General features: G+C 34.6%; 2 protein-coding genes across 2 annotated transcripts; both read right to left on the reverse strand.

Annotated features, from left to right (window-relative positions):
- Positions 1-36,866: 36,866 nt before the first annotated feature.
- Positions 36,867-37,385, reverse strand: LOC112524905 (histone-lysine N-methyltransferase, H3 lysine-79 specific-like). The gene has a single exon (XM_025134848.1). It carries the CDS (start codon positions 37,383-37,385, stop codon positions 36,867-36,869), a length of 519 nt encoding a protein of 172 aa, XP_024990616.1.
- An 8,625-nt stretch (positions 37,386-46,010) lies between these two features.
- LOC112525747 lies at positions 46,011-55,296 on the reverse strand. The gene is made up of 6 exons (XM_025135996.1): positions 55,085-55,296; positions 54,318-54,865; positions 53,215-53,550; positions 49,872-50,246; positions 47,436-47,653; positions 46,011-46,593 (listed from the first exon to the last, which is right to left on the reverse strand). The coding sequence occupies exons 1-6, from the start codon at positions 55,225-55,227 to the stop codon at positions 46,348-46,350; spliced, it is 1,866 nt and encodes a 621-aa protein (XP_024991764.1). The 5' UTR covers positions 55,228-55,296; the 3' UTR covers positions 46,011-46,347.
- Positions 55,297-66,563: the final 11,267 nt, after the last annotated feature.

Consider the following 66,563-nt stretch of genomic DNA (forward strand, 5'->3'; position numbering starts at 1 on the left):
GATATTGAAGGCTATCCTCTTTACATTATACTTGAAGATCCGAAGATTGGTGTGATCTACGATGCTGAAGGTCGGATAAAGAAGTTTATGAGATTCAGTGAGCTGAACAAGTACAGTGATGGTACTGAAGGATGGTGCATCGGGCGCTAGAGAAAATCAAAGCTGATAATGATAAAGCCGCGGAATCAGAGAGAATGAGTCCGAAGGAGAGGTATCTTCTGATTAATGCTCTGAACCTGCTTGATGATAAGTTGCAATAACGGAGTGCTTTAAGGAGGCTTGAGACACTACTTGGGCTTAGAAAGTCAAGATTCACAATGTCTCGAACTTGAATCCAAAGGGGGATATTGTTGGGTTCAAGATTGTGCTTATAAAGATTGTATTCAAGTTCTCTTATTTGTAATTGTTTTGTAATAGTTAGCTTTGTTAATTTCCTAGTATAAATAGATTTTAGCTGGTGAATTGTAATTAGTTCATGCTAATCACTTTGTAATTCTCTAAAGAAATATCATTCTCAAGCTTGGTGAAAAATCTCTCTCTACTCTCAAATTGTATTCTTGAAGATTTATCTGATTGTGTATGATAATTGGGAATCACATTATCATCATCTAAAAGGCCAAGAGCATAACATGCACATCTGAAAGTAGGAAATATATTTCCATTTACTGTACGGATGTCTTCAAATGATTTAGGACCTTTCACTTTATTTAAAAGAATTCTTAAATAATATGCTTCTCCTAGAGTAGGAGAAACTAAATGAATTATTCCAATTGAGAACCCTTTTTTTCCTTCGATCCCAACACCGCTCTTCCAATTTTCCACACAAACTCTGTAAGAAATTCAACATAAGTGAGTTTTTGTGCTTCTTGATAGATTTCATTACACTTCATCCATGCTAAGAACATTGAAGATGCCACAAATGGTCTGTTTATAACATTTTCAACACCAAAAATGACTTGTTATTGTTCAGGAAGATGGAAAAGAAGTATCAAAACAAAAGGAGTCCTATAATGAACATCGTACCCAAAAATATTCCATGAAGCTTCACATGCAGGTACATATCTACAGTCATAATATTATTTTATTTCATCAACAAAATTATTAGTAATCTCATCATTACTGCTTTCTACAACAGCAACAATAGCTCTATCAGGACCTTGATATATTTAAACAAATATTTGATAGAAGAAGCCTGATTGCACTACTCAATATTAATGTGCACTTGATATATTTTCAAGAGATGTTTGTTATATGCAACGACATTTCTATTATCTAGTTTAACACCTGACTTTTCGACAAAACGTCTATTATTTCATTTGCGATATAAAGGATAACCATTAACATCAATAGAAGTGCGTTTAGAGAATCTTTTCGGATAGTTTTTTGATCACTTTCTATCAATCATGCAGGGATAGTTAATGTTCTCTTCACCACAAGGACCGTGTATCATGAACTCTTTTACAAGTGATTACAAATCTGGATCGTTATTTTTGTCTGGGATCTCAGCTGAGATAATAGAATGAATTTGTTCAACAGTAGGTAGCTTGAAATCAGAGTGCATAAATAGACATATATGACTATGAGGAAAGCCATGCTTCTGAAATTCAACTGTATAAACAACTACAAAAAAGTGGGAATTTTAATTAATAAAGATAAACTCTTAGTATGAAACTTTTGTTAAAACTATTATCATAAATGCAACCTACCTACCTAAACTATACCAAATAATGCACTGTCTTTCACCTCTTTAATAAGTGAATCAAGCTTGATCTTACATAAACGACAAATGATATCAAGCCTGTCTTCTGGATTTAGCATGGTGTCTTTAAGAAACCTTTTAATTTCTGTCCATTAAGGATTACATGTCATGGTTAAGAATAAGTCTGGATGTTCATACCACTTACAAAGAGACATTGAATCTAAATAATTTTGCATCATGTACCGAGCACCACTGGTAAAAGAAGAAGGTAATATAACACGTTGTCCAATGTTTGATGTGATAATTGGGTTCTGGTTATCACCCGAGGTATTTATTATGTGAATATACGATTAACTGATTAAATGAATACATGCTTACATGAGTTTAATATGTGAGTACGTGTATTATCATGCATGGAAACATATGCATGATTATAATATATGAGTGCATATGTTTATATGATTTATATATGCACGTAGTATTGTATGCATGTGTGTGCATGAATTTATTTACATGCATGGGGTATGTATGTAGAATGCATGCATGTGTAAGGGGTTGTGTAACTGCCTTTTCTAATAAGGAAAGGTATAAATAGATGGGTTTGGGGGATGGCAAAGCTTCTTGCCTCTTTTGGAAAAATTTGAGGGGAGAGCATTCTGTGGAATCTTGCATAATTTAAGAAGCTGAAGATTTGATTCATATTTTCATCATCTTCAAACTCTGAGTATTTGTATAAGGTGAGTGTTTTCAAAACATCCTTTGTATACGATTTTGACACTAATTTTATCCTTGGTATAATGATGTTTGAAAATATTGCATGCTATTCATAAACACATTTATCAGCCGATTTATAAACATCACCGGACACAGTGTTGATCGGATTAGAGGTATCCGGTCACTGTGTTGTCCGAATTAGGGAGTATCCGGACATAGTGTTGTCCGGATTGGACGTTTATACATTTTGGTTGAAGGTTGCTTGGACACAGTGTTGACCGGATTTGAAAGTGTCCGGTCTATGTGTTGTCCGAATTAGTGTGAATCCAGTTATAGTACCATCCACAAAAAGGTATATCCGGTCACAGTGTTGTCCGGAATGGAGAGTACCTAGACACAGTGTTGACAGGATTGTGTGTTATGTTTAATTGTCAAAGGATATCCAGATTGAGTATTGATCGGATAGAACATGTCCGGTCACTTGACAAATATGGATCTTGAAATCGGACACTTTACTGTCCAAAGAAAAGTATATTCGGCCGAAGGGATGTCCGGAATAAGAGTTATGATTTATTATTTTAAATTGTATTATCTTTGTTGTCCGGATAGGGGTGCATCCGGATAAAATGTGTGTTACATCAAAGTGTTGTCCGGATATGGAATCCGGCCAAGCTTGTCCGGACATGTGTTGACCGGATTGCTTGTCCAGATACACATTATCCTTAGAAACTTATGTGTTGGAATTGAATTTGATATATTGGGATTTTCATAATTTAACAATTATTTGAGTATTAAATTTGTTATTGTGAAAAGGGGTGTTTTATATCCTTTAAAATGAAAAGATAATGTTTCTACCAAGCGTGGTGACGTAAGTCTGTTTTGATATGAATATGTATTTTTGGGAAATGTTTCTATCAAGCGTAGTGACGTAAGTCTGTTTTGGTATGAAACTGTATTTTTGGGAAATGTTCCTACAAGTGTGGTTGATGTAAGTCTGTTTTGGTATGAAACTGTATTTTTTGAGAAATGTTTCTTCCAGACGTGGTGACTTTTGTCTGTTCTAGAATAAAACTTGTTTTAAGAGATAGTTCCCCCAGACGTGGTGACATTTGTCTGTTCTGGCTTGGAACTGGGTGATGGGTACTTCCAGACGTGGTGACTTTTGTCTGTTCTAGCAAGGAACCCTTTTTTAAAGAAGGAATAAGGGTGGCATATCAAGAATAAGTGTACCATGGAATAAGGGAGGCATTGTCAGATGTGGATATTATTATAGCTCTTGTTATTATCACTAATTAAATACAATAGCTCTAAATCAACATTTTTTTGTGACTTCATGAATTAGAGATATTGTTCTCTTTAGAAATAATGATTTAGATGTTATTGAGAAGGGAAAAATGGTTTGTCATCAGAGGCTTTTGTTGCCTAAGTTTTCTAATCAAGTTTTGAATGAGGAGTTAGAGTTCAAAGTTAATATCTAAGTCTAGGAAAAAATCAAGTGTAACTCTGATGGAGAAGAGATCAGACTTATGATCTATTGGTGGAAAATAACTCTGATAATAACTATGAAGCACAAAAGTTAAGACTTCTCTTCTAAGTCTTTAAAACAACACTGAAAATGATTGACAACACAAATTTAATAGTTCTGACTTGGGATTAATTCATTCAGACTTACAAGTCTGATTAACTTTTAAGAGCAAGAATTGGTAGTTGTCTTCTGTTGAAAGTAACTCTGAACTATAACTCTGAATAAGAAGAGGTCAGAGTTGTCTTCCAAGTCGGGAAAACAACTCATGAATAATTCCAAAGAGCAAGAGTTCAGAGTTGTGATGTGGAACTTTGAATAAGAACATTTAAGATATCAAATTTTCGAGTTTGAAGGAGATGACTTAGAGATCAGACTATTGGTTATTTAAGCCTGTTAAAAAGTCTCTACATATTAGACTTGCAAGAGTAAATAATAGAAATCCTGAAATGAGACATATGTTTGGAAAAGAAGATTGCACATTTCAAGTTTCTTCATTGATCATTATCAGAATAAAGGGACAACCATAATTGACACTTTTAGGTGTTGGAGAAACTCTGAATATCAAGAATTTAGAGTTGTCTTCTTTGGTTGGGTAATAAGTCTGAATAATACTTTATATTACAAACCTCTCATTTCAAACTGCTTAATAGAAATTTGCTTATTGATTAAGAAATCTCAATAATACTTCAGAGTTAGTTTTTGAACTCTGAAAATATCAACGTAGAGTTCAAACTTTTGGTTATTTAAGTCTGTGAAATAGTCTGTAGATTTCAGACTGCCAAGTCTGAAGAAAAGAAATCTAGAAATGAGACTTATATTTTTGGAAAAGAAAAGTGGATAGTTCTCGCTTCTATATTGGTCATTATGAAAACAAAGGAACAACCATGATTTATACTTTTAAGTCTGGCAAAAACCCCGAAGACCAATATTTTACAGTTGTCTTCTAAGTTTGGAAAATATGTTTAAGGATACTTCATAATACAAACTTCACATTTTAAACTGCTTAATAGAAATTTCCTTAATTCATTAAGAAATCTGAATAAGTGTCCGGAGTTAAATTTTCAACTCTAAAGATAATAGATGTCTAAATTTGAAGAAGATGACTTAGGGGCTGTTTGACAATTGCTGAATGGTTTGGTGTAGAATGATTAAGTGGCCAGAATGATTAAGAGGCTCTCATGATATAGTGCAAAATGAAATATAATTGTTTGGTAATTGTGTACAATGAAATTAGGGCTCTTAATGGTTAAGGGAGATCCATGATACAAAATCATTCAGAGGGTTTTAGAACCATTAAGAGGCAGACTTTTTTTTGCCAAACAAGATTCACCTCTAACGATTCAGAGGTTGCCTCTTAATGGAACTATTAAGAGGTAAACAAACAACCCCTTAGAGTTCATAACTTCAGTTATTTAAGTCTGTTGAAAAAGTCTGTAGAGTTCAGACTTCCAAGTCTGAAAAATAGGAACTCATATTTAAGACTTATATGTTTGGAAAACAAGATTGCATAGTTAAAACTTGTACATTGATCATTGTGAGTCCCACTCTGATCAATCTTCAAGATATCTTCAATGAATCCATGATAGTTTATGATTTAGCCTTGAAGAACATGATACGGTCCTATGCGAGTCCAAAGCATAAATGGTAAAAAGTATGTACTGGTCATAGTCGATGACTATTCTAGATATACCTGGGTTCATTTTCTGCGGTCAAAGAATGAAGCGGCCGAGACAATAATTTCTTTCTTGAAGACAGTCCAATACAATCTGCAACTACCAGTTCAGAAAATCAAAACTGACAACGGAACTGAATTCAAAAACAACACACTTGGCTCATTCCTTGAATCCATTGGTATTTCACATACATTTTCTGTAGCAAGAACACCGCAACAGAATGGTGTCGTTGAGCGAAAGAACAGAACGTTGGTGGAAGCGGCACGAACATTACTTACCTACTAAAAACTTCCATTATTTTTATGGGTTGAACCAGTAGCAACTGCTTGTTTTACCCAGAACCGCTCACTCGTTCATAAAAGGTTTGGTAAAACTCCGTATGAAATAATAAATAAAAGAATACCTAATATCAAATTCTTCCGAGTTTTTGGTTGCAGGTGCTTTATTCTAAATGACAAAGAGGACAGAGGAAAGTTCGCTGCTAAAGCTGATGAAGCGGTCTTTGTTGGCTACTCTAAGACATATGCTGCGTATAGGGTCTACAATAAAAGAACCAAAATCATCAATGAAAGTGTGAACATATCCTTTGATGAAGTCATTGATGTGGCTTCTAAACAATTCAGTTCAGGACCCGGGCTGATAATTAATACTATGCGGAAAGCTGATCAACCTGAGTCGTCTAATTCTGGTAAAGCTGATTTAGATTCATTATTTGAGAACTTTTATCAAGAATATTTTGAAAATAAATCTAATCAGTCTAATGTTTTGTCTAGGGATATTCCAACTGAACAATAGTTATCTGGTCCATCTCCCGATGTGCCAGTAACTGAGACAGAAGAAGAAACGGAAGTGGTGGATGAAGAAATAGAAATGGAAAATCCTAACAATCCGGTTCAGCGTGAAAAGGGTGAAAATTCTGAAGTGCAAGAGGTTTCGGTCGAACAAGACGAAAATATTCTACCTCAACCAGATATTCAACCTATTCCAGTTTCTAATATTGAAACTTCACCTGAACCTATTTCTATAAACTCCCCGAGTACTTACACTGATCAAAACTCAGATCAAAGCTCCTATATTCCCCTACCAGATAGCAAGAAGTAGACCAGAAATCACCCAATACATCAAGTCATTGGTGATCTATCAGCACCCATTCTAACACGGTCTGTGACAGCTAATGAGTGTTTATATTCCACGTTCTTGAGTAATATTGAGCCGGCTAAGGTATCCAAAGCCTTAGCTGATCCGGATTGGATACTAGCCATGCAAGAGGAGTTGAACCAGTTCGAAGCACTCAAAGTCTAGAGATTGATACCACGTCCCAACAACAAGACGATTATCGGTACAAAATGGGTATTAAAAAATAAAAAGGACGAAGATGGTGTTGTGGTCAGAAATAAGGCTCGGCTTGTTGCTAAAGGATACAATCAACAAGAAGGCATTGACTACGACGAACCTTTTGCCCGGTTGCAAGGATTGAAGCAATATGGATGTTTCTAGCGTACGCGGCACACAAGAATTTCACAGTGTACCAGATGGACGTCAAGACAGCATTTATGTATGGTCTTCTCAAGGAGGACATCTATGTTTCACAACCGGAGGGTTTTGTTGATCAGTCAAAGTCGGATCATGTCTACATCCTTGACCGAGCTCTTTATGGTCTTAAACAAGCTCCGAGAGCCTGGTATGACATHTTATCARADTTTYTGGTAAAGTCAGGCTTCTCGAAAGGTAATATTGACACAACCCTTTTCATTAAAAAGGAAAAGTTTGATATTATTTTGATACAAATTTAAGTAGACGACATAATATTTGGTCTACAAACCCAAAATACTACAAAAAAAATTTCTGCATTAATGGTTTCGCGTTTTAAAATGAGCATGATGGGTGAGATGAACTTCTTTTTAGGTCTTCAAGTAAAACAATTATCTTCGGGTATTTTTATTTGTCAAACAAAATATATTTTAGATATCCTGAAGAAATTTAATATGGAAAATTGTTCATTTATCAAAATACCTATGGCTCATGGAACGAAAATACATGCTGATCCTTCTAGAAAAGTTGTAGATTAGAAAACATATTGAGGCATGATAGGTTCTTTAATGTATTTGACGTCTTGTAGACCTGATATTATGTTTTCAACATATCTTTGTGCCAGATATCAGTCTAATCCAAAGGAGTCCCATCTAAGTGCCGTTAAGCGCATTTTTCGATTTCTCAAAGGGACTGCTAATCTTGGACTCTGGTATCCCAAGGGTACTAGTTTTAAACTAACAGTTTATTCAGATGCAGACTATGCAGGCTGTATGTTCGACAGGAAAAGTACATCAGGACATCTACAGTTTTTGGGAGACAAGTTAGTCAGCTGGGCATCAAAGAAATAGAACTGCGTATCCATTTCTACTGCCGAAGCAGAATACGTAGCTGTTGTAAGCTATTGTTCTCAAGTTTTATGGATGCAGACACAGCTCAGAGACTACGGGATCTATTTTAATAAAATTCCTATTTACTGTGATTCCAAAAGTGTTATTGCTATTTCTTGTAATCCTGTTCAACACACAAAAACCAAACATATAGATATCCAGTATCATAATATTAAAGATCATGTAGAAAAAAAACCATTGAATTGTATTTTGTAAATACAGAATTTTAATTAGCTGACTTATTTACGAAAGCTTTAGATGAAAAACGCTTTAGCTTTCTTGTATCTAAGTTAGGAATGTTAAATTTGAAAATTTGAATTTTTATTAAAAAGAGTTCAATATATTGAATTGTTTTTAATTCAAATTCATTTGGTCAAATATCTGTATTTCTTAAATACAAGTCAGTGTTTCAATTTTTTTATCTGATTTTAAATTTCTTGATCGTGGGAATCTATATTTGAGGGGGAGTGTGGATTTTTATCTGTTTTTTTGATTATTTGATCATATTTTCAGGGGAGTGAGTTTATCTGTTGTGGACTAACAGTTTATATTTTTCTTACAGCTATTTTAAACATTATCTAATTTTTGAAAGATGTAGAGTTTAAAAATATAAGTGTTTGGCCGATTTAGTCTAATCCGGATAACACTTGTCCGATTTATTGCAAATCCGGACAACACTTGTCCGATTTAGACTAATCCGAACAAAAAGTTATATGATAAACTTTTATCCGGATAAGATTAGATATGTTTACAAGGGATTGAGCGGATTTGTAAATCGCCTAGTTGATATGATCGGATTCCTAAATTGCTTGTCTCGTTTGTTTTTCCAAGACCTTAAATCGTTCGTTTGTTGAGAGATTTAATCCTTCATTTGAGCGATTTAGTATTCTTTATTGAGCGATTTATCTCTAAATCGATTGACTCTTGAGCGATTTATTCTTAAACCGGATGAGTCTTGACCGGTGTTCTTCTAAATCGCCTATACCTTGAGCGATTTATTGTCCGGATTAACACTTAGTTATTTCATATTCCATAAATCGGACACCTCTTGACCGATTTATTTCTAATCCGGATAAGCCTTGAGCGGTTTAGAATTTGAACGGGTTTTGACTTTGACTATAAATAATCGACTCAATTTTACTTTTCATTTTTTACTCTTGTTACACTGTTCATCGTCTCCGGTCATTCCTCCCTGGTTAATCGCTCAAAGACTTCGATCTTCACTCTGTTTCATCCCGCTTCTTCTTAAGGTTTTCATTTGTTTAATCCCTAATCGTATATCATTCATTTGACTATGACGTTCATTTTGGACTCTATCGATCTTATGGAAATTGTTGACTGGTTGGACTTAATAAACTTTTGTTAGGACTGAGAAATCAGTATTAATTGTATTCGTCTTGAAAGGTTTAATATTGTCTATAATTGTAAAAAGTCAGCGTGTTTGACTTTTCTTAGAGGTTTGACTTTGACTTGTCTTTGTAGTTTGTAATTAGTGGATATAGAGCTTATTGTAAGATTACGTATACATAATAGAGAGTTGACTGAGCTTTACAAGTTTGACTTTTTCTCTCAAAAATCATATGAATGTTCTTACATGATTAATCTAAATCTGCCATGATTGTGATAAAGAAATGAAGAATTGATCAGAGATTTTGGACACACAACTTTTAATCATGAATCGAATAAATTTGAATCTGAATCGAATCTCAATCTGTTTAATACTAAAAAGGAACTAATCATAATAAATCGACTCTAATTCATAATGTTTTTGGAGTTAAATGTGTAATTTTGTTTGTTTTTTGTTTAGTTTTTAGATTAGGTTTATTTTTTCATCGTTTTTAGAGTTTTTGGTTTTGACCGGATTTCTCACTGGAGAAGGTGACCGGAGATCATTCCGATAAACCTTAATCTGATTGATGTTGTCCGGATTATGGGTTTTAGACTTAGAATTTTTTTTTCTTAGTTGACCGGATTAGAAATCCGGTTAACATTTTGTTTTGGTCTTAATTTTTTTTAGTTTTATTTTTTCTAATTCATTTTTTTTGAAATTTAGATTTTTTTTATGTGTTAATTTTTTTAATGTTTAGTATAGTTTATTTTTTTTAGTTAAATTTTATTTAGTGTTAGTTAAATTTTTTTTAATAATAAATTTTTTTAGTAATTTTTTTTAAATCAATTTTCTTTTGTTTACAATTTTTTTTAAGTCTTAATTTTTTTTTTTTTAGTATTTGAATTGTTTGAATAATATCAGTTCTAATATTTTCAGATATTTTACAGGTCAATGGAGGACATACAATATCAGTCTGACGAGGAATCTCATATTCCCTCTGCCAGATCTGACAACATTCAAAACCCTCCTCAACCCATAAATGAACCCATACCTTCCGAAACTCTTTTCCCTCAATGCCAATATCTTGACATAAAACCCAATAACCATTCCTTCAGTTTCGATATGCCAGTCGAATACCAAATCATACCAGAAATCCTGAGAGGACACTCCATTGCTTACTCCCTTTCAGCCAATACACATGTTCCTATGGTGTATTTACAACAATTTTGGAGTACCCTAACACTGGCTAAAGACGGTGACACCTTTTATTTCAAAGGAGTAGTGGATGAATATGTCAGCCGTCTGACATTAAAAAGATTAAGAAGGATTCTACGTCTTCCTGGACTAGGTTCCACAGGATATGAGCAATTTGTAACAGATAACCAACTATGCCGCGACATCAAACGTTTAGGATACTCGCAAGAGTTGACTAACCCGTCTCAGTTCAAATGGCGTTTCTTACCATCAATCTGGCATTTGCTTTTCTCTATCCTGAACAGATGTCTGACTTCAAAGACTGCGGGAATAGACACTTGTAGCAGTTCATTCCTAAAATTCTTTAATGGGATAGTCTTCTCTCGCAACTATGACTATGCCCTTGCTATATGGAATGAACTAGTGGAGCTCGTGAACGCAAAGAGATTTCCTTCGAAAGCCAGAAAATTTGTGCATTTTCAGATATTTCTGCAACTATTCATAAAGGCGATGATGAATTCAAATGAAGATATCCCAGCCAGATCCAATAGTGAAATGGGGCCGACATTCGTCATGTCTAGAATTTGGTAGCATACTGAAGTTGAAGACTTGGATTCTATCATGGAGATTCCTCCAGAGCTTTTTGCCTATGCTGATTAGAGGGCTCAATGTGTGATAGATTATAGGAGAGTTATAGATCCTATAGTTCAACCAGAACTGGTTGAACTTACCTTGGGATCATCCCATGCCTCAGTTGAGAGAGAGGTGTTAGTTGTAGAAGAGAGAGTTCAGGAATACGGGTTACCTGAACAGGGCAATGTGATGAGGGAAAATGTAATAGAGAGGGGTGAAAAGGAGCGGGAAGACTCTGATTAGCACAGTACTTCATCTGATAGTACTTCCACAACTTCATCAAGTTCGAAAGATACTAAATCCGACAATAAGGCAGCTCTGGGTAATAATGATGGTGATGATGATAATGCTAATGATGATGACGATGCTGATAACCATGCTCAACCGATTCCTTCACAGAATATTCCAGTAGGAGCATTGGTTGACGATATAAATGAGATCTTTCCAGAATTTGATGCTCAACAGATTTGTCCAAGTCCGCGTTCATTATTGTTCGATGTTGATGAATATGGAGCTACATATGACGAATATGATCGTATTTTACAAGGTGTTTCAATAGGAGAAGGAGATGAGGGAGAAGCAGTCGAAAATGATGAGAGGATGAGTGAAAGGGACGAAGAAGAATATGGTGACGGTGTGAGTGGAGCACAAAATGAAAATCAAGCTCCTTTCCTAGCGGATACACATAGCCGGGCACCCACATCTACTATCGACATTCATTTGTTGAATGTTGGTATTGAACAAGACATAGCTAGCCCAGCTATGCATTTGCACACCCAACCTGACCACTCAATTGGTTCTCAACAATCAGTTGTTTCACTTCAACACGGGGATGTAGCACATTTGCTATCTACTTCTCATTTGGAGAATATAGTTATTAAAACAAGTAGGCCGCTACCCCAGCCTACGACTTCGATTCTATGCACCACGAGTCTAGAGTCGATACACATAGGTACACATCAGTCTCGAGCATCTGTTGCTCTAATTGCAGTTCTTAGTAAACTAGCCGGAACGATCAGAGTGGTGTCGATTGACATTCCACAAGGACCGGTCGGAAGTCCTACCAGTGCTATCACTATGCCAACACTGAACGTAGGCACAACAGTTTACTCAGCTGTTGTCTCAACTGGTAATCTAAGTGATCCAGGTGTTAGTTTACCGAACTTTGTGTCAAGGGAGTATCTGGACGGCGCCCTAAAGGCTGTTGAAGACAACATGGATGCACAGATTGCTAGTCTTAAAAGACTATTGAAGGGGAAAGAGCAAGTTGAAGAAGAGCAACCATATGCGTTATCACCACCGCCTGTACCTGAGCTTCCGAGGGTACAAGAGCAATCGGTGGACGAACTCAAATCGTTGTTGTATGCTAAGTTGATGGCATCCCAAAATCCCGATGCAGAAGATGCAGATTTGGTTGGGCTCTTGAGACAACAGATTGATGAAAACCCTCCCATTCAAGTCTCAGAGTTTTTGGCCTTTCAAGATGTGGTTGCTTCTAGCTTCACCAAAGTTAGTAATTTAATCACATCAAACACCCAAGATCTTAAAAGCTCAATGGATGCCCTCTTTGAACGGGTATCTATTCTAGAAGAGATGTGCAGAGCTCAGGCCACCTCACACAAAAGAAGGCATGATGACCCAGAGGATCCATATCATCATGAGAGGGAGAGGAAAAGACAAAGGGTGGGTGAGACGTCTGTTCAAGTTCCGAGTGTTGAAAGTGAGCCAGCTGCTCAAGATGTGAATGTTGAAGGTTCTGCCCCAGAATCTACAAGGGAAATAATCATCAAGGCAATTGTTGTAGAAGATGAGGAAGAGATGGAGACAAGTCCTACGATCAAGCCAATGGTTGAAAAGTCAGCGGACTCCACAGTAGGAACAAGGTTGTTATTGGACTTGTCTGCCAATGTTGGGTTCAATGACGTGTTTTCTACTGTACTGGGTGGAGAACAAGATTTTGGAGAAGATATTGAAAATATTGACGAGTCATCCGGGCTATACTTTGACTTTGAAGCTGATATCAATGAGGAAGATCCAGTATTCCCGTTTCAGGGTGATCGTCAGACAGTGTCGGAATCCTCCACTGCAGCTGTAGCTGGTGCATATGATATTCCTGCTTCTAGAGAGCCTTTTGATCCAACAGAGATTTTTACAAGGAATTATGTGCCATTCGTTATTCGAGCAAATGTTCCAGGGTATGACAGAGTTAGGATCCAAGAGCCGTATCTTGAAGAAATCTACTTTGGCATCTTCCTCCGACTTCGTAAAGCTCTTAGTGGTGATAAAATTCTTGGTATTCACCGGGAAACTAAAGATTATCTCTTAGAGTACAAGCACTTTCTAAAAGCCAAGCGTTTGCCTATCAACGAAGTACGGACCAAACATCGAGTTGTGTCAATCAAAAACATAGATGCTCAAAGACTTCTCAGAGTCTGGTATCCGGTCTTCACTGTGACACGACAAGATGGGAAAGTCTGTAGATTTAGTGAAGCTGATTTCTCAAACTTATATTTAAAAGACTTGGAGTATATGTACTATGAGATTCGAAATATGACAAACAGGAAAGATGAAGCTCTTGTTGCTCTCAGTGCAATTATGAGCATAACTCTGAATCACAAGAATTCTGACTTCTTATAAGTTAGAAATGAAACTCTGAACTTTAACTCTAAAAAGGAGTTCAGAGTTGTATTCTAAGTCTGTGAAGTAATTATGAAAATAAGTCTAGTTGAACAATTCAGAATAATGTTGTAAGTCTGGAAAATAACCAATACCTGATGTAGTTCAGACCTTACATGTCAGACTTCATTTGAATTCTTACATTCATACTTAGAAGTCTGAAGGACATTTCAGAGTTAAATTCAGATTTACAACTCTGATTTTCCCAAACTTTTATACTTTTATGTCTTATAAGTCCGGAAGACAACTCTGAATTTTAAATGAGAAAAATGAGTTCATACTTGTCCTCAGGTATGCAAAACAAAACTCTGAACATTAACTCTGAAGCACAAGAATTCAGAGTTATGTTGTCAGGTTGGAAAATAACTCTGGAATTAACTCAGAATAAAAGGAATTCAGAGTTGTCTTCTAAGTCTGGAAAGTATCTATGAGCATAACTCTGAATCACAAGAATTTTGATTTCTTAAAATTTAGAAACGAAGCTTTAAACTTCAACTCTAGTTCAAAGTTGTATTCTAAGTCTGGGAAGTAACTATGGAACTATGTCTGAAACAGAACAATTAGAGTTATGTTGTATGTCTGTTGATGTAGTTCAAACTTCACAGCTAAGACTTCATTTGAATTCCTACATTCATACTTACAAGTCTGAATGACACTTCAGAGTTCAATTCAGACTTACAGATGTGATTTTTCATGCTTATATGCCTTAAAAGTCTTGAAGACAACTTTAAATTTTAACTGAGGAAAAGGAATTAAGACTTGTGTAACACCCCAACTTCTACATTGCATATAACATATGATTCATTTAGAAAATACATGTTTAATTCCACAAAGGTCCAAAGTACAAGAACTATATTACAAAATACACAACGCAAAAATTCCAAAATACATGCTCTTGTACTACATAACATCTAATTTCCAAAGCACATCCATTGATCTTCACATAGCTAGACACATGGGGAAACAAATCACACTTTCCTTTTTCCCTTACTATCATTATACTCTACATTTCCTACAATACATATTTGAAACACAAAATGAGGGTTAGACATGAAGGTCTAGTGAGATCCCTTTTTTCTTGTAATGGCAGGGTGAAAATCACCAAAACATTATTCAAGTAAGTCATTTCACATAATGAAGTGTAAATCCATATTCTGTTTGTGTTCACCGGTCCTCTGGTTCCAAGGACCAAACTTAGAAAATATTTTGGCAAGCAATAGGAACCAGAGCTCCTCTGGTTCCGCTACCAAAGCATTTGGTTAAGCAACCAAAGCATCTTACTCAAGTAAAATTTCATAAATGTTCCTAGACAAACACCATAGATAGTAAAGTAGTTTTTCCCAAGTATAAAAAAATTATATTAAAATGATCTTGTATGACTAGAGCTCTAGTTCTACTAGCCAGAGCTTCTGGCTCAAAATGTCAGACCAACCATGTTGGGTTCAATTATGTACGTTATTGTTGTATTCAAGTTCTCCATTTTATATGCTTTCTAATAAATAGGTTTAATGCTTTCCTTAGTATAAATAGTCATTAGCTTTGTAATTGTCATTAACAATTCTGTAATCATTTATTAGTGCTGTAAATTCTCTCTAGAAATCTACAAGAGATTTGGTGATCATATTCTCTCTAATCTTCATCTTATTTCTAATTCTTAAAAGATCATAATCAGATTTGTATACAAAAACAAATTTCTTCTCTCTAAACAACGAGATGCGGGGAAAGCACTCATGGCAGAAGATGATCACTGGTTAAACCTAACTAATGAAGTGGAAGAAGCTGAAGCTGTTGCACAATTCTACTTGATGGCTAAATCTGATAATTGTTCTTTAGATGAAGGAGAAGAACAGAGTGCGGAAATGGAAGAAAAGGTATTGGAGCAATCATGCATAAAACAGATGCAAAAGATGATGCTTAAACTCCAATCTTTCCATCAAGAATTAAAAACAGAAAAAATACGTTCAAATAGTTTTGAAAAAGAATTAAAAACGCAAAAAGAAAAATACATCAAGTTATTTGATGAAAATGCTGGAAACTTGGACTTGGCAAAATCTTTGTTATCTGAATCCAAATCATTTGATGAAAAATCCAATATCTTAAAAACCGAATTATCTGATTCCAAGGAAAGATATAAATTGTTAGAATTGGTGAATGAAGAACTAATGGTTAAAATAAGTAAGCTTGAACTTCTAATAATTCATTTAAATGAAAAACTGAAGTCTAAAGAAGAAGTTTTATATGAAAGAGGACAAACTGATCAACCCATTTTTTTGAACAAACCAACTGAAACAAGATTTTTTAACCCTCGGGAAGGGTTGGGGTACGAGAATCCAATTTTTTTAGGAAAAACTTTATATTATGCCCCGACTCTATACAAATTTGAATATCTTGATTGCGGACCCGAGTTTTCAATAAAATTTACAAAATCTTCTGATGAGGTAGAACAACGAGAAGATTTCAATCGTTAAAGAAAAGATAAAATGCAGGTTCCGTTTGACTATACAAACTTAAATGAAAGTTATAAAAATCAAGACTCTGCACTTTCAACAGATTATTTTCACAGTTATTCAAAAGCAGAGCTTGAATCAAAACCTGTTGAACCAAAGTTTTATACTCCTACCTTAATTTTAGAAAAACAAGTGGTTCAGTTGGAAAAGATTTTAAATGAAGAACGACTTTCATTTAATCAACAAAAACATGAATTTTTAATTGAAATTGAAGATTTACAAAATTCTAAAGCAAAAACGGAACATGTTGAGTCTGAGTATTTTCCGTGCGATAAATCTTTAAGTGAAGCTTCTGATTCAGAAAAAATAAATAATTTAAATGATGAAATTAATTTTTCAAATATCTTGAATTCAGATGTTTGTTTAGATAATGAAATTGATCAGTTTGATTTTTCAAAGAAATTACCCAGTCATGAAGATTTTCTTGTTAAAAATAATATGACTGATGATTCTGATTTAGCTTCAGATTTTGAAAAGAATTTTAATGAAAAACCTGTTTCCGAGGATGTGTATTATAAAAAGAATAAATCCAAAAAGAATTCAAGGAAACAGAATAAGCTTACAAAGAAAATTAAACAAAAAGTTCATCATTCATTTAAAACTGATGATTTTATTTTTCCTATTTTAGATAAGGCGTTGAAGTTTGAGAAGGTTTGGAGGGTAAAAGAAAAAGAAAAATCTTCAACTCAACAGAAGAAGAATAATTTTGCTAAATTTGTATTAAATGATTCGATATTGAATAATTCTGTAAAAATATATTCAGTTGATGAATTGTTTGATATTCGAAATGGTAAAAATAATTGTTCTCCGTGTGGATTGAATGAGTTACTTAAGTCTTTAATTCTTTTAAGCCTTATCATTTCATGCATTCTACTTTTTCTGTTTTATCTAAGAAATTGCATATTAAATAACGTTGGTTCGGTACATACAGTATACCACCAACGAATACTGCGCTTAAAGGTCCAAAACTAAAATGGGTACCAAAACCCAATTGATTGACTTTTGCAGGTTAACCGACATGTGTGGTTCTTAGACTACGGATGTTCTAAGCACATGACTGGTAGAAAAGAATTATTATCTAACTATATTGAATCTTTTGGAGGTACGGTAAGGTTTGGAAACGATCAATACGCGCCTATCCTTGGATACGGTGACGTAATTTCTGGGAATTTAATGATTAAGAAAGTGTCGTTTGTCGAAGGACTTGGACATAATCTGTTTAGCATAGGTCAATTTTGTGATAAGAATTTAGAAGTATGTTTTAAAGCTAACCAATGCAGCATCCGAACTACTGATGGTAAGGAGCTCTTAGCTGGAATCAAAAGATCAAATCTCTACACGATTGACCTATCCAATACACAAGTAGATACTGATGTCTGGTTGATATCCAAGGCATCCTTGAAGCAGAATCTGCTATGGCATCGGCGTCTTTCACATTTAAATTTCAAGTATCTGAACAAGTTGGTATGTGACAACTTGGTTAAAGGCATCCCAGACCTAAAGTTTCATAAAGACCATGTATGCGGCGCATGTGAGATGAGCAAACTGAAGAAAGCTTCACATAAGCTGAAGACAGAGTTCAACATCGAACGTCCTCTACACTTACTCCATATGGATCTATGTGGTCCTATGCGAGTCCAAAGCATCAATGGAAAGAAGTATATGTTGGTCATAGTTGATGACTATTCCAGATATACATGGGTTCATTTTCTGCGGTCAAAGGATGAAGTGGCCGAGACAATAATCTCATTCTTCAAGACAATCCAAAACAATCTGCAACTACCAGTTCAGAAAATCAGAACTGATAATGGAACTGAATTCAAGAACAATACACTTGGCTCATTCCTCGAATCCATTGGTATTACACATACGTTTTCGACAGCCCGGACACCACAACAGAATGGTGTCGTTGAGCGAAGAACAGAACATTAGTGGAAGCGGCGCGGACATTACTTACCTACTCGAAACTTCCATTATTTTTATGGGCTGAAGCAGTGGCGACTGCTTGTTTTACCCAGAACTGATCCCTTGTTCACAAAAGGTTTGGTAAAAATCCGTACGAAATAATAAATAAAAGAATACCTAATATCAAATTCTTCCGAGTTTTTGGTTGCAGGTGCTTTATTTTAAATGACAAAGAGGACAGAGGGAAGTTTGCTACTAAAGCTGATGAAGCGGTCTTTGTTGGCTATTCTAAGACATCTGCTACGTATAGGGTCTACAATAAAAGAACCAAAATCATGAATAAGAGCGTGAATGTCTCCTTTGATGAATTCATTGATGTAGCTTCTGAACAATTCAGTTCAGGACCCGGGCTGATAATTAATACTACGCGAAAAGTTGATCAACCTGAATCTTCTAATTCTAATAAAGCTGATTTAGATTCATTATTTGAGAACTTTTATGAAGAATATTTAGAAAATAAATCTAACCAGTCTAATGATTTGTCTAGGAATATTCAGAGTGAACAACAGTTATCTGGTCCATCTCCTGTTGTGCCGGTAACTGAAACAGAAGAAGAAATGGAAGTGATTGATGAAGAAATAGAGATGGAAAATCCTAACAATCCAGTTAAGCGTGAAGTGGGTGAAAATTCTGAAGTGCAAGAGGTATCGGTCGAACAAGACGAAAATATTCTACCTCAACTAGATATTCAACCTATTCTAGTTCCAAATATTGAACCTTCACCTGAACTTGTTCCGATAAACTCCCCAAGTACTTACACTGATCAAAACTCAGATCAAAGCTCCTACATTCCCCTACCTCATAGCAAGAAGTGGACCAGAAATCACCCAATACATCAAGTTATTGGTGATCCATCAGCACCCATTCGTACACGGTCTACGACAACTAATGAGTGTTTATATTCCATGTTCTTGAGTAATATTGAACCGATTAAGGTATCTGAAGCCTTAGCTGATCCGGATTGGATACTCGTAATGCAAGAGGAGCTAAACCAGTTCGAAGCACTCAAAGTCTGGAGATTGGTACCTCGTCCCAACAACAAGACGATTATCGGTTCAAAATGGGTATTCAAAAATAAAAAGGACGAAGATGGTGTTGTGGTCAGAAATAAGGCACAGCTCGTCGCTAAAGGATACAATCAACAAGAACGCATTGACTATGACCAAACTTTTACCCCGGTAGCAAGGATCGAGGCAATACGGATGTTTCTGGCGTACACGGTACACAAGAATTTCATAGTGTACCAGATGGACGTCAAGACAACATTTATGTATGGTCTACTCAAAGAAGAAGTCTACGTTGCACAATCGGAGGGTTTTTTTGATCAGTCAAAGTCAGATCATGTTTACATCCTTGACCGAGCTCTTTATGGTCTTAAACAAGCTCCGAGAGCCTGGTATGACATCTTATCAGAATTTCTGGTAAAGTCAGGCTTCTCGAAACGTAATATTGACACAACCCTTTTCATTAAAAAGAAAAAGTCTGATATTATTTTGATACAAATTTATGTAGACGATATAATATTTGGATCTACAAACCCAAAATACTACAAAAACTTTTATGCCTTAATGGTTTCGCATTTTAAAATGAGTATGATGGGTGAGATGAACTTCTTTTTAGTCCTTCAAGTAAAACAATTATCTTCGGGTATCTTTATCTGTCAAACAAAATATATTTTAGATATCCTGAAGAAATTTAATATGAAAAATTGTTCATCTATCAAAACACTTATGGCTCATGGAACGAAAACACATGCTGATCCGTCTGGAAAAGTTATAGATCAGAAAAAATATCGAGACATGATAGGTTCTTTAATGTATTTAACGTCTTGTAAACCTGATATTATGTTTTCAACATATCTTTGTGCCAGATATCAGTCTAATCCAAAGGAGTCCCATTTAAGTGATGTTAAGCGCATTTTCCGTTATCTCAAAGGGACTGCTAATCTTGGACTCTAGTATCCCAAGGGTTCTAGTTTTGAACTGACAGCTTACTCAGATGCATACTATGCAGGCTGTATGTTGGACAGGAAAAGTACATCAGGACATCTACAGTTTTTGGGAGACAAGTTAGTCAGCTGGGCATCAAAGAAACAGAGCTGTGTATCCATATCTACTGCCGAAGCAGAATATGTAGCTGCTGCAAGCTGTTGTTCTCAAGTTTTATGGATGCAGACACAGCTCAGAGACTACAGGTTCTATTTTATTAAAATTCTCATTTATTGTGATTTCAAAAGCGCAATAGCTATTTCTTGTAACCCTGTTCAACACATAAAAACCAAACATATAGATATTCAGTATCATTTTATTAAAGATCATGTAGAAAAAGAAACCATTGAACTGTATTTTGTAAATACAGAATTTCAGTTAGCTGACTTATTTACGAAAGCTTTAGATGAAAAATGTTTTAGCTTTCTTGTATCTAAGTTACGTATGTTAAATTTGAAAATTTGAATTTTTATTAAAAAAACAGTTCAATTTATTGAATTGTATTTAATTCAAATTCATTTGTTCAAATATCTGTATTTTTTAGTACAAATCAGTGTTTCAATTTCTTTATCTGATTTTAAATTTCTTGATCGTGGGAATCTATATTTGAGGGGGAATGTGGATTTCTATCTGTATTTTGATTATCTGATCATATTTTAAGGGGGAGTAATTTTATCTGTTTTGGACTAACAGTTTATATTTTTCTTACAGGTATTTTAAACATTATTTAATTTTTGAAAGATGTAGAGTTTTAAAAATATAAGTGTTTGGCCAAACACTTGTCCGATTTATTACAAATCCGGACAACACTTGTTCGATTTAGACTAATCGAGACTAAAGGCTATATGATAAACTCTTATCTGGATAAGGTTAGATATGTTTACAAGGGATTGAGCGGATTTATAAATTGCCTATTTGATTTGACCAGATTCCTAAATCGCTTGTGTCTTTTGTGCTTTTCAAGTCCTTAAATCGTTTATTTGTTGAGCGATTTAATCCTTCACTTGAGCGATTTAGTTTCTTTGTTGTGCGATTTATCTCTAAATCGATTGACTCTTGAGCGGTTTATTCTTAAACCAGATGGGTCTTGACCGGTGTTCTTCTAAATCGCCTATGCCTTGAGCGATTTAATGTCCGGATTATCACTTGGTTGATTCTTATTCTCTAAATCGGACACCTCTTGTTCGATTTATCCTAATCCGAATAAGCCTTGAGTGGTTTAGAATTTGAACGGGTTTTGACTTTGACTATAAATAATCGACTCATTTTTACTTTTCATTTTTTTACTTTCACTCTCATTTCACTGTTCATCATCGTCTCCGGTTGAACCTACCTGTTAAATCGCTCAAGAACTTCAAACTCTCAATCTGTTTCTTCCCGATTCTTTTCATAAGGTTTACATTTGCTTCATTCATTCTTGAATATCATTCCTTGACTATGACGATTATTTGGACAATGTTGATTGTTTGGACTGTTATATTCCATAAAATTTCAATCTAATATTTTTTTAATCTGATTTGGATCGTAATCTGTTTAACACTAAAAAGAGACTAAACATAATAAATCGACTCTAATACAAAGAGTTTTAGAAGTTAATTGTGTGCTTTTGATCGATTTTTTTTAGTTTTAGGTTTGATTTTTAGTCGTTTTTAGGGTTTGTGTTTTGACCGGATTTCTCACCGAAGAAGGTAACCGGAGTTCACTCCGATCAACCTTAATCCGGTTGATGTTATCCGGTTTAGGTCTTAGACTTAGATTTTTTTTTTTGTGTTTCTTAGTTGACCGGATTTCTAATCCGGTTGAAATTTTTTTTTGGTTTTTAATTTTTTTTAGTTTTTTAGTTTTTATTTCATTTTTTTAAATTTCTTTTAGAATCTTTTTTAGTTTAAATTTTTTTAGTGTTATTTTTTAAAATTTTCTTTTTGTTAATAAAAAAAATTTAGTCTTAAATTTTTTTTACTTTGATTTACAGTATTTGCATTGCATGAATAATAAGGGTAGTAATATTTTCAAGTATTTTACAGGTAAATGGAGGACATTCAACATCAGTCTGACGAGGAATCTCATATTCCCTCTGTCAGATCTGACAATATCCAAAACCCTCCTCAGCCTATTAATGAACCAATACCCGCTGAACACTTTTCCCACAATGCCAATACTTAGATATAAAACCAAACAACCATTCCTTCAGTTTTGATATGCCAGCCGAATACCAGATAATACCAGAAATCCTGAGAGGACACCCAATTGCCTACTCCCTTTCTGCCCACACACTAGTTCCTATGGTGTACTTACAACAATTTTGGACTACTTTAACACTTGCTAAAGACGGAGACACCTTTTACTTCGAAGGAGTTGTAGATGAATATGACAGTCGTTTAACATTAAAAAGATTGAGAAGAATTCTACGTCTTCCTGGACCAGGTTCTACAGGATTTGAGACATTCATTACAGATGATCAATTATGCCGTGACATCAAACGGTTAGGATACTCGCAAGAGTTGACTAACCCGTCTCAATTCAAATGGCGCATCCTACCGTCGATCTGGCATCTGCTATTCTCATTCTTGAACAGATGTCTGACTTCCAAGACTGTGGGAATCGACACATGTAGCAGTTCATTTCTGAAGTTCTTTCATGGGATAGTCTTTTCACGCAACTATGATTATACCCTCGTCATTTGGAATGAACTGGTTGAGCTCGTGAATGCAAAGAGATTTCCTTCGAAAGCCAGAAAATTTGTGCCTTTTCAGAGATTTCTACAACTTTTCATAAAGGCAATGATGAACTCAAATAATGATATCCCGGCCATACCTAATAGTGAAATGGGGCCGACGTTCGTCATGTCTAGAATTCGGCAGCATACCGAAGTTGAAGACTTGGATTCAATCATAGAGATTCCACCAGAGCTTTTTGCCTTTGCTGATCAAAGGGATCAATGTGTGATAGATTATAGGAGAGTTATAGATCCTATAGTTCAGCCAGAACCGGTTGAACTTACCCCGAGATCACCCCATGCCTCAGCTGAGAGAGAGGTGTTAGTTGTAGGTGAGAGAGTTTAGGAACACGGGTTACCTGAACAGGGTAGTGTGATGAGGGAAAATGTAATAGAGAGGGGTGAATAGGAGCGGGAAGTCTCTGATCAACACAGTACTTCAACTATTTTAGTAATTGCTGTATTGACACATATTTCTGTTCAAGTAAGAAACAACAAGGTTTTGATCCTGACATTTTGGATGATCTTCGAGCAAAAGAGGGAAAATTGTTGAGGTGAAAGAGGAATTGCTAAACGCTGTTGTTTGTTGTGTCAATGCCTTGGAAGCAGAACTTATTGCTACCAAAAAGTCACTTCATGAAGCTTTGATGAGATCATGTTGTTTTGTTGGAGCATAAGTAGCAGAACCTTTCTTACTTTAATCGACAGCAACTTGGGATTCACAATTATTGTTTCATCTTTCTAGATTTCAAAATTACTCATTATATACGTATTGTTTCTGAAGGTCTGTTCATTACACAAGATTGGAAGGTACTTTTGAATTCACACAACGCAGTCAATTTCATTGCTTGGTATTTCTCAAAGGTTGTAAATTGGGTTTTTGCTTTTCATAGATCAAAAGACTGTTGTTTTAAATCACATTGGCTGTTATTTGATTTAGATTTTGTGAAGTTGAGTTTGGTTTTGCCAAGATAAGCACAGTCTGTGGAGAAGATTACACTTCGAAGAAATCTGTTTACTGCTCTGCACTGCTGTTTACTTCAAGTGTTTGTAGCCTTTTTGCAAACTGTTTGAAGAAAAGATTATTTAGGACATCTCATTCATCGGTCAAGTTTGTCCAATTTGTTGGTAGAAGAGACAGGACCGCCAAGAACTGTATCAAGTTCAATAGTATTGATTTCCAAGAGTTCTGCTTGCAAGTGCTATTTGATTTCCAAGAGTTCTGATTTTCAAAGAGCAGCCTTGGTGAATGCAGTAGTAGCACATGTTTTAGTTGTGACAGCAATCTAAATGGTGTTAACAGTAGTGGGTGTCGGCCTCACATGTCAAAAGATTTGAGAAGGGAAGCTGAATGCATTTGAATTCTTGGTGCTATCTCGTTTTGTTGTGAATTAGAACATCTTAGACACTTGTACATCTTATCCGGACATTGCTTAAGTTGGATTTATCTCTTCTTCATGCACTTGTTCACCTGGATTTAAATTCTTTGTTTTGGGCTTGTTTCTTCTAGGACTTATTTTTGTTTGGTTTAAATTTTTTGTTTAGATTTTAAATTTTGGATCATTGTTTGTCTGTTTTAGTCTGTAGTTTAAACTGTTTGAGAATTTTTTTTATCTATTCTGCGTCGTATAAACTGTTTTTAATCAGTCTTAACTGTCTTTGATTGTTTTTTAAACAGTTTTTAAGTGTTTTCAACAGTTTTGACTGTTTTTACTGATTTTTGACAGTTTTTCGTTGATTTTCTGATTTCTCAACAGTGTTTGTGTTTTTCTGTTTTAGTTTTTGAGCTTAACTGTTTTTGATTTTTTTTGGTGATTTCATCGCATTAGATCCTGTAATTGATCAATTTTTTTTTAAATGGCAGATATCCTAGAGAAGAAGAATCAAGAGATGAGAGCTCAAATTTGCAAGCTGGAAACGAGCATAGTGGACTATAAAATAAAATACATAAACATTTTTTATGAGAATCATTCTAATGTAGAATTCGTTGCAAATCTGCAAAAAGGGCATAAAAAGGTTTTAGAAAGAGTTGAGAATGATTTCAAAAATCAAATTAATAAACTTGAAAATTTTCTGAATGATGTAAGAAAAGATTATGATATTGAATTGAAAACATGGAGTAAGTCTAATAAAGATCTATTTCACAAACTCCAAGAAATTCAGAGTGAATTGAGAGCTGAAAGAAATTCTTCAGGTAGAACGCTTTCTAAAACTGAGACTTAACAGATAAATCTCATAACTCTGAAAGCGACATGATTGAGCTAAGAAAGCTTCAGAATTTAGAGAAAGAAAAGGTTTTAGAAGTGGAAAAGAATTTGAATGCCGAAATGAAAATTTTGGAGAAAGAGAAGAATAAGATAATAGAAGTTGAAAGAAGATTTGAAGATGAACGTATATCTTATGAAAATAAGATTAATTCACTTGAGTTGAATGCTAAATTTCTTTTGAATAAAATTTCAGATTTTGAACAACTTATCATCTTGGAACGAGCCAAGGTTGATAAAGAAAAGAAAGAGGCTGAAAAAAAGTAGAAAGCTCTAGATGAAGAGAAAATATTGTTTGTTCTTAAGAAGAGAAATACCGTCAAGAAACATGCTGCAATTGCCAAAGAGCTTACTGAGAAAAAGAAATGGCTTGACATTGCTTCAGAAAATGAGAAGGGAAGTTCAGACGAAGAGAGAAAGGAATTTGAGATAGAAAGGAAAGTATTTGAAAAGTTAAAGAAGGAATTAGAAGGTAAGTTTTTGGATACTGTAAAGAAATTGTCTGATCTAGAGACAGAACTTGAAACTGAATTGAAAATGAGAACTGAACTAAAAAATAAGTATGATTTAGTTGCTGTCGAACGAGACCAACTTTTAAAGAAAGTCAAAGACTTTTCTTGTGCTCAAAGCTCAATTGGTTCTCCATCACAGTGTAAAACTAGCTTCTATGACTGTTCCAAATCAAACAGTTATTCAAGCAGCCCTGAATCTACTGTTTCTAAGAACTATTCTCGTTGTTCTAATCAGTTTTATCAAGGGTATGTCAGTGGATCACCCAATAATTTTTCAAAAGTTAAACAAGTATGGGTTAATAAAGCTGATTCAGTTGTGTCTCATACACCTGTTGTTACTAACTCTGTCCTTCCTTGCATTGTGAGATCCACTAATGATCTGATCAGTCTTAGCAAGAGAAGAATTATGCTCAAAATGTAGAACCAATGACTTTGTCAATAAGAAAAGGTTCAACAGGTGGCATGGAGATAACAACTATCAGAACAGTTGGAAAGGTAAGAACAGGTATGATCACAATTACTGGTATGGATCATATTTTATTCCTGATCATCCTGTTCACAATGCTAAAAAGAATATGTCTAATAAGAATAGATGGTTTGGAAGTTACAATGTACCCCAACCCGATACTAACAAAATAGGACCCAAATTCATTTAGGTACCAAAATCTACTTAATCTGGTTTTCCAGGTGTGTCAATTTTGTGCTGATCAGAATATCATTTCAGTGATACACCAATGCAGGGGGAGTTGTAATTTATTCCAAACAAGGCTTCTGAACAATTCAGTTCAGGACCCGTGCTTTACCGAGTGTGGTTTCTAAACACACAATTTAGGACCCATGCTAAACCTGTTTTCATTTTCTTATTCTTTTGAGCTAAACTGAAACATTACTGAAATCAACTTTCTAGGGGGAGTCTCTAGAATTTTTTAATAAATGTTTTTGGAAAATAATTTGTTTTGGGAAAACGAGTACATTTTCTGAACAGGTATTTCCTGATATTTTACTTGCGTAATTTCTCATCGTACATAACTCCAATACATGTTTCAGCTACTCTTCAAACTGTTATTATCACGTCTCTTATACGAAAATCATTTTTGGTGATAATACGCTCATTTGTATTCAAGTTTGTTTTCTGACATTGTTTTTCGTTGAATGATATACATTTCATTTTTTTCAATCTGAATCTATAAACTCGTTCTTACAGATCTTCATTCATTTCTCTCGCATATCGAATAATCTGATCATTGTCGCATCATTCTTTTATTGATTGTGCTTAAAAGCTAAATTTCTTGATCAATTTTTATCTGATCAGTGTGTTTATCTGCAATAATATTTTTGATCAATCATTGTGATCATTTGAGCATAAAATATAATTTTAGGAGGGATTGAGTGCTTATAAGAAATACCTCAATGAAATGTCAGTACCGACAAACCTACCCATGAGGACAACCATATCTGAGTGAGCTTTATATACAAAAGGGTTTGTGTGTTGAGACTAAAATGAAAATGAGAGGGGTAGTTGTTGTGAGCCAAAAGAATTGATGAGAGTTGTGTCAAGATTAAAAGAAAACGAAAATCCTGTTCCAAACTTATAAAATCTGGGCATACCACACAATCTATTAGTTCTCAATTTCTTCGAGACTAATATTAAAAAATGCAAAGTCCAAGCCAATTCTTGTCACAACCCTCCAACTACTCATTTATCTCTCAACAGATAAGTGTTTCAATAACACTTGAGGAACGCAGCTCATCATCTATCAATTTCTCATTCGGAGAAAGTTGATATTGAATCAGAAGGATATATGTCCCCCCTTCAAGTCTTTTTGATCACTAATTGAGTGTGATAAATTTGTGTAGTCCACACGGTTTATCTTTTTGAGCCYAAACAGAAGCATATGTTGCTTTATCTTTCTACACTACATAGATTTTGCATTTTATATGTTATTTTGCCAAAACATTCATAGATATGCTATTATTAAACTATCGGTGATTGATTGGAAGACCTGGTGAGATGAGCATCAAAAAGTCTTATATATATATACAGTACATCTGTTGTACTGAGTATATCTGTTATACTCATAGGCCAATCTTTTTATAAGATTGAAAACAATTTCATACGTTGAAATTGGTTGTTATCTTCCCATTCCCTTAATCTGAAAAGATTAAACAAATGGATTTGAAAAAATCTACTTACAATTTCATGAATTGACGGCTTATGCAAAGGATTTCATTCATTCTTGAGTATGATGGAATGATTCTCATTTCATCATAAGGGTGAGTAGGTAATAATGAATGAAATGTCAAATTCCGAACATTTTAAAAGGAATCTGATGTAAAGATCAAGGGGGAGTAACTTTAAAGATGGCAAAAGACTCAAAAGGAATGCAACTGGAGATGATTACAAAAGATTATTCATGTGCTAAAATGCCTGAGAGTTTTTGAATGAGAAGATCAATGTTTCAAAAGTTTACCAACAAATTTTTCTTATCAAAAAGAAAGTTTGTGATTTGTTGCCTGAAGATTCTTTGAAGATCACATCTTGTACATTGTTTCTGAAGATCGTTATTGTTTCTGATCTACATTGTCAAAACCGAAGATTATCGATGTTCTACATCCGAGGGGAAGAATGTTAGAAGATCTTTCTCAACAAACTATTGCCTGAAGATTTCAAGTGAAGATTGTTTTTTTATGTTTCTGAAGAAGTCATAAAGAGCGTAAAGAGACAAAGTTCAAACGAGATTCAATGCGCGCAAATTCTTTTAAGTCTGAATACAAAGGGGGAGAATGTTAGGACTGAATTTCTATGTAAAATTGTATTCGTCTTGAAAGATAAGATTGTCTATAATTAAAATAGACATCGTGTTTGACTTTGTGTGTATAGTTTGACTTTGACTAGGCTTTTATGTTTGACCCTATAAATAGGGTGTTTCTTTGTAATCTTGTGTATGAACTTCATTGTAAAATTCATAATACGTAAAGAAGAGTTGACCAGATCTTTGAAGTTTGACTTTCTCTCTCAACCTCCTCTCAAAGTGTTCTTGATTGTATATTCAGATCTGCCATGATTATGAAGGTTTATTGAAGATTGATCATTGTAGGGACTCTCACTTCATCTGATAGTACTTCCACAACTTCATCAAGTTTGGAAGATACTGTATCCGACAATCAGGCAGCTCTGGGTGACAATAATGATAATGATGATGATGATGACGATGCTGACAACTCTGCTCAACCGATGCTTTCACAGAACATTCAACTTGGAGCAGTGGTTGATAACATTGACGATATCTTTCCAGAATTTGATGCTCCACAGACTTGTCCAAGTCTACATTCATTATCGTTCAATGTTGATGAATTTGGAGCTACATATGACGAATATGATCGTATTCTACGAGATGTTTCAATAGGAAAAGGAGATGAGGGAGCTGAAGTAGAAAATGCTGAGAGGTTGAGTGAACAGGACGTAGAAGAATATGGTGAGGGTATGAGTGGAACACAAAATCAAAATCAAGATCCTTTCCTAGTGGATACACATAGCTGGGCACCCACATCTGCTATCGACATTCATTCGTTGAATGTTGGTATTGAACAAGACATAGCTAGCCCAGCTATGCATTTGCACACCCAACCTGACCACTTAATTGGTTCTCAACAACAAACTGTTTCATTTGAACACGGGGACTTAGCACATCTGCTATCTACTTCTCACTTGGAGAATGTATATATTGAAACTAGTAGGCCGCTGCCCCAGCCTACGACTTCGATTCTGTGCACCTTGAGTCTAGAGCCGATACACATAGGTACACATGAGTCTCAAGCATCTGTTGCTTCAATTGCAGTTCTTAGTGAACTAGCCGGAACGACCAGAGTGGTGTCAATTGACCTCCCACAAGGACCGGTCGGAAGTCCTACCAGTGCTATCACTATGMCAACACTRAACGTAGGCACAACAGTTTACTCAACTGTTGTCTCAACTGGTAATCTAAGTGATCCAGGTGTTAGTTTACCAGACTTTGTGTCAAGGGAATATCTGGACAGTGCCCTAAAGGCTATTCAAGACAATATGGATGCTCAGATTGCAAGTATCAAAAGACTGTTGAAGGGGAAAGAACATGTAGAAGAAGAGCAACCATCTGCGCCATCACCACCGCCTGTACCTGACCCTCCAATGGTACAAGAGCAATCAGTGGACGAACTCAAATCGCTGCTTTATGCTAAGTTGATGGCATCCCAAAATCCCGATGCAGAAGATGTAGATTTGGTTGGGCTCTTGCGACAACAGATTGATAACCCCCCTGTTCGAGTATCAGAGTTTTTGGCCTTTCAGGATGTGGTTGCTTCTAGCTTCACCAAAGTTAGTAAGTTAATCACATCAAACACCCAAGTTCTTAAAAGCTCAATGGATGCCCTTTCTGAACGGGTATCTATTATAGAAGAGACGTGTAGAGCTCAGGCCACCACACTCAAAAGAAGACATGATGACCCGGAAGATCCAGATCATCATGAGGGGGAGAGAAAATGACAGAGGGTGGCTGAGACGTTTGCTCAAGTTCTAAGTGTTGAAAGTGAGCCAGCTACTCAAGACGTGAATGTTGAAGGTTCTGCCTCAGAATCTACAAGGGAAAGAATCATTGTGGCAATTTTTGTAGAAGATGATAAAATGATGGAGACAAGTAAAGCGATTGAGCTAATAGTTGAAAAGCCGGCGGACTCCATGGTAGGAACAAGGTTGTTACCGGACTTGCCGGCCAATGTCGGGTTTAATGACGTTTTTGCTACTGTACTGGGTGGAGAACAAGATTTCGGAGAAGATATTGAGAATATTGACGAGTCATCCGGGTTATACTTTGACTTTGAAGCTGATATCAATGATGAAGATCCAGTATTCCCGTTTCAGGGTGATCGTCAGACATTTCCGGAATCCTCCACTACAGTTGAAGCCGGTGCATCTGATACACCTACTCCTAGAGAGCCTTTTGATCCAACAGAGATTTTTTCGAAGAATTATGTGCCATTCATTATTCGAGCTAATGTTCCAGGGTATGACAGGGCTAGGATCCGAGAGCCGTATCTTGAAGACATCTACTTTGACATCTTCCTCCGACATCGTAAAGCTCTAAGTGGTGATAAAATTCTTGGTATCCACAAGGAAACCAAAGATTATCGCTTGGAGTACAAGCACTTCCTTAAAGCCAAGCGTCTTCCTATCAGTGAAGTAAGGACCAAACATCGAGTTGTGTCAATCAAACAGATTGATGTTCAAAGACTTCTCAGGGTCTGGTATCTGGTCTTCATGGTGACACGACAAGATGGTAAAGTCTGGAGATTTAGTGAAGCTGACTTTTCAAACTTATATTTAGAAGACTTGGAGTATATGTACTGTGAAATCCGGAACATGACAAACAGAAAAGATGGAGCTCTTGTGCCCTCAGTGCAATTAAAAGGTTTTTGCGTAGTCATGTTAAGGTGGCTATGGTTATTGATGTTCAGATGGGTCTTGAAGATAATCAAAGAATAATCAATCTAAAGAGACCTGATCAAGATTTAGAAGACATTGATGCCTATCTTGTTTACATGATTCTTGAACATCCAGAGTTCGGGGTTATATACTTTGTTGAGCATCAAGTAAAGAAGTTTATGAGATTTTGTGAGCTAAACAAGTATTCTGATGGTACTATTAGACTGGTGAGACGGGCACTTGACTTGAGGAGAGTAAATAATGATAAAGCTACGGAATCGAAGAGGATGAATTCAAAAGATAGATATTTGTTGATCAATGCCCTGAATCTACTAGAGGAGAAAATTCAATATCGGAATGCACTAAGGAGGCTGGAGAAACTTCTMGGACTCAGAAAGACAAGATTTACGAGAGTTCGAACTTGAATCCAAAGGGGGAGAATGTTGGGTTCAAGTATGTACGTTATTGTTGTATTCAAGTTCTTCATTTTATATGCTTTGTAATAGATAGGTTTAATGCTTTCCTTAGTATAAATAGTCATTAGCTTTGTAATTGTCATTAACAATTCTGTAATCATTTATTAGTCTTGTAAATTCTCTCAAGAAATCTACAAGAGATTTGGTGATCATATTCTTTCTAATCTTCATCTTATTTCTAATTCTTGAAGATCATAATCAGATTTGTATGATTTTGGGTTTTTCAAACAAGAGGTCTTCTGGTCCAACGCGTAGGCCAACCAGAGCCCCTATGCTCTGTCTTTATTTATATGAAAAGTTTTTATGTATAAAATCTTTATAACATCTTTTAGAATATGATTTTGACACAGAGCTCTTATCTAATAGATACAGAACCCCTGGTTTAAACAAAACTTTAGTAAAAGACTTGTATCAATATCGAATCATCATCCAGAACCCTATAATTCTACTATGAGGACCAACCACAACCCCTCTTGTTCCGTTCAAGGAACAACCAGAGCCTCTGTGGTTCCTCATAAATCAAACACTTTGTTCCAAAATAGAGTTTATCCAAAACCAAGTTTTCCCTTTCTCAATAACATCAATACTATCATTTCTAATAAGAGCAACATCTCTGAGTCCTCAAATCACGAAGAAGTAAGAACTCAGATCTATTGCAATCTTAAAAGACATAATAGCAAGAGCTATAATAATTCAAACATACAAATGCCACCCTTATATCCAAAGGTACACCTCTCCTTGATATGCCACCCTTATCTCATGGTACACCTCTCCTTGATATGCTACCCATATTTCCTTATCAAAATCTATGGATTAGTTCCAAACAAAGACAGACCAATGTCACAACCGTCTTGATGAAACAGCCTCCATAATTTTGTCCTCAAAATCTATTGATTAATCCCAAACGAAGACAGACCGAAGTCACAACCGTCTTGAAGGAATATCCTATATAGTTTTTAACCAATAATGGTTTCAAAACAATTTTCTCTTTAAAACTCAAGAACACCCAGTTCTTTCACTATCATTTCCAAACTCAAATCCCCTTTTAAATCCTTAAAATAGGGTGTCATTCATGACTGTTTTCAAAGAAGCAAATACTTCCTTATTTTTCCAAAATAGTTTCCTCATCCAGGTTCATAAAATTCAGCTCAAACCTTTCAAAACAGAAATTACTATTCTTCTTCAAAGAATCAAATCATTCAAAACCCAGCAGTTCAAATATTATCATTTAAAATAATTTGGTAACAAAAACTCACCTTATTAAGCACAGACTTGAAGATTTGAGCACACTGCAGTTTCTTCAAATAAACCTTATCTTTTATCTTCTTTTTATATGCTTACTAAAAGCGTTGTGATTTAAATAATAATATAAAACTTACAGGCGGTGGGTTCTATTATTTTAAAATTCACCTTTCTTAACCATGAAGATTGTACAACTATTATATTTTAATAGTAGTTTTCACATAATCATATTACATCATATGCACCTTCTCATGTTTTATCATTTTCCCGATTATGCATAGCATCACATTTTCACATATACGCATACTATTCATGCATTTAATTAAATAACATGCATGCCAACACGTATTTCATAGAATAATCACATAAAAGTTACCTTAACCCAAGTTGTTTGAAACCCGGTTATCACAACTTGTCCTCAAGTCTGGAAAGAAACTATGAACTTTAACTCTTACGCACAAGAATTCAGAGTTTTGTTGTTAGGCTAGGAAATAACTCTAGACTTTAACTGTGAAGAGATGGAATTTAGAGTTGTTTTCTAAGTTGGAAAGTATCTATGAGCATAACTTTGAATCACAAGAATTCTGATTTCTTATAGGTTAGAAATGAAACTCTGAACTTCAACTCTTAAGAGGAGTTCAAAGTTGTATTCTAAGTCTAAAAAGTAACTATGGAAATAAGTCTGAACCAGAACAATTCAGAGTTATGTTGTAAGTTTGGGAAATAACCAATAACTGATGTAGTTCAGACTTTACAATTCAGACTTCATTTGACTTCCTATATTCAGACTTACAAGTCTGAAAGACACTTGAGAGTTAAATTCAAACTTACAACTCTGATTTTCCCAGACTTTTATACTTGTAAATTTTCTCATCCGAATTTGACCTAGCCATGTCCATTGCTGCGTGTTTTAATATCATTGGATCAACTATTAAGACAACTCATAAATACAAGTAATGAAGTTTAAAAAACCGATTCATTTTTAATCAGCATGCCTAATGATGCGATTAACCACTCTACTCTTACACGTGTCACTCTACAAATAAACTGTTCAGGTTCTTAATTTAAATCGAAACCCATATATACTCCATATCTGTTAATTGTTCATACTCCCGCCTTCATTTAGCTCATGCGAACTTGCCTCTTTCCAATCACATAACTCACAAAGCAAACCATCAATGGCTCGTTCACAATCCAACGTCCAAAAAACAATCCACACCACCAAAACTTGCTTCGAACCCTCCTCCTCCTCGGATTCTGACAATGAAGTCAACCAGGGTACTTCTATTTTGGTTGGAAACATTGAAATTGTGCTCCAACAACATGTCTCCCTTCCTTTAGGAAATCACTCTTCATCATTCAACTATGAATTCAATCACCCGGCTCCAATTCCAAACCCCAATGAAGAACAACAGACATAGAACCCTGAAAAAGACACCCCTGCACCTGCTGAATCCAAAGGTGAAGTAGGTGATGCCCATGGCAATCACCCAACACATATTGCTACTATGTCTGAAGCCACCAAAAAAACTGATTTAAGCAAAGCTTTTTTGCCTGAATACGAATATGACCTCATTAAGGAAAACAACAATGCATTAAACCTCAACTCTGAAAAATTCAAACCTGATCACCAGATTGTGATTGATATTCTTAAAAGACATCTACTCAAAAGGATGTTCTGCAGAAGTTATGAAGTTCTTATTCAGTATCTTCAACAATGGTGGAAAAATCTAACATACGAGGAGGAAGAAAATGAAACTGTTTCAATGGTATGAAGGTATAGTTTTTCACTATCCCTAGAACTCATAAGAAAGATGCTTTGCCTACCACACAAGGATGAAGTCTTAGGGAAATCGGACTTTGATTCCCTACCTTCTCAGGAACAGATGATTGCAGACTTCATCTTATTGGGATACAAAGATCCCTTGCCAACACTTAGTAGTTTCAGGAGGAAAGGTTTGCCACCTGTTTGGTACTGCCTCTTCTCCTGTATCAACAGGTGTTTATCACCCAATGCCTCAAGCCTAGACCAAGCATCAAGGACAACACTGAAGATCTTCCATGATATAGCCTTTAATATGCATTATGATTATGCATCGCTATTCATGGAAGAAATCAAAGCATACATTGCAAAGCCCCCCGAGTACATTCCATTTCAAAGATTCTTCCAACTCTGCGTCAAGGGAGCCATGTACTTGCAACTAAGAATTCCAGCAAGAGAAGAGGATAAGATGGCCCCAGGTTATCCACTTCTCTCTCTAATTTCAACAATCATATGCCACTCCCCTTGGAGTTGAGAGCATACATTAGGAATGACAATAAGATACTTAGAGAATATTGCGCTTCTATGGGACTGTCGGAACCGGCAGACCCTACCCAAGAAACAACCCCCCTTAGGATGAGTGGTGAGGGGTCCAAAAAAATTGAAATAGGTATTGGAAATATGTAAGAAGAGAAATTACACAAGAAAAATCTCAAAGAAATACCTGATCAGAAATGATACTCGTTTGGAATCAACTCAAAATTCAAAAACATTTTCAATATTCCCCCTCCAAAATAGATTTCATCTTCAAACAAATAAAATATTATTCTCCTTTTGAGTTAGCCTAGAGTTTGAAAACACTTCAGCTCAGAATTGAAGAACAAGTCTTGAACTGGGTGTTCAGAAGCTATATTTAGGCAAATTATACACTCCCCCTGCATCATTGTATCATATAGAAGATGTTTCTCATCAGCACAACATATGACACACCTGCAAAACAGATTAAGTAGATTTTGGTTCCCAGACAAACATGGGTCCTACTTTGTTAGTACTGTTCGAGGGATGTTATAATTGCCATACCATCTGTTCTTATCAGATAATTTCTTTTTAGTTCTTTTAACAGGTAAATCAGATATTCAATAAGAACCATACCAGTCATTATCATACCTGTTATTCTCATACCAGTTGTTCTCATAACTATTACATTCATTCCAACTGTTTTCATACCAGTTGTTTCCATACCATATGTTGATTTTCTGCTTGTTGACGAAATCATTTGTTCCACAAGTTGAGCATCAAATTCTTCTCTTGCTAAGACTGATCAACTGATTAGTAGATTTCACAATACAAGGAAGAACAGTATTAGACACAAATGATTTCTTGTTATCAACAGATTCAACTTTATTTACCCAAACTTATTTTACTTTTGAAAAGTTATTGTTTGATTCAATGACATAACCTTTGTAAAACTGATTTGAAATACGAGCCTTGTTCTTTGAAACAATTGATTTAGGACTACTTAAATAACTGTTGGATTTGACATTGGAACAGTCATAAAAGCAGGTTTTACACTTAGATTGAGAAACAGGTTGAGGTTTCAACACTTGATTCAGAAAATTCTTTTATTTTCTTAAGTAACTGATCTATCTCTTCTGTAACTAAATCATATTTCTTTTTAAGTTCAGATCTCATATTCATCTCAGTGACAAGTTCCGTCTTTAAATCAGACAATTTTTTTGAAGTTTCAGAGAACTTACCTTCCAACTCTCTTCTTAACTTCTCAAAATCTTTCCTTTCTTTCTCCACTTATGTTCTTTCTTCTTCAAAACTTCCTTTATCATTATCTGAAGCAATACCAAGCCATTTCTTTTTCTTAGTGACCTCTTTAGCAATTGTTGCATTCTTTTTCGCAGTATTCTTTTTCTCCATAGTAAAAAAATTTCTCTCCTCATTTAAAGTTTTCTGCTTTACAGCAATGCTATCAAACATTTCCAGATGTTTCTTTTGACATTCTTCCAAATATTATTTCTTCTCATTATCAAACTTGGCTCTTTCCAAGATGATAATTTGTTCAAATTCAGAGATTTGCTTTGAAAGCCTTGTAGTATTCAACTATAAATCTTTTATTTTTCTTTCAAAAGTCTTTCTTTCAGCATCAAATCTCTTTTCAACCTCTATTAGCTTATCCTTCTCCTTTTCCAGTAATTTCCTTTTAGCAGTCAATTCATTCTTAGCTTTATGAATTTTCTTTGTCAACTCACCATTCTCTTTGATCTGCTTTACATTCCTTTTCTTTTCTTCCTTTGACTCTTTTCTTTCAGATTCTAAAATTTTCTCAATTTCATAAACTCTAGATTTCAGTATGGAATTGTCCCTTAACATATCAAAGTCTGTCTTTTGTCTTGCACTGAGATAAATATCTTTACCAAGAAGTTCATCAATCTCTGCTTGTAGAAACTTCTTTTCTTCTTCAGTTTTATTCAATTCTTGTTTCATCTCATTAGCCCAAACTAAATGTGCATGATTCTCATAAAATACATTTGCATTTTCTTGTTTCTTTTTCAGACTTTTCTCCAAATCAGAAACTTTCTCTCTTAGTTCCTTATATTCTCTTTCTAGAATATATGCCATTTGAAAAATTCAGAAACAATTGATCAAACATAAAATGATCTCTGCAGTTCAAAACTTTGATTAACAACTACACGCACAAAAATTTTCAAACTAATGAAAATCAATCAAATCACAGAATATTCAACAAGTAATACCCAACAAATGAAATTTGACTCCGGACAAGGAATTTCCAAATAGAAGATCTTAGAATAATCTCCAAATCCGGACAACTAATTCAACATAAACAAATAATTATGATCGGATTCACAAACTACACAAAAAGCAACAATGACCCGATGTAGAATACGGTCAAAGTAACTTGAATAACCGGATGTTCAAACAATACGGACAGTCAAAATATGGTCAAATATGTACAACAACAATCCATCCAAACACCAATCAAATACGGATAGCTTGGATACCTTGTTACTATGAAACAACCGAATACGGTCAAATATGAAAACCTTCAACAACCAGATATGTTTTAATCATGCCAAAACACAATCAACAGCCTGATATGTTTTTTAATCATGCAAACACACAATGAACAATTGGATATGTTTTAATCAAGCAAACACACAATGAACAACAGGATATGTAAGCATGCAAAATATCAAAAGCAATCCGGACAACTTATAACTATGCAATGGCCGGATTCAAACTTAATACCAATAACCAAGTTTGACCGGATTAACAATACTGACAAAGAATACCAACCAAATTCGGACACCTTGATTATGCAATCAACCAAATACACCTTGTAACTATGCAACAGCTGAATACGGTCAAGGCAACATCATTAATATCCGGATAGGTAAGCATGCAATGGTAGAATACGGTCAAGGCAACAGTCGGATTCAATAAACATGAAAACCTTCAAGAATCGGATTAGGTAATCATGCACACATCAATCCATGCAAAGCATTCAATGAACAGTAATGGCCGGATACAAAAAGCATGCATAATATAAATGTGTAAGACTTCAATGACCGAATACGGTTAATATGCATCAACACCAATAGGCGCCGTATATGGTTGACATACAAACATTAATATCCAGACCATGCACACATCATCAAAATGCAAAACAATAATGACCGGATATAGTAAACCATGCAAATATCAAAAGCCTAATACGGACAAAATATGCACACCATCAACAACCATATATGGTGAACATGCATACATTCAACAACCGGATTCATTCTCATACACAAATTCATTGACCAGATATGAAAAACTCTTAAAAATCTTCAATTTTTTAACATTTAATCAATCGAAAATACAAATTGGTTTGAATATTATGATCCTAAACAATAATGCGCACAAGATTAACAACAATTCATGATCAAACATCAACAAATTGAAGATTTTAGATGAGAAAAAGAATAATATGCTCAAAACATCCTCAAGAACAGTCAAGAACACATGAAGATAAATCCGAAAAATTTCCAGATTTTCAGAATTTTGTGCAAGAATTCTCTTGAATTTCGTGAAGTTTCTTAACCAAAATTACTGCATTTCAGCTTTGATACCAATTGAGGATGACGATCCCAGATTGTTTAATTAATCTTCATGAACGATCAAGAACATCAAAATGGCAAAATCAAGAATATTGAAAGTAGTGAATTTAGAGAGAAAAACTCAATCTTGATTATTATCTTCAAAGTATCCTTACAAACTCATTAAGATTCTTACAATGTAACTCTAATGTCATACAAGAAATATAAAGACAAAACCTATTTATAGGACAAAATACAATACAAAATTACAAATAAGAGAAAAGATTGAATACAACACTTAAGATCAAAAACTCAAACCCAACAGTCCATCCCCCATTGAGCCAAATGCAGATCATGAAACTGCTATTCTTTCTAAGACCAGCACAAGTCTCTATGACTTACCTTCATAGGTAGTTTGTTAACCTACACTAACACCTATAGTACTTCTAGGGATGTCAAGGATTGGGTGGAAATCTTGGTGGGATGAACATCAATAAAATCCCAGTACCAAGTACATCTGTTGTACATGATGTGTTTTTCACATCATCAGGCCAACCCACACCTGTTGTGGGATTGCGAACAGGATCATTTGTTGATCCTGGTTTCCTACCAACAATTGTCACAATTACATAGTTTAACAACTTTAGTGACTTTTGTAAAAGTGAATTTGCAAAGATTGACTCTAAAATCAATGAATTAACAACCTCAAATCAAATACAAAGTTTGGAGGAAAGGATGACGTCAATGGAGGAAGGAATTGGAGAAAAAATTGAAGGTCTTGACAATTCTATATAGCTAACAAAACACCAATTGGAGGGTCTGAAAAAGATGGCGGCCACCAACCAAAAAACCCTGAATAACTTGGCATCAAACTCTATCTCCAAACAAGAGTTCCAAGTGTTCCAAAGCTGCATTCTCAAGAACTTTGAGATTATGTGTCATAAGATGATTGAGATGCAAGTTAAAACAGAAGCTACTATACCCAGCCACCTAAATACCCTCAGGCTGTCTTAAATGGATCACCCCCATACACAAGCCAAAACACATAATCCAAGCCAACCTCCAAGTGATCCATCTACTTCTCAACAAAATCCCATCCTTGCCGTTCCCAAGGCCTACATACCTAATACTAAAGATTTTGCCACATCTAATCAATTAAATGAAGTGAAAGCAGAAATGGTAGATTTAAGGTACATGATAATGTTAATAAGGAAGGATCTTCGTGAGATGGGCTGCAAGGAACAAGTTGGGACATTCAAAAGGAAGCATGATGAAGATCATGACTCTGATAAGGAAGAGAACTGCGATAATCAAAAGAGGGGTAAGAAGATAAGGCTGGAAGAGCCAACAACATTAGGAATGGCATCTAATGCAGATGCAACAGAAGAGGAAAATATTGAAGGGGAAGCTGGTAATGAAGAAAGAATTGATGTAGATAATCATGAAGCAATTAATAATGAAGCAGAAAAGATGGAAATAGAAGAAACATAGACGATTATCATTCCTAGTTCAGATGGGGAGTTTAAAAACCTAATGATGAGCTAGAAGATAAGTATGAGGATCATTTTCAAAACTCATGTCTTGCAATCATTCCTTTTACCCCTCTAGATTCATTTATTCAATTTTTAATTCCTTTAACAATTCAATCTACAGAGGAAGAAGAACCAGCGGTACAAACTTCAGATTCAGAAGTTTCTATAGAGAATGAGTTGGAAATAATGAAATCTGATGGAATGATGGTCTCGTTTGTGTATTTCAGCCACATGTACCTAACATCGAATGAGGAGAAAGTCCTGCTTGAACATCAAATTGATGGGAACTGGCCTGGAGAAGTGTAGATGATGTACTCAGAGATTATGCCTATAATTCTGGAAAAAAAAACTTCATACTTCTAAGTCTGCATAAGAAGGGACCACAGTTTATGCATGTAAGTCTTAGGAAGATTTTATGCATGTAAGTCTGGACAAAAAGGGCTTAGAGTTTATACTTATAAATCTGGAGAAAAAGGAAACCAAAGTTTGTCTTTAAGTCTGGAAAAAAGGCTCATTATTTCTAAGCATGCATAAGAAGGAACTAGAGTTTATGCATGTAAGTCTGGGCAAAAAGGGCTCAGACATCACACTACTAGTTCTGCAAAAGAAGAAAGCAGAGTTTATCTCTAAGTCTAAATAAAAGGGGTTCAGGCTTGGGAATTCTAAGTCCAGAAAAGAATGAACCAGGATTATGCCTGTAAGTCTGGAAAAAAGTGTTCATACTTCTAATTCTGGAAAAGAAGGAAGCAAAGTTTATGCCTCTAAGCCTAGAAAAAAAAGAATTTATACTTCTAAATCACCAAAAGAAGAAACCAGAATTTATGTCTAAGTCTGGACACAAAGGGTTAAGAGTTCATGCTTCTAAATCTGGAAAAGAAGATTGCATATATCATGTTCTACATGATCATTATCATAACAAATGAACAACCATAATTGACACTTATAATAAAACAAAATAACACTGAAAAATCACATTTTAGACTTTTGTTGATTTAAGTTTGTCGAAAAGTCTGTGGAGATCAGACTTCTATGTTTGGAAAAGAAGACTACATAGCTCAGGTTTCACATTGATCATTATCATAAAAAAGGAACAAACATAATTGACATTTATATAATACAACAAAAATAACTCTGGAAAAATCACATTTCAGACTTTTGCTCATTTAAGTCAGTGGAAAAAGTCTGTAGACATCAAACTTCTAAATCTGAGGAATCGAAATCCAGAATTTTGCTAATTTAAGTCTTTGAATTTTTTTTCTAGAGATTAGACTTCTATGTTTGGAAAAGAAGACTGCATAACTCAGGTTCTACATTGATCATTATCATAACAAAGGAACAACCATAATTGACACTTATAATACAACAAAATAACTCTAGAAAATCATAATTCAGACTTATGTTCATTTAAGTGTGTGGAAAAAGTCTGTAGAGATCAGACTTCTAAGAATAGAAATCCAGACTTTTGCTTATTTAAGTTTTTGAAAAAAGTCTGTAGAGATTAGACTTCTATGTTTGGAAAAGTAGACTGTATAGCCAGGTTCTACATTGATCATTATTATAACAAAGTAATAACCATAATTGACACTTATAATACAACAAAATAACTCTGGAAAATCACATTTCAGACTTTTGGTCATTTAAGTTTATGGAAAAAGTCTATAGAGATCAGTCCTCTATGTTTGGAAAAGAAGACTGCATGGCTCAGGTTTTACATTGATCATTATCATAACAAATGAACAACCATAATTGACACTTATAATACAAAAAAAGTAACTCTGGAAAATCACATTTCAGACTTTTGCTCATTAAAGTCTGTGGAAAAAGTCTGTAGAGATCACACTTCTAAGTCTGAGGAATGGGAATCTAGACTTTTGGTCATTTATGTTTGTGGAAAAGGTTTGTAGAGATCGGACTTTTATGTTTGGGAAAGAAGACTACCTAGCTCAAGCTCTACATTGATCATTATCATAACAAAGGAACAACCATACTTGACCTTTATAATACAACAAAATAAATCTAGAAAATCATATTTCTGAATTTTGCTCATTTAACTATGTGGAAAAAATCTGTAGAGATCAGACTTCGAACTCTGAGGAATGGAAATCCAGACTTTTGCTGATTTAAGTTTATGAAAAAAGTCTGTAGAGATCAGACTTCTATATTTGGAAAAGAAGACTGCATAGCTCAGGTTACACATTGATCATTATCATAACAAAGGAACAACCATACTTGACAATTATAATACAACAAAATAACCTTGAAAATCACATTTCAGACTTTTGGTCATTTAAGTCTTTGAAAAAAGTCTGCAGAGATAAGACTTCTATGTTTGGAAAAGAAGATGCATAGCTCAGGTTATACAATGATCATTATCATAACAAAAGAACAACCATAATTGATACTTATAATACAACAAAATAACCTTGGAAAATCACATTTCAGACTTTTAGTTATTTAAGTCTGTGGAAAGAGTCTGTAGAGATCAGACTTCAATGTTTGGAAAAGAAGACTGCATAGCTCAAGTTCGACATTGATCATTATCACTACAAAGGAACAACTATAATTGACACTTATAATACAACAAAATAACTGTAGAAAATCATATATCAGACTTTTGCTCATTTAAATATGTGGAAAAAGTCTGTAGAGATCAGATTTCTAAGTTTGAGGAATGGAAATCCAAACTTTTGCTTATTTATGTTTTTGAAAAAAATCTGTAGAGATCAAACTGCTATGTTTGGAAAAGAATACTGATAGCTTAGGTTTTACATTGATCATTTTCATAACAACGAAACAACCATAATTGACACTTATAATACAACAAAATAACCCTGGAGAATCACATTTAAAACTTTTGGTCAGTTAAGTTTGTGGAAAAAGTCTGAAGAGATCAGATTTCTATGTTTGGAAAAGAGGACTACATAGCACAGGTTATACATTGATCATTATCATATCAAAGGAACAACCATACTTGACACTTATAATACAACAAAATAACTCTGGAAAATCACATTCACACTTTTGCTCATTTAAGTATGTGGAAAAAGTCTGTAGAGATCACTCTTCTAAGTCTGAGGAATAAATATCCAGACTTTTGCTTATTTAAGTCTTTGAAAAAAATGTATAGAGATCAGACTTCTATGTTTGGAAAAGAAAACTGCATAACTCAGGCTTGTACATTGATCATTATCATAACAAAGGAACAATCATAATTGACCATTATAATCCAACAAAATAACCCTAGAAAATCACATTTCAGACTTTTGCTCATTTAAGTTTTTGGAAAAAGTCTGTAGAGATCAGACTTCTAAGTCTGAGAATAGAAATCCAGACTTTTACTTATTTAAGTCTTTGAAAAAAGTCTGTAGAGATCAGACTTTTATGTTTGGAAAAGAAGACTGCATAGTCCAGGTTTTACATTGATTATTATCATAACAAAGTAACAACCATAATTGACAAACTTATAATCCATCAAAATAATCCTGGAAAATCACTTTGGACTAAAGTTCAGAGTTGTATTCTATGTCTGAAAAACAACATTTCAGACTTTTGCTCATTTAAGTTTGTGGAAAAAGTCTGTAGAGATCAGATTTCTAAGTCTAAGGAATAGAAATCCATATTTTTGTTTATTTAAGTCTTTGAAAGAAGTTTGTAGAGATCAGACTTCTATGTTTGAAAAAGAAGACTTCATAGCTCAGGCATGTACATTGATCATTATCACAACAAAGGAACAACCAGAATTGACACTTATAATCCAACAAAATGACCCTGGAAAATCACATTTTAGATTTTTGCTCATTTAAGTCGATGGAAAAAGTCTGTATAGATCATACTTCTAAGTCTGAGGAATAGAATTCCAGAAATAAGACTTATATGTCTCGAAAATAAGTCTTAAAAGAAATTCATTTTCATACGGAAATCAATTATGTTGACAGAGACAGATATCAATTAAATTGGCCCATTTGAACCAGTAATATAAATTGTGTCTACATACATATTTAGGCGAGAAATCTATATAATCGTCGCCTATAAGACAACATGTGGCAGTCAAGTTACTAATTAAATGAGAACTGTTTTGCTTGTAGTGAGATCCAATCTCAACCACAAATTAATGGCTAAGTTAGGAAATTAAGAATTTTGGTAAATTTTACTTAATATTAATGAATGGCATTTTAGGGATTTTATAAATATCCTCTTTTATCTCTCCTCTTTCCTCTCTCTGGTGAATCTTATTCGACGAACCTTATTCCGATGAACCTTATGTGAACATAGAATACACACTGTGATACCTACAAACGAACATTCACTGTGATACCCAAATGCACAATGTGATACCTTTTGTAAAACAATGAAAATAACAAAAATGCACACTATGATACATTTCATAAAACAAAGAAAATAAATCGTGATACACGTGAAATGTTGTGAACGTTATCACTATGACACACTTTGATTCACAAACTTCTTTAAAATATGATGTATATTAGGTAATTGATATACTTGGTAATTAATTTAAAAAAAAATATTTTCTTCTAAAAAAATTAATTAAATATTTTCATTAGTTATCAAAGTAGAATTACTACATTACCTTTTTAGTTTATTTAAGAAATATCCTTAAATATCGTTAACGAGTGGTTCATATTGGATTTCACGGTTACCTCCCGCTAATCGCTTCTCCTTTAAATGGACCCCTATATATATATATATATATATGTTACATGTATTTAGTGCCAAGTAAATTACGAGTAAAAGTTGTATTTTAAAAAAAATTGGGATCCTGGAGATTCGTTAATAATGGCGTCTACTGTGACCCGCCCTCGAAAATGCGTCAGTAAATCCAGCCCTTGGAAATCTACCAGTAAAATGGACTCTTGAAAATCCATTGGTAAAAAGTGGTCTTTCGAAAATCAATCGGTGAAATGAGGTTGTTAGAAATCTGTCGGTAAAGCGGCCCATCGAAAATCCGTAGCTAATTGTCATTTTTGGCCAAGCTTTGGCCAACATACCTTTACCGATGGATCTCTATTGATTTTTCATCAGTAAAAGACTTTGTTTTCGTATGTACTTGTCTCATCTACGGCCATCCACCGAAGTTCTACTTATTTACAAAATTGCCACGACATAAAGTACCACTATCATATAATAGAAAAGTCATCCAAAAAACTCAAAATGCTCCTCAAGTTAAAAAAAAAAACACCCATTATTTCATTTCATAAAAATAATTTGAAGCATATTATTAATTCTTGTAATTGTAAAGTAGAATATGAATTGAAGGCTACCACAAATCATGAAATTTCTTGGTAGTTAGTGCCATCTATCTAGATTTGATTTGTCTATTGAACTACTTTTCCTCTAAAACAAAGTTGGTCTACCTCCTCTTTATCCTTTGCGTGTATCATATGGCCGACTTTTTATTCCAAGATGCATCTTTTCCCAGCTTTAACTTTTGATTCTCCCCTTCCGATTCCACCTCTAAGATAAACCCTAAATTTCAAAAGATAAAGATACCAAAAACCTTGTCCTTTCCATCTCATCTTTATATATATGTCCTTCTCAACACAAGTAAATATTGAAGAATAGTGGTTGTATAGTAAACCCATTTTATTCAATAATCATCCATCTCCATCGTCCAAAACTAGACTTAAGAGAGTAGCTAGCTAGTATCAATATGGCCATTGTTGAACTCACTATAATGTGATTGGTTTATTGTCCAAAAAACAAGAAGATAAGCATGGGTCAAAAGCGCATACCGAATCATCTTTATCCGTCATTACATGTGGCTTCTCTGATCCATGCACGGCCATTTTTCTTCTTTTTCATCAATCTATGAAAAAAGGGGTGAAAAGGGATATTCTCTATCATTCCATGCAAAGAAATGGTGTGATGTGCACATTCATAATCTAGTCATGAAAGCAATAAGCACCCGTATGGTGGGGTCTGAGGAGCTAGCTAATGTGCAGGAAAGAAAAGTGGGGAAGAATCTCTTTGTAGTTTCCCATCACAAACTCTCACTTTGGTCATCTTGTCTTCACACCAATGCATCTGTTCTTCACTTAGATCCGTAGTTCTCAGAACTCTTGACACCACTTTTAAGTCTATTTGTGCCATCAACACCTCCATTTCGTTCTCTTGCTTTGATCTCCTTTTGCGTAAGCACTTACGAGATCGCTGTAGATCTCTTAGCTTCAACTTTTTCTGCATATTTAAACAACATTTAAATTAATTCATACCAACAGGTCCCACAAGATTAACATAAAGGTGTTTAATTTCTTTTGTAATTATGGTATATCTGGTATCTTTGATTCAACGACTTTAATTAACATACTCTTCTTGCAGAAATATATAATAAACAATAAAGATGAACGTTAACAAATTCCACTTTCTGATGGAGTGCAGGAAGCAGTGCCGGAATCGGAAAAATCAACTGGGGTGATCTTTAATTTAACAAAAAATTAAATATCTCAAAAATATTATATTGGTAGCAAGCGTTCAATCCAAAAGTACACATGCCCTCAATGATTTTTCGTTTTCCTAAACATGTCGATAACAATTTACCTATCAACGTCGGTAATCGTTTTCATACAGGCAACCAAGTTATCGTTCATCCATTGATCTCCCATTTATTATATTCATGGTTAAAATGCGCTCTCAAATGAATCTAAGGCATGAGGTCTTAAGGAAATGGGCCAGCCATGAATAAGTTTTATTATTAAAGTGGGACTCTAATATATAGTTAGTGGACTTGGTATCTTTAGCCTATATAAAATTGTTTTTTAGAATCTCAGCGTTAGCTCAGGCTAAGCATGGACAGTAGCCGATGCAAGTGGCACACTAAGATGATAGAAAACTAATTGTGGAGGACAAGCCAGTGATGCATACAGAGGGTATCATTCTTTCTCTCATTAGACTCTGTGATTCTTGTTTTCTGTATATCCCTGAAACCCAACTTGTAGACTTCCTCTTGGGATATTCTACAACAAAAGAAGTATAACCAAGTAATGCATATTAGGGTTTTGTGAAAGAGGGGGGGTTCAAACCTTATGGTTTACTTTCTTGAGCAACTGTAGAAGAGTTGGATCGACTGAAGTTCTTGGGTTTTTGATGCGAAAAAGATCTGTAAATATGTGGAAGTGATTCTCCTTATCAACCCTAAGAAAATTCATGAATGTTTTGATTGCTTCTTCCATGATCACAAGAAATGAATCTGACGAAATTCTTGACCCCAAATATTCGTCTTTCTTCTCATCATCAGAATCTACAAAAAAAAATCATGAGTTCTACAATATTCAGTTTTCATTGGGTGGGGTTTCAATAAGAACAATCTATTTTTGTCAAAATGGAAGAACAAGTGAAGTTATCAAATGACTGACTCTAATTTCAAATACAACTGATGATAATAAAAGGGTACATAAAGCACAAGGTGGCATCTAATTGGTTTGATCAGTTTGGGTTTCAAATATCAAAAGTGTCCGGAGGTCCTTTGTTCAAATACAAGAAGAAACAAAAATCTCATTGTGGCCACGGAGGTTCACATACGGTGACTCTGGGCTACCACAAAACAAAACAGGTGGTCATCATAAAATTAGTCGGCTCACATAGCAAGTTGGATATCCAGGTTAATAAAAAAAATTATATATAACCTTCTTTTTAGAGGGTATATAACTATTTGTTGCAATGATTGTATTTCATTTTATTGTTAATTTGAAAATTCCAACTTCCAAAGATTATTATAGAATTCATTTAATTTTCGAAAATTATTAAGCAAACCATGAAACATTTAAATTCTGTTACAAGTTAAACACAATTCGAATTCGTCACGATTTTACAAGTGTTATCGTTGCAATTATAAAAGTTAATCAATCTTAAAAATCCTAATAATTTTAATAAATATATTTAATAAGTGAAAGTGTATGTTGATATTTAATAGAAGTTATCTGAAAATTTTAAAGATAATATTTTGATAACAAAAATTAAAGATTCGTCTTGGTAACAAGTTTTATTTTTGTTAAATAATCATTAAAAAGCTAAAGCAAGCTTCAGAGTATATTCCCCTTGTTTATATATATATATATATATATATATATATATATATATATATATATATACACACTAATGAGAATTACAAAAGTGTATAATTAGTGGTGTTTTGATTGGCTTTTGAAATAAACTCAAAAAAATAAGTTGGTTTAACTTTGCCAAATATTGTAAAAGTTATTGATTAACATGTATTTTTGTACAAAATGTTTGTTCCAAATATGGAACTCTTTTTCGTGCTTGTTAAATAAAAATACACATAAAAAGTTATGTAGTGTTAATCAAATGCATGCATACATATATATATATGTATATGTATATGTATAATATATGAGAGAGAGATGCGAATGGCAATTATAAATATTTTCCGAACTATAAGATGTAGTACATACATTGATGGATATTTTACTATAACAAAATTGTGTTTTAGGACGCCCCAAATTTATAAACGCCTCAATAGACCGCTTTATAGTACTTAATATATATGATCAAAATTTAAAGTGTTATATCTAAATGTGTTGTAATAAGTTTATATGACGTTTTTGAACGACTTAACAAATTTTTTAGGATATTTTTAATACAAATGGTCGTATTAGCAACTTTATAGGACATTTTTCAGAAAGTGTCCTATAAACTGAATTTTTTTTATAGTTAACTTGTTTTTATAGAACAATTTTTCAAATAATGTCCTATAAAGTTGATAATTTGACACTTTATATTAAAAGTGTACTAAAAAACTTATTACGACGTCAAAAAACGTCATATAAACTTATTACAACACCTTTAGATATGACACTTTATTTTTTTGGTCCTATAAACTAGTTCCTATAAAGAGGTCTATTAGGACACTTATAATTTAGAGCGTCCTATAAACCCGATTTTATTGTAGTGTAATTTACTATCAAAATATATTTTTTGTCAATAAATATATTTATCAATGTATATCTACTATGTATGCACACTGAAATTCATATAGTATATATGCATCAATGCATATAATAATTCTTACAGTTCTCAAAATATCTATAGTTTTTATTTGATTTCAGTCATATATATATATATATATAGGGTTGGGTTCACGTGAGACCAAGGGTTTTTCGTGAGACCCGTAAGACCAATTTATGTTCATTGATTAAATTTATGAATTAATGATCTAATGGTTGCAAAGTTGCAAGGTGGCAATTTCGTAATTAGTGAGAAGTCTCGTAGCGTTTATAAATATTCAGATCTGACGATTGTAAATCTAATCCAAGGGTTGAGAATTGGTTTAACGGGTCTCACGAAAAACCATTGGTCTCACGTGAACCTAACCCTATATATATATATATATATATATACTCTTAAGCAAATTAGTTTAAGAAAACTTATGATCTTTTAAATAGTTATGTATTAATCGGGCAATTCAAGCTTAAAAAAAGATAAATAAATCTAAACGTTACCTCGGTATTCTGGGACTTGAAGCAACTTCGGAGCCAGACTTCTCATTCTCGCATAAACTACAGGTCTCCTACCGTTTTCATAAGGCTCGTTCTCGATGTACCGTTGTAAAAGCACTTGAAATTGTTGAAATTGTTGTGCGACATATGCAGGGCATCCAAGGTCTGAGTCACGACGCGAAACTCTTAATTGGTGGAAGTACTTGTAGTTCCAATTAAGAGCTTCCCAAGTCAAACAAATTTGTGCTACGTAGGCCGCTTCCAGTTCGTGATACGAATTCTGGTAAATATACGATGTTTTTCTGTTTCTTGATGCTAATTTGTGGATGATCTTTTCTGATATTGATGAATGGCACGTCATTGACGACCTAAACGACTCTGTAATAGACCAAAACTTTGTTATATGGTGAAAGTGCATATATACCTTTCTTTTTAAATAAAAAAAGAAATAGACAAATAATTGTTATTACGGTGGACAAAGAAGGATACTTTTAAATGAAAAAAGTATTACTTTGGGAGCATTAATTAAAATATAAAATCATTTTGATCATTTTATTTACGGTTCGTGTGTAGTATGATAATATATGTATGTATATGGAGGGTTAAAACGAGAATACATTTATTTTACGAGAATGCAAGAACACCGGTTTAATATATTAATCATGCGTGATACTATATTCAATCGCATATGATATAGTGCATTTGATACTAAATCAGAGATGTGGACAACCTTTGGCGGGACCTGGGTTGTATATCAAGTTCTCCATACACTACTAGGCCCCTCAAGTGTAGTATCATATGTAATAAGAGTGTTCTTAATGTCATACTATAATCTATCATATGTGATACTAAATTAGAGACGCATACGATATTTGACATGACCTAAGTTGAAGGACATGTCCGCACACCACCAGATCCCCTCACGAGCATTATCACATGTGATCAGGATGTTTTTGTGTTTTCGTGAAATAAATGTGTTCTCGTTTGAACCTTCATACATTTATATATATATATATATATATAGAGAGAGAGAGAGAGAGAGAGAGAACAAATAAAAGCCGATTTTTGATTGTGAACCGGGGGAGAAATAAGAGCATGACAAGGAAACATTCTCTTTCAGTACGAGTAATGAATGAAACTCAGTATCAATAACGAATGTGAAGTTCATTAACTATTAATGATGAATGATATTGCATTTTTCATCATGAATAATACATTTTTCATCATGAATAATCTGTGAAGATGTCGTGCACTACTTTATCCCTCAATTCACAACTGAAAATCGATTTTCATTTGAACCCTCCTTTAATATGCGGCCATAATTTTTGTTTATTTAACAAGTGAACACTTAGGCTGCGTTTGGTAGATGGGAGGGGACAGAATAGGACGGGACAAAACTTACTGTCCCATGTTTGGCGCAGCATGGGACAGAACAAGAACTCATTGTCCCACGTTTGGCGAGACATGGGATAAGGATAAAAACTGAGACAAGGTGGGACAGCATGGGACAAAATAAGTTTTTTCTTGTTCCACCAAAATAGGTGGAACAAGATGGGACAAGAATGAAACAGAAACTAAAATATTACTAATCTACCCTAGTTTGAGATAACCTTAATATGATATTTGTTTTAATGGTCATCATCGCTAGTTTCGGCCGCCGCCACCACTACCGGCAGTCATGGTGGCCACCTCCACCTCCACCTCCTCTTCCACTACAACAACATCCTCCACCGCGTCCACAACCACCGTCCACCAAGTCCATTGCCACCTCTACCATAGTCGACCACCGACCACCACCGACCATTGCCACCAACACTACCGCCATTCGCCACCATCAACTCATCCTTTACTGCAAACAACCTCCTCCACGACCTCCACCGGCCACCACCATTCATTGCCACCTCACCTCCACCATAACCACTACCACCACTATCTTCACTACATCAACCACAACTACCTCCTCCACCGTTGTCAACCATCACCACCAAAATCTGCCATCTTCATGTCCTCTATAAACCACCGTCGTCCACCAATCACCACTGCCTCTACCTCCATAACCACTGTTGGCCACCGACCACCACCGCCCGTTGCCACTAATACCGTTAGCCACTAATACCGTTAGCCACCACCACCTCCACCATAACTAAAACCACCTCCACCAACACACTACTACCATCAATTGTATCAAATTTTTCATTCAAATTTGGTACAAATATGAAAATTATGTACAAATATTTATAAATTAAAATTTTTAATTATTTACTTTATTTGTGTTAATTATAACTATTATATAATATTTAAAATCATTAAATAACTTTTGGGGGTAGCTTCTCTAATTCTGTCATGTCCAGTCCTAGTCGTACCAAACACTAGACATACTCCTGTTATGCGTACCAAACTCTACTTTGAAGCCGAAAAGGTAGTCCAAACATGATAGAATGGCAAAAAAATTAGGCGACAATAAAAAGTTAAACAAATATTTTTATTAAATATTATAATATCTGGAAAAAGATTAAATATTTGATTTGACTTGTAATTTGTTAAAAGAATTTAACAGGTTTAATATAAACTTACGTGTTCATCAAAATCAACCTCAATAATGGTTAATTAAAAACTATATGTTGAAAAAATAACACCGCATTTTTCTATAACAACCTAATGGGGTATATGTAATAATTATTACAATAAAATCGGGTTTATAGGATACTCTTAATTTTTTAAACGTCCTAATAGACATTTTTATAGGACCAAAAAAATAAAGCGCATCATCTAAAAGTGTTGTAATAAATTTATATGACGTTTTTTGATGTCGTAATAAGTTTTTTAAGATACTTTTAATATAAAGCGTCCATTAGCAACTTTATAGAACACTATTTGAAAAATCGTCCTATAAAAACAAATGTCTTATAAAAAAATGAGTTTATAGGACAGTTTCTTAAAAGTATCATATAAAGTTGCTAATACGACACTTTGTATTAAAAATATCATAAAAAACTTGTTAAAACGTCTAAAAGCGTCAAATAAACTCATTACAACACATTTAAATAGAACCTTTTGTATTTTGGCTCTATAAAGCGGTCTATTGGAACGTTTAGAGATTGAAGGCGTCCTATAAACCCAATTTTGTTGTAGTGTATTCACATATTTTTGCTTTTAATGCAAATAAAAATTAATGTTTAACTATGATGATGATATGCCAATTTTCTAGTTTACATTAATTAAACAAATTTTCAAGTTTCAAGAGACAAACATGTCCCATCTTTCGGAATTGCTCTTCCGTAAAGACATTGATGATCTCGGAGAGTATAAGGTGTCAAGATCAAGAAAGGAAACAGATAGAGCGTACCTGTTTCTTGAAGCTTTTGTGCACTAATTCTATCTAAAAACAACATTTCTTCATCGTATTTCTGAAAAACGGTGTAAGACTCCCATTTGGGGCAACTTCTTCTTGATGAAGACGAAAATGGATCGTAACTCGGATCTCTGCAATTAATGGAGCTTCGCCATTCAGATGAACTTTTAGATGTTGATCCGACAGTATTCGTATCACCAAAGATCTCTTCTTTATCCTTTTCCTCTAGTTCAAATCTTTTTGTCACCGGATTCAATGATGCGAGGTTCAAGAACTTGTCGACTTGCGTTAAGTTTGATTCCAACTTCTTTCCGGTTTCACGGTACTTCTCTATAAAATAAAAAGCAAAAAACATGCACATTACACATCTAAAATGCTACAATCAAAACTAAATAATCAGTGATAAGCATGTTATAGAATTGGTGTTTAAAAACTAAACCTTACAAATATTGTTTGTTCAAGTATTAAGTACTGATGTTGGAGTTACCGTCTTGACATAAAAAAAATTAAGGGTTCTAAAGGTCCCGTTTTAAATTAATGTATAGTTCCTTAAGTTAATAAAAAGTATCTATAACTTAGGGGTCGTTTATAATTAAACGCTTACTTTGTAAGTGTTTACCGAATAAAATTTCTTATCGGATAAACATGACAAGGGACAAGAATCTTACCGAGTAAAAGCAATGAGAAGGATGGAGAGTTTTACCCGGTAAGTGAAGATTACGACTCTTAATTATTGTATTCAATACGTTTTGATGTACTAAAATCTTACTCATCAAAATAAATTATAGTGTTGATTCCTATAAGTAAGCATCTATAGGTAACGATTTGGATAAATAGGCATTAGTGACAGTGTTGATACATATATGTTGCAAGTGTAAATCCCTTTATTTTTTTATTTTTTTTTAATTTCTTTGGTAATAACAACATAAAAGGTGGAAAAGTCTAGTCAGATATTAAAAAAGGAAAACCGTTGTTTATCATTTTTAATGAAACCTGATTTTTATTCTATATTAAAATAATTATTTTGTGTTCTTAATTAAATCATGTATGTGGAATCAACAAAGATGCATATTCCTTGGCCAAAATCTACACGATACCTTCAATTTTGTCATCATCAAGTACAAAAGCGATCTTCTTGGTGACACGCAAAGATGGTTCGTCTCCAACGTATCTGAAAGAAGTACAAGCAGACTTTGCACGAGTGGTTATGGCGGGTGTATTCATATCATATCTAAAAGAAGTAGATGCAGATTTAGAACCAGCGGTCAATGATATGGTGTCCCTATCTTCATCGTCATCTTCGTCGTCCTCTTCCTCAGGGCGATCTTCTTGATTATTGTGTTCTTCGGAGTCGGACTCTGGTGCGCTATAGAATGGCGAATCATCACTAACAGCTGCTCTCTCTAGAGGGTCATTCACGATCTCCTCGTCAAAAATTACACTGTTTTGACATGAACTTGTTGCACTAGTCTGCAAAAAGAGGAGGTTTTCACCATCTTCGATGATATCAGCGACCAGATGATCTTTCTCTGGACCCTCATCGTAATAAAACCCTTCATCGTCATCTTCCACTTCCACTTCCACTTCCTCCTCCTCCTCCTCTTCTTCGTCCGTAACTGTAGAATATTCATATTCTTCATCATTTCTGTTTAAAAATAACCCAAAAAAATTAGTAATATGTATTTGAAAAACGAAAAAGACACATCTAAAGGTGAGTTGAAGAAGGATCATTGGGTCATTACGAAGCCAATTGTAACAATTTTGCAAAATCTAAGTGGGGTCTGGGGTAAAACGAAAGAGTCCTGGTTAGAATCTGAGTAAATCCAAAGGGGTTTGCATTCAATTGAAGAGATGAATTATGTACCTTGGGAGGAATGGGATGGCAGAAATGAAGAACAAGAATTTGGAAAGAAAAATGGATGTGAGGTAGAAGAAGAGGAAGAGAAGCTGGAAAGAACTGGAGGCATTGTAGAACAAACGAACAATGGTTTCTTTTGAACATTGCATTTTTGTTGCAAGAAAGAAAGAGTCTTTGTTCTGCAAGGATCGCCACTCTAATAAAGAGACTCTCTCTCTCTCTCTCTCTCTCTCTTTCTGTCTCAATCTCTATCTCTAAAATACATATAAAAGCAAAATCATTAAGACAAACAAATAAGTGGGTTTTCTTTATCTTTTCTGTAACCTTGCTTTTTCTTTCCTTCTTTTATCAATGTTTTTGGTGTGCTCAGTGTTATACTATCTTAAACCATTATAAAATCAGATGTATATAATTTACTCTGAGGGTAATGGTGCTGTGATCTGCAACCAAGCAAGGAAATATATGCAACCATTAACCTTTGGTGTATGCTCAAAAACAAGTAAATGATGGTTGTAGATTTTTACAGAAATATACTAATAGAGGCATTACCCACTTCATTGGTGCATGTTTATATTATATGTAATCATAATGTTGATCCTAGAATATTGTATTCTTAAAACATCTCTAGTTTGTCTTTGAGTTTATAGTAGGTTTAAAATGTTTTAGCATTTTAATAAAACATTTCATAAGAATTAAGTTTATAGGATCAAACTACAAAATGTTTTATCTAAAAGTGTTGATTACAATAGGTTTGTACGATGTTATTAAACGTTTTAACAAATTCTATAAGACGCATTTAAAATAAATTGACATATTAACTATATGAAAAAGTGTCCTACAAGAACAACTGTCTTATAAAAAGATAGGCTTATAGGACATTTCTCAAAAGTGTCATGTATTATACGACATTTTATTTTAAAACCATTCTAAAAATTTGTTAAAACTCCTAAAAGTGTTGATAAAATCTATTGCAACACTTTTAGATAGAAAATTTTATAATTTGATCATATAAACATAAGTCTTATTAAAAATGTTATGAAGACACTTAAATGTTTTATGTGTCCTATATATAAACCCAATCTTGTTGTAGTATAGTTCGAAAGTGTCAGATGTATGAACTCATATGTTTGATATATGAAATTTACATATATACATGAGTACAAGTTGTTGAACTTGTGTATTGAACCGCGGCATTACAACAATATCACATATGATGTCCTATGAGTATCACAAGTGTTTTAATTGTGCTCATAATATAAGAGTTGCAAGGGGATGAAATTAGCAAGGTAGTTCCCTATCTAAAAATTATTCATTATTTTGGTAGTTCGTTCTATCTAACTTGAAAGTGAGAACCATTTGGATGAAAATTAGTTAGACACTGACATGGTGTATTCAGGGATCCTATCTTTTCTGACAACACACGTCTCATTGCATTGCCGCAAATCATTTGCTTCATTTTAGGAATGAAATACATCGAGATGTGCCATCATTTTATGTCATCATGTAATTGGAAGGTCATACTGAACTACACTTCGTTCCAAATGACTATCAATTAGCTTATAATCTTTTTACCAAAAATGTTGAGGGATTAAGATTTATTTGTTCATAAGCGAACTGAGGATGTTAAACCTAACAATTTATGATATTTTATTTGATGAGATTGATCAACAGGTGTGCATACTAAGGCTTATGCATCGATATCTCACACTCCCTTATCGTAACTCTTAGTGAATGACATTCAGTTAGTCATGTATGAATAGTGTCTTTCCATCGTCATCGAAGGTATCACATTTTAACTCTCTCTTTCTCTTTCTCTTTCTCCTATATATATATATATATATATATATATATGTATATAAGGGGCATGAAAAATTGCAATCCTAAGTTTCGTAATTAACCACGGGACAAAAGGGAGCGCCATATATCGTAGACATTCACGAATATTCATCATGACTCATGTCTCATTCATCTTGAATAGTGTAAAAAATTTCATGTTCATTATTTATGTGGAATGGGCTTATTATTCATGATGAATGGGAATAAATGGGGACACGTGTCGCCTCTCATATGTCTCTCAGTTCACAATGTAAAACAAGTTTGCAATTGAACTTTTCGTTCTCTCTCTCTATGAATGGGAATAAATATGAATAAACCAAGATTTTTGTGTTAACTTTGTTAACTAATCTTGGCCATTGATTCTTACGATGAATGGTTGTGATTAATCATGATAAAAAATTAAAATTTTAAATTTATAATTTCAAAGAACATACGTGAACAAAGGGGAAAAGAGTATTTAGGTAATTTTCTTTTTTATGTAACTCCTATATTATTAATTGGAAGTTACAAAATAAAAAAATTTCATTATTTTTATTAATTTATTTTTGTTAATGTAAAAACCATATGAACACACACACACACACATATATATATGAACCATTGTGTCAAATACGAACACAAATTGACATATATATGAACTTGGACTGTATAGCATTTATTAACACAATATCAATATAATAAGAATAGTTGTTACACGAAAGTAAATAAATAAAAAAACAGGTATGAACAYAATATGAACAGTTTGTGAACAATAGTTCCTTCATTATGAAYACATTCAGRAGCAAGACAATGTTGAGATATGCAGCTAGTGTACATATGAACACAATATGAACAGTTTGTGAACAATAGTTCCTTCATTATGAATACATTCAGAAGCAAGCCAATGTTGAGATATGCAGCTAGTGTACATATGAACACTTGTGAACAATTCTTTAACAATTACATATGAATTCAAATTCCGATTGTAGTCGTAGGCGATTTTAACCTTTTCATTTTCATTGTTGTCGATTTGTTTTCCAATAGGTTTATCCATATTACTCGGACGATATCGAAATCTTTACAATCGGAAATTCTTTAACAATTACAAAATCAATATCATTATGGATAGAATAAATCGAAATTACAAAACATGAACACGTATAAAAAAACATCAATATTACATAATCATCAATTATTGAGATTTTTAGATTTGTAACTCCCAATTAATGATTTGGGAGTTATATAAATGACAAATTACTTAATTATCTTTGTCATTAATATATGAGTTATATGTGAACCTAAAGAAAAGATGAAATACGATTGGTTGAGTTTGGTTAACAAAGTTAACACAAAAATCTTGGTTAGTATTTGAACCAACCCCTATATATATATATATATATATATATATATATATCTTCTATAAATAAGGAAACCACAAAAAATGGGAGTTATTGGAAGAAGTTAACAAGACGGGTAAAGTTATACTTTTTCAGCCCAATGCGAACATTAAAGAATGTGGTGACCAGAAAGATCAATTTCTCATTAGGGTTGAATCGGTTTAAATACGACAACATATACAAGGAAATACAAGATAATTACGTAGTAGATAGCTACAATTAAGGATATACACAAATATGGTAAATATCCTTCACTCCCCCTCAAGTTTGAGCATGTAAGTCTCGAATGCCCAACTTGTCAAGTACCCTAAAGCTTTGGTAAAAACATCTGCTATCTGGACTTTTATGTTCATGCATATTGGTTGTATTTATCGTGATTCCACCCTCTCTCTAACAAAGTAGCAGTCCATTTCCACATGTTTGTTCGGTTTATGAAAAATTGGTTGTTGGCAATGTGTCTTGGTGCTTGATTGTCATAAAAGAGTGTCGTCGCTTATGTAGGTGCCACTTTCAAGATCTTTAGAAGCCATCATAGCCATAAAACCTCACTCACCGCATGTGCCATGGCGCTATACTCCACCTCTCCCGACAAACGTGACACCACTGTCTGTTTCTTCGTTTTCCATGAAATCGGGGCTCCTCTTAAGAGTAAGAGATATCCGGTTTGTGACCTCCTTGTGAAGGCGCATCCAAGCTAGTCAGAGTCATAGTAGGCAACGAGCTCGGTACCACTATCTTTTGGTATTAAAATACCTTGGCCTGGACTGGCTTTGAGATAGCACATAACTCGAGTAGCAACCTCCATATGCCTTTGTCAAGGATCAGAAATGAACTGACTTAACATATTGACTGCATATGTGATGTCGAGTCTTGTTGCTTGCAGGTACAACAATCGTCCAACAAGTCTTTCGTATTGGCTTGCTTTAATTCATGGACTTTCATCAATTGTAAATTCTTTGTTTATTGGAAAAGAACTCAGTTTACATCCCATCATTCCACAGTCTTTCAATATGGCGAGTGTGTACTTATGTTGACTCAGACCGTTCCATTAGGTGTTCTAGCCACTTCAATACAACGATCCAAAGTCTTTGATGCTAAATTTTTCATCGAAGTAGGCTTTTGTTTCTTGTATTTTTCCCGTGTCGTTTTCCGTGATGATCACGTCATCCACGTATATTAGGGCCACAACATAGCTCTCACCCTTTTCGTATATGAACAACAAAGCGCCTGCATGTGTTTGATTAAAGCCCAAACTTGACAGGGCCATGGGGAATTGTTTGTACCTGTTGCACGAAGCCTGTTGCAAACCATAGAGGGACTTTCTTAACCTGTAAACCCGAGTTTCTCATTCTCTTACGAAGCCTTCCAGAATTTTCATGGACACTTCCTCATCAAGATCCCCATGTAAGAACACGTTGTTGACATCAAGTTGGTGAATAAACCAATTTATTTTCATGGCTACAGTGAGTAGGTTTTGTACCATGACTAGCTTAGCCACCGGTGCAAACATGTCATGGAAGTCAACCCCTTCCTGCTGCGTGAATCCCTTTGCCACTAATCGTGCTTCATACCTCTCCACTTCACCATCGGGTTTGTACTTTATCTTGTACACCCACCTCGAGTCACTATCACATTTCCCGTTAAACAATTCTTCAAAGGTCCATGTTCCATTTTCTTTTAGGGCTCTTATCTCTTTTTGCATGGCTTCTTTTCATCTTTCGCTTAGTACGACCTGTCTAAAGTCCTTTGCTCTTCATTCAAGTTGATGGCCGCCAAAAAGGCCTTGTGTTTGTCAGAAAAGTTTTTATAAGAGATATGATTGGCAATATGGTATAGCGTCGAGGAATCTTGATCGTGCAAGGAGTGTGTGGGGTCTTCAAAGGTGGTAGATTCACAACGAAGTCTTCAAACCGTTTCGGTTATGCTCTCGTCCTTTTCTCTCTTTGACCATTCCCTTGTTGTACTATAGGTTGGCTTTCTAGATCGGTTTCGTTCACAATTATCGGTTGTTCGATAGGTTGGTCTTCATCTTGTTCAAGGTCATTGGTGATTTCGGCTTTGGTATTCCCACTGTTCGGGTTTTCTTCACCAGCATTGTTTGGACTTGCATCCTCATCATGGGTTTCGTAAAAAAAAAAAACGCCCCTTTACCCCCATCTTCCTTCTTTTGAGTCTCGGCAGCCGCAAAAGGGAAGACTCGCTCAATGAATCTCACATTGATATGATGATTTTGTTTTCATCAATATCAAACACCTTGTAACCTTCTGGCCTTGCGAATAACCTACGAATACACCGGATCTCCCCCTTCAAACTTATGTCCTTTTGTTTCAGTATTTCTTGCGTATGTGAGACAACCAAAACTCTCGTGTGCTCATAATTTGGCTTTCACTTAAACAATATTTCGAAGGGTGTCTTAAAACCGATCACCTTGGATGGTAACCTGTTGATTATGTATGCAGCGGTCAAAATACATTCCCTCCATAGTTTAATTGGAAAATTTGCCTCAAACTTCAAGGCCCTCACCGTTTTGAGCAAGTGTCGATGTTTTCTTTTGGCCACCCCATTCTATTGTGGGGTTTAGGGGCATGTGGTCTCAAGAATTATTCCTTGTTGAGCATAAAAATCAGCCATGGTACCCGATATGAACTCGCCCCCATTATCACTCCTTATTCTCTTGACATCCTTTCCAAATTACGTTTTGACCAGATTGCAAAAATTCATTAGGTGATTACTTTCCTCATACCTGTGTTTAATAAGAAATACCCAAACAGCTCTACTAAAAATCAGTGAGAAAATAATGTGCTCTTGAGAGAGATGGTGTATGATAGTTCCCCCAAATATCACAATGCAATAGATCAAAACACTCGTTAGTCTTAGTAAGACTGTCAGAAAAAGGTAAACGAGTATGTTTCGCTTTTACACACGAATCGCAAACTTTATTCCTTAATTCAAAAGTAAAATCTACTAAAAATTAACTTGATGTAACATCCTCTCAGAAGCGTGTCCTAGCCTTTTAAGCCAAATTGAAACATTCGTTGTCATCGTCAATGCGTTCCTTGCCACCAAATCCATTCGATAGAGGCCTCCTTCACATTTCCCCATGCCAATCAAGCTCCTTGTCTATAGGTCCTATGCAATAAAGAAATCAGGAAAGAAGGTTACAATGCAATGTAGGGCTTTTTCCAAGCGACTAACAGATAAAAGATTGCATTTGAACTTCGATATATATAAAACTTTAGCGATCTTCATTCCATTTGGAACATGAAGTCCCTTTTCCTTTGACAAGAATGTAGTCACCATTTAGTATGATGACCGACATCTCGCCATTACCGCCCACCTTGTCTTGGAGTAGGCTACTATTGCCAGTCATATGCTCCGTCGCACCTATGTCAACAATCCACTATTAACCTTTATCAGTTTTACTTGTCATGTTAGCCATTGAAGCCATATTATCCGCAGTATTGTTCCCTTCGGTTGAGAAATGCTTGACCAGTTTCTGGTATTGTTATTGGGCTTGATTCCGCATCCACCCAAGCCGCCTTGGGCCACCCCTTTTCTTTCTTTCTTTCTTTTGTCTGGCCAACATTCCAGGTAACCTATTCTCTTGAAGTAACCTTCCCGGTTATGGCCGTTCTTTCTGCAGAAACTACAATGCTTGGCTTCTTCCCTATTGCTGCGTCTCACGTCTTTTGCTGCTCCATTGTTTCATTGTGCGGTCATTTCTCTTGGCATCTCATGTTGGTTTTGTGCAAAGCTTTGAAATGCAACAACTTTTTGTACTAGTTTCTTTGCCACCGAGATGGTCCTTTGCTGCTCATATTTGGACACGAGATGGTATGCAGCTCCTAGCGTGGGAGTTGGCTTTGATGCAAGGATTTGCGTCCTTATGGTTGCAAAGAGGTTGTCGAGCCCCATTAGGAATTCATAAAGCCTCTCCTTCTCATTTTCTTCATTTAATCTTTTCACCAGGTCACATGTACATTTTCTACACAAACATCTTGGAATAGTGGAAACCAATTGAATCTCGTCCCATAACCCTCGCATCTTTGTGTAGTAGGCCGATACAGAGCTTCCATCTTGTTGAATCATGGTGAGTGTCTCTTTTAGTTCATAAGCGTAGGAAGCGCTCTCTTTTCCAAATCGTTCTTCGATATTGACCCATATCACCACCGCTGTGTTGGCGTATTTGACGTTGGATCATGGCATCATAGCTCATCCACATCATGTACTTCGGTGATCCTTCTTCCGGTATCTTAATCGTCCCATCCACAATCCCATCTTGTTCTTTGTGAACAGGAAGTTTTTCATCTCATGTGCCCAATCTCTATAGTTTCCATCGGTGAAAACGTCGTTTATGTGCATCTATATCGTGTAGTCCAATGCATGTATGTGATATGGTGAGTTGATGTTAATACGGTTGTCGTCATCTTTGTTGGTTTTGTTTGCGTCTTCTACCATGGTTCTGACGGTGCTCTAGGGTTTTATTGTGTAGCCTATATGGCCTGCTATGATACCATTAAGAATATGGTGACTAGAAAAATGAATTTCTCATTAGGGTTGAATCTGTTTAAATACGAAAACATATACAAGGAAATATTGGTATACAAGGAAATATGAGATAATTATGTAGGAGATAGCTACAATTAAGGATATACACAAATTTACCATACGAAATCTTTTAAAAATAAATGTTCGGTTTCAAAAGTTAACATATCCCAAGGATGGGTCACGTCATGGAAAATAATTAGGGTTCTAACCAATCAAATGAGAGAGACGTGGACACACTCATCATGACATCTATTTCCCTCACACGTATATAAACCTATCTTCCTCGCCTTTCACCTTTTTAGGTCTTGTATCTCTTAAAGCTCTTATACGAAGAACCATTACCTATGTGTTCTTGACTATTCAAAACATATACCAACCCTATAACAATGGACATCATGAAAAAAAGATTGATTACTCTGCTTCTAACTATGTGCTAAAGGAAAAAATAACATCATAAACATTATCCTAAGAAAAAGCAACCAATCTTATATAGAGATCATTAACAATTCTTCAATTCCCTCTCTATTATACTTTCACCCACTCCTTAGAAATGCATTGTAGTCTATTAAGTAATCCTAGACTTTATGCTTTTATTGTGATCAAGAACAACAGAGTTTTGGAATTACCCTAGCTGAAACAGTAATTTCATATTGGGTTAGGAAATTTATGCATGCTTTGATGAATCCCACATTCTCCAATCACTTAACCCTTTATAAGTAATGAAGACATGATATCAATGCTGGAGACTATTAGATATGAATGTGGTCTTCGTCCCAAATCATTGAGAAAGATCCAACAATGCAGAATAAGTGTAATCTTCAACTACTTATTTGCACATGTGATTCAGTGGTGAGGAAGAAATACATGGGACGTTATCATCCACCTTCCAATACCTAAATATTGCCCGACTCTCGTTTATTAATTTCTTATCAATTAATCTATAAGGTCTATAAGAAAACACAGAACCAACCATATCCTACTCCCTATTTCTTTTGATGGTGCTTTCTAGGCATATGGGCATTACATACCCCAAGTGGGACCAATGATCTTCAAAAGAGATGTGAAACCTATTAATTAGCCTTTGGCATAAGGTATGATCTATATTTCACTCCTTCCTCTCATTGCACAACAAGATGAACCAACGACTAATGCCAATAAAGTTAATCCTAAAGTGGCAAGATACGAGTCACGTTTATGCTACCCTTTTTTCTTCTAATTCAATGGCATTGAGAGAACCATTAGCGTCAACCTATGCTCCTAGACCCTTTAAACAAAAACACCATGAAACCCATCTTCCTTTTTCAAGGAAGCACAAGAAATCTAAAAGGGAAAAGCTTTGTTCTAATACCTATGAAAGTTGATGTTGGGGATCAAATACTAAAACCTAAATTGATTTATGTCTACAAAGAATCGATAAAAAGCTATTGGATAAAGGTCAAGATGATGGTAGCGATGACTTCATCAATAAATCTTATGTTATTGATGAGAATATCACTAATGACCCTTGTTGGTTCCAGATTTCACAATTGTTAGATCTAATTCAAATATAATGAACAGAAGCACAAATTAAGATCCAATAATGGCAAAAACGATCAACAATGAAAAACAAAAATATCACCAAGAGGATTAGGAGGATTTAGTCATCTTCATCATCTGTATTGATTGAAGACAGAGTTATAGTAAATGGATTGATGTTCATGTCATTCAGAATGATCATCTTTCAATTGTGTGTGTAAAATTTTTATTCAAAATCTTACAATGAACAAGGTATAAACTGGTATTTATAGGCCCCAAATGCACTATCTAGTAGTAACTAATAGACTTTAGGCAGGAACAGTTGAGCTTTGCAAATTCATTCTTGAAGGATTAAAGAATGTGTTGAGTTCAAGGTGAAGATCCTGAGATAGGCACTACCTCTAGCTTGTTAAGTAATCATCAAGTTAGGCATCTTTGGATGGTTTTCAAAGGGTAGTCTCTGGAACTCAACTCTTTCTTTTACAATACTTATATAAAGTTAAATTAGGGCTAACAATCTCTCCCTGAGTATTGGAAGAGAAACTAAGGCATTAAAAAGAAAGCAAAAGGATAACAATATCTATTGGTAAATGATTTCATTACGAACAAGGAAAATTACAAGGATAGAAAATGGTCCTATTTACATTTTAGCATATGGTGCATTGGTATAAATCTTTCAGAACTATTACATGCGATCTCTTTAGTTCAGAATAGTAGACACGAGGTTGATGAATTCTTGTCCTGGTTCTGTATGCACCTTTGAAGAACCGAGTCTCTATTGCACTTTAGATTTCAGCCACTTGATGGTTCGATTGGAATACTTGATTTTCTTTTCTTTCATTGTGTCAGATCAGTCTGAGTTATGGTTCCATTATAATAGATGTTGTGTGAAGATTATTGATTTTCTCTAGTTTTCATTTGGTGAAGTTACAAATAACCTATCGAAGCCTAGTTCAAGTGTATTATCTTTTCATAATACACATTAAATTTCTTTCCTCTGTCAACATGAGCTTTGGCATAAGCTAGAAGTATGATCAGATTCCACATGTTCAGGTTGATAAGGTCATTATCATTGAAAGTGCATAAATGTTTTTAGCTCTTTACACTATATACTCTAAGTATGCGATGACTCTATATGAAAATGTTTTGACTTTGATCTCATGAACTCTTCTAATGCCATCATTTAACCATACTTGTAACATCCCCAAACACCACATTTGCATATATTACATATTTCATTACATAGAAATATAGTTTACATCATACGGTCCCACTAGTACAAGGATTACTATATGTACAAAATCTACATATAAAAATTTCCAAAACAAATCCTGTACTATTATGTGTCATGCAACATGCATCTTCAAAACAGACAACAGATTAGAAAAATAATCACATTTTCCCTTTCCCTTTAATATCCCCGGACCCCGCTATTCCTGCATTGCAAATTTAAAACAGAAAATAAGGGTTAGACCAGATGGGTCTAGTGAGTAAATCCATTCCTTGCAAATGCAGGGTGACGAACACCAAAATATGATAATGTAATTCCGCTTAGAAATATTCTGCAGTACAAATAAATGATGCAATTCACAATATCATGCAAAATAGAGTATACCCAAGAACCTCAGTTCTATATAATATCTCTGATTAGAGATCCAACGTTCTCAATAAAAAACAAATATTGTAACCAAAACTTCTTGAATCAATAGACCATTTCTTTATAAATATTAACAGAAAAGATTTAAGACAATACTTGCCTGATATGACAAACTATTTTCTCCTTCTCAATAACATCTAAATTATTATTTCTAAATAGGAATAATATCTTTAATTCATCAGGTCACAAAGAAATGATGACTCAAAGTTATTAAATCCAATTAGTAATAATAATAAGAGTTATAATAGTATCCACATATGACAATGCCACTGTTGGGACTTCCGTCTCATCGTTCCCTCAAGCCGGTCAAATCCGCGATTCTTAAACCCAACGCTTCTGTAGCAATGCAGGAGCATCCCACACCGGTGAGGCTAGGAGGATTCATCTTCCTTATAAGGAAGGGGGGATCTTACTCCTACCAGTGACGCGTTTTAAAGCCGTGAGGGGTTGTTGCTGGGTGGGGCAGCCCAAAGCGGACAATATCATGTGGGCGGTTCCCTAGTATCGGTCCAACAATTGGTATCAGAGCTAGGGCCGCACCAATGTGGGGGGG

The sequence above is a fragment of the Cynara cardunculus genome, assembly GCF_001531365.2.
Source record: "Cynara cardunculus var. scolymus isolate 2C chromosome LG 13, CcrdV1, whole genome shotgun sequence".
Classification (NCBI taxonomy): domain Eukaryota; kingdom Viridiplantae; phylum Streptophyta; class Magnoliopsida; order Asterales; family Asteraceae; genus Cynara; species Cynara cardunculus.

Bases quoted from the DNA above. Each gene is read 5' to 3' on its own strand.
- LOC112524905 (XM_025134848.1), bottom strand. From the start codon at position 37,385: ATGGCATATATTCTAGAAAGAGAATATAAGGAACTAAGAGAGAAAGTT.
- LOC112525747 (XM_025135996.1), bottom strand. From the start codon at position 55,227: ATGCAATGTTCAAAAGAAACCATTGTTCGTTTGTTCTACAATGCCTCC. The intron at 54,866-55,084 runs GTACATAATTCA...ATTTTTAAACAG, and splicing joins GCCATCCCATTCCTCCCAAG to AAATGATGAAGAATATGAAT. The intron at 50,247-53,214 runs GTACGCTCTATC...GGTCTATTACAG, and splicing joins ACAAAAGCTTCAAGAAACAG to AGTCGTTTAGGTCGTCAATG.